This window comes from Zingiber officinale, chromosome 10A (genome assembly GCF_018446385.1).
Source record: "Zingiber officinale cultivar Zhangliang chromosome 10A, Zo_v1.1, whole genome shotgun sequence".
Classification (NCBI taxonomy): domain Eukaryota; kingdom Viridiplantae; phylum Streptophyta; class Magnoliopsida; order Zingiberales; family Zingiberaceae; genus Zingiber; species Zingiber officinale.
In genome coordinates this window covers 76,165,890-76,237,978 of record NC_056004.1, presented here as the reverse complement: position 1 = coordinate 76,237,978, position 72,089 = coordinate 76,165,890, and the positions used below count along the sequence as shown (strand labels likewise).

Genomic DNA, 72,089 nt, shown 5'->3' with positions numbered 1-72,089 from the left:
TAATATCTGTTGTTAGTACTTGCTGATGGTAGATAACGAAATTTGGGGACCAAATTTTTATTAGTGGGGGAGAATGTAAAATACCGGAAAATAGGCGAATATTAATAAGGGAATTTTCCGGAATTTTTGGAAATTTTTCGGGAATTTTTCAGAGCTCGTATGGACGAGTTAACGGGGATGAAAACGGGGCCCGGGGAAAAGCCTGTTTAGGCGACCCATTTATGGGAGGAAATGTTTATTTTATATTTCCTTTTTCTTTTTCCTTTATTTTCCCTTTTCCTCTCTGTTTCTTTTCCTCTCCCCGCGCGTGCCGTGCCCTAAGCCCTTCGACGCCGTCTCCTCCTCCTAACCGACGCCGACGGCTTGCCCTAACCGCCACCACTCGGCGGTTCTCTCCTCTTCTTCCTCATCCCTTGCCCTCACGAGGACAGCATTCTCAGCCCTAGCAACGCCGCCCAATCGCCTGCCCTAGCTACCCGACGCCGACCAAAGAAGCCGGCGCCGACCCCAATCGCCGGTGCCCTAGCCTCTGCCCCGACTCCAGTGACGCTGATTCTTATCTCCTCTGTCCAGCCGAAGCCTCGTCTGCCGTAGCCCTTGCTGTGGAGTTTCCAGCGCCGCCGCTGCAACTCACAGAGCCTCCCTTCCTCTTCTCGCGGACACCTGGAGCCACCGAAAAACAGAGCATCCGAACCCTAGGTTGGGTCCCTGAGCGCTGGCCGGAATTTCTCTTCTGGTGTCTCTGTTTGACAGTGCCGAAGACAAGGAGTTGTGCCTTAGTTTTTGCTTTTCACAGTGGTTCTGTCTTCATTGTGATCTGCCCTAGCAGAATTGGGAAGGTAAGGGCCATACTTAGCTGTGGAATTAGGTTTATGGCTAGATCTCAGTTCATGTTTTTCTTTGCTTCTAATCTAGGTCACGGATTGGTGAGGTTTAGTGTATTGTGGGGTGTTTTTGATTTTTGGCAGCAACCCCATCCCGCAGCGGTAAGGTAAGTATTTGGTTTATGGATTTAGTTGACACATTTTTTGATACATGTTCTAGGTACGACTTGATACATAATTAATTTGGTTATAGGGTGATTTAGGTTTATAAGTTGTATAACTGTGTGATTGGGGTTCATGAAACTAACCCTAACTAGTCAGTGGATTAGAAATTAGTTTAGCTATTTGTTTATAATTAAATTAGCTAAACTGTGCGATTTAACACAGGACTTTGACGTGAGACGTGGACGGATCGGACCTTTCTATTTTCGGAGGCGGGTACTTTGACTTATGTCTTTTGATATGCATAATAAAGTGTTTAACATATAGCAAGAATTGTGTTTTTCATTTGATTCGGTTGGTCGCTACATGATATATTACATGTTGTTTGTTTATTTATTATGCACTGCATGTTATTATTTATCTGACCATACATGCTTTCGGTAGTGACCCAACCATGTGATACATCATGTTCAGGACCTAGGGTTTATATGATACCCTATCTGTTTGTGTACCTTCCATCTGATACATTGACTTGTGGTACACCTTTTATTTATGTATGGATCTTGCTATGCTATTCATGAGATTGCCATGCTTAGTATCATGCATCATGTTTGCATGTTGTGCGATTGTCGGCTCCACTATGGTTGAGCCCATCGCCAGTTACATGTACTGCACACACCACCACCCCCCATGGATTAGTGGTATATCAGGCAGGTGTGTGGCGGTTCTGCTGTTTGGCTCCGTTGGTCTGAGGCCTCGGCTGTAGCCGGCGCCGCTCTGCTTGGCTGTTGGCATTTAGTGTAGCAGCGTGGTAGCCGTGAGACGGTGGACTCGCTTTAGCTCGTTGGTCCGGAGACTCAGGTAGCCGGTTAGAGATTTTCCTCCCGTCATTGTGTCGGGAGATGAGCATTGAGCTCCCCCATTTATGATTTGGGGCCAGAGGACAGGAGTACTCCGACAGCATTCCGTCCACTCAGTCACTGTCAGGAGCAGTGATGTCCGAGTGCACGGTCACCATATGCATTTATTGCATTTTATTGTTTGTGATTGCTGCACTTATATGCTGCATTTGTATGGATGCATTTGATTGACATGCATACAGGATTATGATTTCTTCGGTCTGACGACCTGTTACCTTTGTACCTTGATCCCGGTTAGTACAGTTATCTCCTGATTTCGTTCCAGTTGCATTTATTCCTTCTCGTATTCAGGAGACTGTACGCATGATTAGTGTTGTCTGTTATTTGTTTTATTATGCATATCAGTTGTACCTGCTGAGTGTTGGACTCACCCCGCCTCCATTGTTGATATTTTCAGGTTGAGGCTGTCCGGAGCAGTTCCAGTCGCTGGCCCCCCCATCTGCACGTAGAGCCAGTTCTCTACTAGTTCGTTATTTGTTTTATTTTGGCCTTTTTCTATATCAGACTTTGTTTTAGTATTGTCTTTGGATTTTTCCTATGGATATTGTATGGAGTGATACCTTTTGATGGATTTTTGATATGATATTGGATTTCATTCTACTACGTGCCTGCCTGGACGGCAGAAGAGGTGAGTTCGTTGGATTTGAGCTTTACGAGTGTAGTGGAGTAGGGTGGATTTCGAGTCAGAGTCCTATTGTTATTGATTACTATTATTAACTGCGTGGTTGTGACAGCCAGAGGCTGAATATCTTTATAAACTGCGTGGTGTTTGTTTTTATTTTTGTTATCATTCCAGCCGCCTGTGGCTGATGTATATGTGATATGTAGAAAGTTTCATATTGTCCGCCGTACAGGGGAGATGCTGCCGAAATTTCTTCGGACAGAGACTCCTCTGGGGCGTGACAAGTACTGTTGTATTACCTACCGCTAAGAGGCAATCCAAAATAAGAAAAGAGAAAGGAAACAAATGTTCATTATTATAAAGTTATTTTCAATTTCTTTGTAATCTTGTTTACTTTTTCTTATTGTGTTCTTGTAAGAACAACTTGTGTGAGGCTTCTCCATCTCCGAAAAATTTTTGAGAAGAAAGTTTTCATAATAAAGCTGTAGGAAAGGACTGAATCATTGAATTAGTCACCTTAAAGAGATAGATACTAAGTAAATCTAAATGTTAGTATTATAGAATCTTCATTTTAAATTTCTACTATGACATTAAATTAAAAAAAATGAAGTGAGTTATTCAAACCCTTTTAATCGGTTCCGGTCCCAACACATCATCATTTTGGCTCATCTTTCCCATTTGGTCAATTTATAACCATTATTTAATTTGTTTGATACATTTGATTTATTTAAGATGTCAAATCTATTTGGTTTTCACTTTTCACACAATATGTCCAACTCACCAAACTCATTTAATCCATTTGGCCTATAAGATTTGTCAAGCTCACTCAATCTTTCCCATTTGTGTGACCCACCTAGTTTGTTTGACTTGGTTAGTTCAACCCACCTTTCAACCTCACTCACTTAATCCATCGAGTCTACCGAACCCAATTCACGTAATGCACCTTACTAATCTCACCCGAAGGATCAATCTATCTCTCTAGCATGTCATGCCGAATAAAAATGGCGTGACATGTGAAATCCTTTTGTTTTACTTAGATTCATCGTGTCTTCCTTAATTATATATTCTAACTTATCGTCCAATATATTTTGCCTTTCTATCCATTTACTTGACCACTTCATAGGTTAAGATTTGATGATGCATGAATCAACTGAGAAAGGTGGATATATATATCAAGTAGAAAAGGACCGCAATAACTTGTGGAAGGTTCGATCCTTGATGGAGGTGACAATTCCAACTTGCTTGGATCATGGCCGTCACATTCACCACTTATGAAAATTGTGATCAATTGTGGTTTACATGTTTCTATAGATGCTTCACTTGTCTCAATTTTCATCGAGCAGATAGCGTGTGGCTGGAATCTAAGCTTTTGCATACCATATTAAATCGTAGATACGATGCCTTTTGAATCATATGCGGGTGGCTTACGGGATCGTAAAGATTTAGTGATATCCTTTTTAATGAATCTATTCTAGTAGCTCCAACTTAATTAGCCAAGGAATCCATAACCATGGCCCTCGTTGCAAATAGGATAGAACCAAATGCTAAGCCAAGGAATCCACCACACGGTATATAATCAAGTTATATCAGAGTGCATCGTCATGGTTATCGCTGTCGTTGTCATCATTGTTGCTGCTGTCATTGTCGATCATGTAGCAAATTGTATTGGCCAAGATGGAGCAAGTGATTCCATGGCTGCCTCAGGGCAAAGCTGGTGGATAAGGAGTTGTGCATACAAAGAAAGAGAGTGGTGAGGAATTATTGGGCGCACTCCACTTCACCTTATGCTTCCTCCACTCATGCCAAGGCTGCTAGTGGAAGAAGTAGGCTAGCGTTGTTAACATCTATTACTCATGCACATGACGCAGGATCAAATACGAGGATCTAATTTTTTTAGACATAATTTTTAATTAAGACTTAGAATCAAATAGTTACATGTGTAAAATTTAAAAATTTACATTTGATATGGGAAACCCATAATTGTCAATATTTAAACTCAAATTCCCCATTTAGATTATTTTTTAAACTTTTTTATTAGTTTTAGTAGTTTTTATTTTTTATGATATTTAGAGTATGTTTTGGTATTTCTGGTATTTAAGGGTTAAGGATTGTCTATATTCATGTCTTATTTTATTAATTTTTGCCTATTATGAAATTAATAAGGTTTTTTTTTTTAATTTCTTTACAAGATTAGGGTTGAGATCCAAAATTTAAGATTTTTTTTTTCTTTTTAAGTCTTAGGGTCAGGATCTATATATACCTATATAGTATGAGGAATTAGGCTCTAGTATTAACAAAATTTTTGTTTTTTTTTGGGCACATAGTGGACTTTCTCTTTGTTTTTTTTTTTGTTCTCTTCTTGTCTTCTCCTCCCATCTACATAGTTCATAAGATAATTGTTACCATATACGGCATCGGCACACCTTGCCATGGCATCCAAGACCTCATCTCGAAGGAGAGAATATATTATCTTTTCTTCTCCCTTAATAAACACCTCTGTCGTATTGCAAGACTTTCTCGAGCCTCTTTTTTCTTTTGCCCCTCTTCATCTCTTTCTCCCTTCTATCTTCCTCTATCCTTAGAAACTCCACTATTAATGTTTTCTTCTTTGCCCCTGGGGAAATGTGTCATGGTTAGACCCTCCAGTGATAGATCAGGATTTAGAGTTCAAAACTCAATTGCGACGTATTATCAGAAAATTTTCTCCGTAATAGGTAGCGGACCTAAGAATGTTGGCTATTAGGATGAGCCTCTATGTGCACTTTACCAATTTACCCTAGCAACATGTAAAATTTTTTCGTAAAATCGGACCGGTTACCCTAGATTGGACGTTATCTAGCCTAAGTTAGTCATGACGAGCATAAACATGCTATCAAATGCATATGGTCAATTAAGGCAAGGAAAATCCCTTGTAGATGAAGACAAATATAATCGATCACAAATGCACTAGAGATTCTACTATATCTAAAGCCATTGCAAAAATGTTTGCCTTGTCATCACAAAAGGTTATTAGTGATAGATATAAACTATTATAATGTTAATCATAGACGCTTTCATTAATGCAATGGAATTTTATGATGAAAAATAATTGAAAAAAAATCTTATCGCAAATATAATTAACTTTTGCCATGACCTTCTGATACAATTTAACAATGAGCTGCTAAACGGCTAAATAAATAGACTATAACTAAAAATCTAAGTTATATATTAATGACATCAAATTGACATTAAAACATATAATAGAATAAATACAGTAGATTACACATTAATAAACATTAAAAATCTAAGTTAGTTCGAGTAGAACAATTATATAACTAATTAAATAAAAATAATAAAAGAAAAAGTAAGTGGGAAGTTGAGGAGGATAAGCAAGATGTTATTGCGAAGGCAAGGTATATTACACAAGAGTAATAATAGGAGCAATAGCGAAAGTAGGAGGTTATGGTGGAGGCAACCACATCAAATTTGTTAGCCCGAATCAAAGTCCTCGCTTATTTATCTTGTTGACATGCATCGCATATTCTTTCCTTGTTGAAGCTCATTTCACGTAGACATTTAACCAAGTTCTTTTTAGCTATTTTGGTGACTAATTTCATGTTGGTATGTGTCAAGCTCCGATGTCATAACCTTGATTCTTCTTTGTTAAACATGAGACACTTATTAGAAGGGTTAGTAATATAAGCAGATCAATTACATAAACATTAATTTCATTCCTTTGCTCTACTTAGTATGGTTGTATCAAGCTTAATATACTTAATTAAACATTTTGTTGGATAAAACTCTAGTTATTACATAGTTGACTAATGTAGTTAAATTTCATTCTTTTGTTGAAAATCAGAAATTTTATTAACTGAAGATTCAACAATCATAGGAGATTTTATGGATGAATAATTGTTAGTTATCTACAAAATTTATAGCCCATGGTCCTTTGTTATATATTTCAAAAATAAACAGTTTTACTGATAGAAATTTTTATCATAATTTCATTGTTATAGGTGTTCATAGATAAATAAAATCATCACAAACGATAAATTCACAATCCACACAATCACATTTCACATTCATCCATACATCCATATGATTATATTTTACAATTCACATATACAAACACATTTTCAAAATACAAACACATTTCAAATCCATAATATAAACAATCACAATCATCTAATAGAATATACAAACAAAATCTCAGATAAAAACTAAACATAATCCATACAAACAGTAATAGACTATCCATACAAACAAGCTAATAGAAAAAAACTACACTATCCATCCATATCTATAATCTAAATGTTGGGTTCGTCGGGCCGCGAAAACTGCTTTTTCGCATCGCGGAAACCTCGAGTCACCCAAAGCCATGGATCTCGTGCAAAGATTCGTAAACAAAACTTTTCGAAAAACCTTTTTCCTTGTACGAGTTTGTAAAACTTTAGATCTACACTAGATGAGAGTTATACCTTCGAAGCGAAGCCCTTCGCGTTCCCGCTCGTCCAAGATGTTGCCGGATCTCTAGACCGTCAAGTGTCGGTCCCCTAGAAGTATCCACACGAACAATTCTTGATGGAGAAAACCTTACACAAAGGTGTGCTAGCACCTTGGTAAGATTCGGCCAAGGCAAGGAGGAGAGGGAGAGGGAGAGCTTCAAGAGGAGGAAGAAGAAGATACACCACTTGAATGAAAATGAATTCACACAATCAAACCCAAAGTGGCCGACCACTATACATTGTGTAACTCCCCATTAAATGCAATTAATATGAAGTTATTATGAAAATGGCTTTGTAACTTCCATGAGGTGGCACCCATGATGATGTGGAACATCATTATTGGTCCACCTAATGCCAACTCACCAATGAGGTGGCAAAAGGTCAAGTCAAAATTGACCTTTGGTCTTCCTTCTCAAGTCAAGTCAAACTTGAACCAATCTCTACCATGGTTGATCTAATCTAACCATTTGATTCGAGCCAACTTAATATAATGAATCTAATTCAATAAATTAAATTGATTCAATGAGTCAAAATCTAAATTAAACTCATTGAACACATGAATCAACTTGAGTCGAACTCAAGTTAGTCCAATTAGGATTACTCTTAATCCAATTTGATTCATCAAATGAATCTAATCCTCTTGGTTCATCATATGAACCTAATCTCCATCTAATTGTCCTAAGTGTGTGACCCTATAGGTTCTTGTAACGTTGGCAATGCCCTAAACCCATTTAGGAGCATAAGTAATGAGCGGTATCTAGCAACACATCATTACTACCCAAGTTACAAGAATGTCGAGATCCGACATTACCTTGTGACTACCAATTGTGACTCCTCACAACGTAATGAGACATTGTCCTTCTATCCTAGACATCTAGATTGATCAATATGAGGCATAGACCGTGTCATCCTCTAATCAATCTAAATCTTGAACCCCAAGTAGACTCACTCAATCAAATGAGCTCAACATCTCATGTTGACTCATTTGGGCATGGTCATGCACTTAGTGGTCTCACTCTATCAAGAATATTGATGTCGCTCCCGTCATATGGGAGGGATAGATCCCATCTACATCACTCACATCCCTCTGCATAATTTGTTACATACCCGGTAATCGCCTTTATAGTCCACCCAGTTACGGGTGACGTTGACGAAACCAAAGTACATAACACCTTATGTAGGGATCCATGGTGACTTCAAGTCTAAGGACTAATAGTCATACTAATAGCCACATGAGAAAGTATATGACACTCATATAACGATCCATGATACTTTCTCATGGCGGGTCATTCAGTATACATTCTCTAATGCATACCCATGTGTCAGCTTGATATCTCTTTATCCATGACTTGTGAGATCAAGTCATCGAGCTGACCTACATGCTAGTCTTATTGTATTAACATTGTCCCTGAATGTTAATACTCGACTATGAATGATTTAGAGTAGTGTTCCCTATATCATCTCACTATCGATTCAACTAATCGATTGATATAGGTATGAACCTTCTACTCAAGGACGCTATTATACTTAGTCTATTTAGCACTAATACAAACAAGTATAATAACCAAACAAATGCCTTTATTAAAATACAAGAATATGATACAATGAGTCCATACAATCATCAAATGATTGGCTCTAGGGCTCTAACTAACAATCTCCCACTAGCACTAGTGCCAATCAGTATAGGCTCTAAGGCCTAATGACCTAGTGTGACCATCATGCTTCCTCTGTGCCAAAGCCTTGGTCAAGGGATCTGCGATGTTAGCCTCTGTAGGTACTCTGCAAATCTTCACATCTCCTCTATCGATAATCTCTCGAATGAGATGGAAGCGCCGTAGTATGTGCTTGGTCCATTGGTGTGAGCGAGGTTCCTTTGTGCTATAGCTCCATTGTTGTCACAATAGAGCTCAATGGGGTCGAATGCTAGGAACCACCCCAAGTTCAATGATGAACTATGGGATCCAAACGCCTCCTTCGCCTCCGATGCGGCAATGTACTCCTTGTTGTAGAATCACCATCGTATCCGCTTGAACTCTTCCAAATTGACACCACCATTTATGCAAAATACGAACCCCGACTGCGATCTATAGTCATCCTGGTCGGTCGGGAAGCTAGCATCACTGTAACCCTTTACAGCTAGCTCATCATTGCCTCCATATATCAAGAAATATTCTTTAGTCCTTCTTAAGTACTTAAGAATATTCTTGACCGCAATCCAGTGACTTTCACCTGGATCTGACTGGTATCTACTCGTCATGCTCAAAGTATACGAGACATCAGGTCGAGTACATAGCATGGCATATATGATCGATCCTATGGCTGAGGCATAAGGGATCTGATCCATGCGATCTCTCTCCTCTCTAGAAGAGGGACCTTGAGTCTTCGAAAGACTCACGCCATGTGACATCAGCAGAAATCCCTCCTTGGAATTCTGCATGGCAAACCGAAGGAGTACCTTGTCAATGTATGTACTCTGACTTAGGCCAAGCAATCTCTTAGATCTATCTCTATAGATTTGTATCTCTAGAATGTGGGATGCCTCACCTAAGTCCTTCATTGAGAAGCAACTCCCTAGCCAAGTCTTGACAGACTGAAGCATAGGGATGTCCTTCCCAATGAGTAGTATGTCATCCACATACAATATGAGGAAGACAACTATGTCCCCTACAACCTTCTTGTAGACACAAGGCTCATCTTCGTTCTTGATGAAACCAAACTGTTTGATCGCATCATCGAATCGAAGATTCCAGCTCCGAGAAGCTTGCTTTAGTCCATAAATGGACCTATGCAGCTTGCATACTCTACTAGTATGCTGTGGATCTACAAAACCCTCAGGTTGTGTCATGTACACATCCTCGAGTAGGTTTCCATTCAGAAACGTGGTTTTGACATCCATCTGCCATATCTCATAGTCATGGTAGGCTGCAATAGCAAGCATGATCCGAATGGACTTAAACATCGCCACTGGTGAAAAGGTTTCATCATAGTCAATACCATGAATCTGCTTGAAACCTTTAGCTACTAAGCGACCCTTATAAATAAGTCCATCCATGTCAGTCTTTCTCTTAAAGACCCACTTACACCCAATGGGTTTTACCCCTTCAGGTGGATCAACCAAAGTCCATACTTGGTTGGTGTACATGGATTCCATTTCAGATCTCATGGCTTCTAGCCATTTCTCGGAATCTGGTCTCATCACAGCTTCTTGATAGGTGGTAGGCTCATCCTCTATGGGCACAATGTCATCATGGTCAGACAAGAGAAATGAGTATCTCTCAGGCTGACGACGTACCCTATCAGACCTGCAAAGAGGTATGTCTACTTGAACTGGCTGTTGGTCCTCAACTCCTTATGGAACAACATCATTCACAACACTTTGTGGTTCCAGTTCAATTTCCATCGAGGCATCAATGCTATTGTTCGCATCTTGAACTTCTTCAAGATCGAACGCGCTCCCACTAGTCTTTCTAAAAACAAAGTCCCTTTCTAAAAAGACCTCAGTCTTTGCCACAACTACCTTGTGCTGACTGAGAATGTAGAAGTAATATCCCTTAGTTTCCTTGGGATATCCGATGAAATAGCACTTGTCGGATTTGGGTCCTAGTTTGTCTGAGATTTGACGTCGTACGTAAGCCTCACAGCCCCAAATCCTCATGAAAGACACCTGGGCATCTCTCCCAGTCTATATCCTATATGGTGTCTTTATCACGGCCTTTGATGGAACTCGGTTGAGTATGAAAGCTGCCGTGCCTAGAGCATATCCCCATAGATATGTCGGAAGATCTGTGTGACTCATCATAGATCGTACCATATCTAATAGGGTACGATTCCTCCTTTCGGATACACCATTCCACTGTGGTGTTCCAGGAGGAGTGAGTTGGGATAGAATCCCACACTCAGCTAGGTAGTCACGAAACTCATGGCTAAGGTATTCTCCACCTCGATCTGATCGAAGTATCTTAATACTCTTGCCAAGCTGGTTCTGTACTTCATTCTTGAATTCTTTGAACTTTTCAAAGGATTCAGACTTATGTGTCATCAAGTACACATAACCATATCTACTGAAATCATCAGTAAATGTGATGAACTACCTATAACCGCCTCTAGCAGCAACATTGAAAGGGCCACATACATCACTATGTATGAGTCCTAACAAATCAGTTGCTCTTTCGCTATGCCCACTAAAGGGGGTCTTGGTCATCTTGCCTCGTAGGCATGACTCGCATATCTCATATGATTCCAAATCAAATGAATCCAGCAAACCATCCTTATGGAGCTGGGATAAGCGCTTGTCATTTATATGACCTAAGCGACAGTGCCAGAGGTAGGTTTGGTTCATGTCATTTGACTTGAACCTCTTGGTACTAATGTTATAGATAGGGCTCTCAAGGTCTAGAATATAGAGTCCGTTTATTAGTGGTGCACTACAATAGAACATATTTTTTAAATAAACAGAACAACATTTGTCTTTTATTATAAAAGAGTATCATTTCTTGTCTAAACAAGAAACTGAAACTATGTTCTTAGTAAGAGCAGGCACATAACAACAATCATCTAAATCTAGTACAAGCCCAGAGGGCAGAGATAGCTGATAAGTTCCTACAGCAACAGCAGCAACCCGTGCTCCATTGCCTACTCGTAGGTCCACCTCGCCCTTTGCCAATGCTCTGCTATTTCTCAGCGCCTGCACATCAGTACAAATGTGAGATGTAGAAATAGATATATTGACTTCTATAACATATATACCTGAAATGGAAGTCTCACTTCGCTTCTTCTTAAGATCCTCCAAGTATACCATGCAGTTCCTCTTCCAGTGCCCGGTCTGACCGCAGTGGAAGCAGGTAGCATCCTTGGCGACCCCTCCTTTAGGCTTCAGTGCCTTGCCTTTGCCCTTGGTTTGGGACTTTCCCTTACCTTTGGGCTTGCCCTTGCCCTTGTGCTTCTGGACCATCAGAATGGGCTTAACCTTCTTAAGGTTAATCTCAGCAGTTCGTAACATACTAAGTAGCTCGGGCAGTGGCTTGTCAATCTCGTTCATGTTATAGTTGAGAACGAATTGACTATAGCTATCCGGCAAGGACTGCAAGATCAAGTCGTGGCCAGCTCTTGGCCAAGTGGGAACCCCATCTTTGTAGGTTCTCTATGTACCCAATCATCTTGAGTACATAAGGACCTACAGGAGCCGCACTGAAACAATGCCTTAGAGATCTCAAATCTCTCATGCCTCGCTTGTCCCGATATAGTTGGCGAAGATGCTCAACCATATCGTAGCGCCCATCAACTCATGTTGCTTAAGCTCGAGTTCATGGTCGCGAGCATTAGACAAGACACATCTAATGCGTCGTCTTGATGCTTCTTGTAAGCATCTTTGTCCGCTCGCGGGGCATTGGCAGGAGGAGCCTCCGGAATGGGCTGCTGTTCTTGGGTGAGAACTATTCTCAAGTTCCTGTACCAGTCCAGGAAATTCGCTCCGTTGAGCTTGTCCTTCTCAAGGACAGATCGCAGGGAGAAGGAATTCGTGTTTGACGTCATGGTTATCTACAACAGAAAATTTGCAGAAATAAATATCATATTATTTAAAAATCATTTAATTAGGCCTTTAATTAAATGATGCTCCCACTGAATACTATAATTCTTGTGGGACAAGATCCACATTATACTAATCCTTGAGTTAGCTTTGGCTAATACGCCCAAGGCTTAGTATGATCGGTAGGTAACGATTACCAATTACATCTCTATGCAACTCTTGTTTATAGAATCAATATCCGCATTTATATTAAAACTCGAGTTAGCTTTGGCTAATACACCCGAGAGTTAATATAAACGTGATTTTGTCCTACCTTTCCAACTATTGGAAGAATGCCTATAGTTGACTCGATCCAACCGAGTAACTAGGAATACTCAATCTAATTGAGTTTGTATTCACCCATGCGTTGATAGGCGGGACCAAGATTGTCCCTCCGTACCCTACCAAGATAATATGTATTGCTCTGCTTTGGCAGATTCAACAATACATGTGATCGAGGTAGTGATAGGTATCACGGCACGGTTAGGCATTAGAGTTGAGTCGATTGAGATCTAATCTAATAGAAAAGGATGCATCTTGTGCATGACTTAGATCTAATCTAATCGCAAGGGTGCATCATGTGCACGACTTAGATCTAATCTAATCGTAAGGCACTAATTAATTAACTACTTATTAAATATGCATCACATACACAAGCAATTAATTAATCTATTTGTGATTTAGTCATGGCCCTACTACGATCTTCTCAAGCCAATGAGAAGATCGATTGGTCAACCTAGGGTCAACAACTTCTCCAAGCTCCTCCCTTTGACCACCTTGTGTTGCTCGTGCCCGCCTCGGAACTCCGTCTCGTGTGGACCCTCCACCGCTCCAATTTGTACATTACAATTTGAAACTCGAGTTACATTCGAGTCTAAATCTAATTTACAACAAGAATATAAGAGAAGATACGACGCGCAGGTCGCGAATATAATACAACACTTAACGGCACGTAGGCAGTATTATGAATTACAACACAACCAATCATATTGGGTTTTGGGCCATGACTATCACAAAATAATATATAATTCAAAATTATATATTTTCATAATTTTCTATAATTTTAAAAATAATTTTACAATTTTATGAATAAAATTTCCGGCGGTCCCGTTTAGCGGTTCGGATCCCCTTGCGGGGCCCAGGGGCAGCGCCCCTACCCGCGATCTAACCATCGCGAGGGTTCCTTTGCGATCCAACAGCGCCTAAACCCGCTGTCCCAAAACGATTTGGGTCGAGACATTGCCGTTTCGGAAAAATCTTCCCGGCGGGTTTGTTTTTAGCGATTTCGGGTGCAATCGCGAAGCAAATTCCCTTGCGGGGTTAGGGGCTATGCCCCTACCCACGATCTAACCATCGTGAGTTGCTCCTTTGCAATCTAATGGCACCCGACCCCGCTGTCCCAAACGGATTTGGGGCAAAACGAAGCCGTTTAAAAGAAAACTTTCCGGTAGCCGAAGCCTACAAGTGCCGAGACACTTGTGCTTCGCTTCTACGGAAAAATTACTCATAAAAACTCAAAAAACTCAATTTTTACAGAAAATTATAGAAGATTTATTTTTCATAAAAATACAAACGAACTTGTACAAGTCTTTGCACGTGGCTCTGATACCACTGTTGGGTTCGTCGGGCCTCGAAAACCGCTTTTTCGCGTCGCGGAAACCCCGAGTCACCCAAAGCCATGGATCTCGTGCAAAGATTCATAAACAAAACTTTTCGAAAAACCTTTTTCCTTGTACGAGTTTGTAAAACTTTAGATCTACACTAGATGAGAGTTATACCTTCGAAGCGAAGCCCTTCGCGTTCCCGCTCGTCCAAGATGTTGCCGGATCTCTAGACCATCAAGTGTCAGTCCTCTAGAAGTATCCACACGAACAATTCTTGATGGAGAAAACCTTACACAAAGGTGTGCTAGCACCTTGGTAAGATTCGGCCAAGGCAAGGAGGAGAGGGAGAGGGAGAGCTTCAAGAGGAGGAAGAAAAAGATACACCACTTGAATGAAAATGAATTCACACAATCAAACCCAAAGTGGCCGGCCACTATACATTGTGTAACTCCCCATTAAATGCAATTAATGTGAAGTTATTATGAAAATGGCTTTGTAACTTCCATGAGGTGGCACCCATGATGATGTGGAACATCATTATTGGTCCACCTAATGCCAACTCACCAATGAGGTGGCAAAAGGTCAAGTCAAAATTGACCTTTGGTCTTTCTTCTCAAGTCAAGTCAAACTTGAACCAATCTCTACCATGGTTGATCTAATCTAACCATTTGATTCGAGCCAACTTAATATAATGAATCTAATTCATTAAATTAAATTGATTCAATGAGTCAAAATCTAAATTAGACTCATTGAACACATGAATCAACTTGAGTCGAACTCAAGTTAGCCCAATTAGGATTACTCTTAATCCAATTTGATTCATCAAATGAATCTAATCCTCTTGGTTCATCATATGAACCTAATCTCCATCTAATTGTCCTAAGTGTGTGACCCTATAGGTTCTTGTAACGTTGGCAATGCCCTAAACCCATTTAGGAGCATAAGTAATGAGCGGTATCTAACAACACATCATTACTACCCAAATTACAAGAATGTCGAGATCCGACATCACCTTGTGACTACCAATTGTGACTCCTCACAACGTAATGAGACATTGTCCTTCTATCCTAGACATCTAGATTGATCAATATGAGGCATAGACCGTGTCATCCTCTAATCAATCTAAATCTTGAACCCCAAGTAGACTCACTCAATCAAATGAGCTCAACATCTCATGTTGACTCATTTGGGCATGGCCATGCACTTAGTGGTCTCACTCTATCAAGAATATTGATGTCGCTCCCGTCATATGGGAGGGATAGATCCCATCTACATCACTCACATCCCTCTGCATAATTTGTTACATACCCAGTAATCACCTTTATAGTCCACCCAGTTACGGGTGACGTTTGACGAAACCAAAGTACATAACACCTTATGTAGGGATCCATGGTGACTTCAAGTCTAAGGACTAATAGTCATACTAATAGCCACATGAGAAAGTATATGACACTCATATAACGATCCATGATACTTTCTTATGGCGGGTCATTCAGTATACATTCTCTAATGCATACCCATGTGTCAGCTTGATATCTCTATATCCATGACTTGTGAGATCAAGTCATCGAGCTGACCTACATGCTAGTCTTATTGTATTAACATTGTCCCTGAATGTTAATACTCGATTAGGAATGATTTAGAGTAGTGTTCCCTATATCATCTCACTATCGATTCAACTAATCGATTGATATAGGTATGAACCTTCTACTCAAGGACGCTATTATACTTAGTCTATTTGGCACTAATACAAACAAGTATAATAACCAAACAAATGACTTTATTAAAATATAAGAATATGATACAATGAGTCCATACAATCATCAAATGATTGGCTCTAGGGCTCTAACTAACACTAAATAGTATATTGATATATAAAATAGTAATATAAAATTCTACAGAAAGTCAAATACGATATATTTATATCATATTTATATATAAATAATAAAAATATTACATATATGTATAACCAAATGTAATACATGGATAAAAGAAATGAGCAAATGATGATAATCAATGTAAATAAGCTCGGACTTCTGAAATATATAGTAATACAATATTTAAAAATTAGCTCATTTCTGTATGATAACTATATTTTACATAATTTATGTATGATAAAAAAATTTGAGTTTTAGTTGAACAAACCTTAGAAAAAAAAACTAATCAATGGGATCTGATGGATCCTAAACCTCCTATGAATCAAAATTAAATGGAACAGGTGGCAGGGACAAATTAGCTATGAAATGTAGCATATGAGCCAAAAGAGCATCATGATCCTCAAGTCACCTCTGCTCCTCAACGACTCGCCTATGATCCTCGTCAATTCGCCTCTGCGTCTCAATAGTCATCCATTGTTCCATATTCTTATCTATTGAGGCAATTTGAGTGTGCAATTCTTGATTTTCCAGTCTTAATTAAAGACAACACCTCAGAAGAAGAGGAACCATCATGATCCTTAAGAATCCTCAAACGATCAATTCCGACTTTGGCCTCGGAGCCAAGACCATAGAGAGTGGAGTTTTTTGTCCATCTACTGACAACATCATAATAAATCTCATTTACTGTCTTAGTTGATAGAGGTTGTGACTCTCCCCTCTGCTGGTGGCTGAGATGCTTGAGCAACTTTATCTATCATTTGATCTTGTTTAAAAAAATATAGTATGAATATTATTCAATTTGATCACAATTACTAAAGTTAATCAAGATATAAATAATTAAATATAATAAAGTAAATAATCTTACGTATATGACCTTTGATCTAGTATCGATAAATGTGTCATCCTTTTTCTTATAGATCTTAAGAAAAACCTTCATACAAGTAGGTTGGCGGGCTAGTTCACATTCCTACATACACAAATAATTTGGGATAAAATTATATAAATTTAATAATAAATATAAAATTTGTTTATTTAAATTTAAATTAAACTCACAAGATCTATGGCATGCTCAACAATAGATCTGGAACTTGACGTATGTCAAGCTATTTCGATGCTCGAGCCACCTGGCTCTATATTTCTATTTGCTCTAGTCTTTTTAACATTTGCTTAATACCTTTTTGCAGTCTATGTGGCTGTCTATGCACTCCATATCTCGGTTGGCACATACGCCAGCCTAGTGCCCTTCTTTCTCATATAATAAAGGTCTTTGTAATGTTTGGAACAATAACTATTCCAAGTATCTTTAAATTATTACTCTTGACCTTCCTTCCATGTATATCTTTTCTGTAATTATAAGTTGAATTAAACCTTTAGTGTATTAAAGGATAAATATATTATAGAATACAAAGTATATTAAATATATTTACTACAAATTCATTATAATAAAACAACTTTATCTCCTGGTCTCCATGCCTCCATGTAGTATCAGAAGGGCAGACTCGTTCATTGAATCTTCCCATGATATATGTGGCAACACTGTGACTATCAGGGGTAAACCTATAAGAAAAAATATTAAGATATGAGAAATATTATAAAGGAAGTGATATATGAACTTGAATTACTAATAACAAAAAAAATACTTAGGAGTCCTCAATAACTCGTAGAACCTTGTAGCCATGGAGCACTACTGCCTGCTTCTTAGACATAATAATGTCTGTAAAATTACATTACAATACATCATAATAAAGTTTACTGACATAATAATATAAATACAAAATAATATGAAAGCATAACTTACTTGATAAACAATAATGCTAATATTTAATCATCATTAACATGTGACTAATCAACATTAACATTTTCTAAGTCCTCATTGCTAGACTCTATTAGTTCAACAAAATCCTCACTGTTGGACATCTCTCCATCATGTATCTCCTCGTAAATGACATTAACATCTACAATTAATTGAGAAGTGGATTGAAGTTGTGAATTGATGTGCGTAAATACTATGATAGTTTATGCATGTTTTTAACGCACATTCACTTGCTTTATACATACATATTCTTTGTATGATCGCCTCTTTTATCATGTACTCATCATATATACTCTTTTATTCGGATATCTGCTCTTTGTTTGGTTTTGTGTTGACAGGGATAACTTTCGGAGCAAAAACAGTGATTGTCGACACATCGGAACAAACCAGAGAACACGGCCGTGCAACCTCACATGACCGTATGGCCAAACAGGAGAAGGAAAGTGCACGGTCGTGCAACCAACCCAGAGGCAGATCAGTACATGGTCGTGCATACTTGCACGACCGTGCCCCTCATGACCGAAGCCAAGCAGTACACGACCGTGCAATCCTGCACGACCGTGTCCCCAGAGCCGAGCCCCAGGTTCACACGGTCGTGCCAATTGGCATGGCCGTGCAGCGCAGCCAAAGACAAGAAAGGGCACGACCGTGCCATCCTTACACGCCCGTGTCGTCCTTACACGGCCGTGCCGCCGCAGCCGCGCCCTAGCCTATAAAAGGGTTTTAACCCTTTTCCTCAAGGGGGAGAGACGGGAAGCGAGCCGTCAGGGAGAGAATCGACTTGGTGCCATTCTACGTCGTCCAAGACATCCGTCCAACAATCATTCATCACCACATCAACTCCAGAAGCAAAGGATTGGATCCGAAGATCACACATTGTCGTTGGATAAGCATCTTTTCTCTTTCTCTCTTCTTGTTTGAGAATTGTATGCTTAACATTATGTCTTCGGGTTTTTCTCCGGCGTCTATGGAGTAGAATCTTTGTTCTAGGATGAGGGAGTAGTTGTGGATTGGTTTGATGTAAGACTCATACTTTTGCCTCTATTTCATTGGATGATTTCACGTGCTTTGTTTCGACTACTCGATCTATATATTGTATTAATTGATTGTGTAGGAATTGCCTATCTCATAGAGAGAATATCCTATATTATACACCCGAGGAGCCCTAATGACAGGGGTAACCCGTTCATAGACATCTAGGGTACTTCCTTGAAAGGAGAGACAAGTCCTCCATAAGGAAGTAAGAGACCAAACTAAGCTCCTTATCTCTATCCTTAGTGACACCAATTAGAGTAGTGTCCTTGTGATCTACCGAGGCGCCCTAGTGACAGGAGTTAACTGTGACAGGATTTCAAAGGGATCTTCTTTATTTGGTATCTAATAATAGATACTTCAGCTTCCGACGAATGCATGTTGATGGACAATGAGTAAAGGAAAGGATGTGATACATCAATACCACCACAATGAAACCGAACTCCTATAACTCGTTATAACCAAGTAAATTACTCTCTCTTCACTAGTTCTCATTTCCGCTTCTCATTCCCTTTTCTTTAGATAACTCACAACCATCGATAGTTTAGCTAATCTTAGGTTAACCATTGCTAGTGCTTATAATCAGTCCTCGTGGGATCGATAATCTTATTAATGATGATGAATCTGTGCACTTGCGGTTCGTAACAAGTTACACGACCTTGATACAATTCTACACAGCCAGTGTAGAAGGAAGGCACGGCCGTGTCAATTCTTATGACCATGCAGTGTAACCAGTGCAGAAGGAAGGCACGGTGGTGTCATCTCGCACGACCATGCGATGTAACTAGAGCAGAAAAGAGACACAGTCGTGCCACATCACACGACCGTGTGGAGTGGCCAGAGGTAAAGGAAGGCATGACCGTGCAGTGCGGCCAGAGTAGAAGGAAGACACAGCCGTGCGATCTCGCACGATCGTGCCACTCAACCCGAAGGGAGGAAAGTGTTGGCCGTGTGGATCTCGCATGACCGTGACACAGGTCGTGCGACACCCGTGCCCTAGCCTATAAAAGGGTCAAGAACCCTATTCTTGGGAGGATCTTTGGTTCGGGACTTCGTCCCTCTCTTCGGGAATGGGTTCTCCCCTTCGGGGGAAACCCTAGAGCTTCATCCACTGTCGTCCCTTGACGTTCCGTCCATCTCCAGAGCATGGAGGCATCCCCAAGACATCGAAAACCTTGGCAAGCATCTCTTCTTCCCCTTCTTCTCACATCAAGGGTTGTAAGTATGCTTTACTTTATATTTTAGGGTTGTTCTTCCCTCACAATGGAGTAGATCTCCTTTTCTATGGATGTAGGTAGTAGTTTTGGATAGGTTTTGATGTAAGACTCATGTTTATGCCTTTACTTATTGGATGATTTTTGCTTGCGTTGTTTCTATTTGATATGCATGAGACTTGCTAAGATTATCTCGTCATATTGATCGATTGTGTAGGAATTGCTAATTTCGTAAAGAGAGGATCTTAGATCGTACACCTGAGGGGCCCTAGTGACAGGGGTAATCCGTTCACGAATATCTAGGATATTCCCTTGAAAGGAGAGGCAACTTCTCCACAAGGAAGTAAGAGACTAAACCAAACCCCTATCTCTATCCTTAATGATACCGATTAGATTTGTATTCTTGTGATCTACCGAGGCGCCCTAGTGACAGGGGTTAACCGTAACAAGATTTCACAGGGATCTTCTCTATTTAGTACTTAAGGATAGTAACTTTAACTTCCGACGAAGGTATGTTGATTGACAATTAGGAAAAGATAGAACGTGATACATCGGGTTCCACCACAATGAAACCGAAATCATAGAATCCATCTCCTTAAGCTCAATTCCCTCCAAGATCGATTCTCTCATCCTTCTCTTTCTCTCTTCAATCACTCTCGTTAGTTTGCAAGCGCCAAAGCCAACTTTTGACCGTCTAGATAACTTACTTTGCGACATTTCTAGTGCTTAATCAACAGTCCCTATGGTTCGACAATCTTTTATATTGCTGACGATGAATCTATGCACTTGCGGAATCGTAACAAGTTTTTGGCGGTTCGTAACATGAATCAACTGAATGCCTCTCTACTTCGTCATTCTAAAATGCATTATGGTTTTGAGCAGTGATTATTTTCAACATCTCTATGGCTGAGCGAGGCTTGATTCAACAAACAAACAACCACTCACTAAATCTTCTTCTCTTCGTAGGGTATTCAAGATAGAAAACTTGACCCGTTTGTATCCCGACAATGAAAGGTTCAAACTTGTTGAATCTTTTGTTTGCATTAACCTCAACTAAATTATAATTTGGATGTATTTTGGTCCCTATTATTGTGGTTGAATAATACCATGAACATTTAAACAACACACCTCTTTATAGGTAATGCAAGATATTTAATCTCTATGATTTCGTCAAGTCTACCAAAGTAATCAAACTCAATGTTATTGTTGTCTATAGATCTTTTGATGTAAACGTTTGAATTATAGGTTAATCTCTATAAATCTCATTCCGCTATGTGAAATTTGAGACCATTAACATAATAACCATAGTACACCTTTATTTTACGGAGGGGTCTTGATGTAATATTTATTATCCTATTATCTTGCACATTTAATATTCTACAGTCTTTCACTATAAAAATAGTTATGACATAAATTAGAACACTTCTTAATATACATTAACTAAAAAATTTCACAAATTTTCTAACTTACATATATTTGAAATCATAATGCAAATTCGGTCTCTAACTTTGCAACTACTTCACTTGCACCAATTGATAGATTTTGTAAATATAATTATTGTTCGTATATGCTTGGAAAGATGGTAATTATATAAAAAGTGGGATATCAAGTAAAATAATTAAATAGAGGATAAATATTTGATTAAAGAAGTTAACTTAGTTATGTATGGTTTGACCTCTTCACAGTTTAAGAGTATGTATGCTCTTGCATCATGGTATTCTTCTTGAGTTAACCATCTAGAAAGCGATGCACCCATTGACTTACCAAGAAACTTTAAAATAGAAAGCATTGATGGGTCTATCAGCTGAGAAGCATCATCAGAATTTCTAGGACACCTGCGATATCTTTTTTGCAGACTATCAGCAAAATAATAGGAACAAAAAAAAGATGGTTCTTCAACCAGATAAGTATTACATATTGACCCCTAAACTCTTACTTTATTATGAACATATTTCTTTAATTTTCTCAAAAATTATTTGGATAGATATATCCATCTGTACTACACAGGACCTACTATTTATGTCTTATATGGTAAATGTACTGGTAGATGTTCCATTGAATCAAAGAAACTGGGTAGAAATATGTGCTCCAGCTTACATAATATGAGAGAAATGTTTGTTTCTAGATAAAGCTTATCATCCATCATAATACACCTAGTTGTCAAATCTATAAAAAAATAGACTCAATTATGTGAGTGTTTACCAAACATTTTGAGTAAGTCATGGAAAGCTATTGGAATAAATTTTTGTATGAATACATGATAGTTATGATTTTTCATTCCAAATATCTTTAACCTGTTCATATCCACGCATCAAGCCATATTTAAGGCATACCCATCTGGAAATTCGATTTCTTTCAACAATTACATAAAACTTGCTTACCATCTTTGTCCAATATATAACAAGCTTTTAGAAATCTATTAGTTATTTCATCCTGATACAACTCTAGTCTGTTGACTAGTTTTTTTAATTCCTCACGTGATTTTATAGCATCATTAGTTCTCCCAAGCACGTTCATCACAATGTTGAGGATATTATCGAAGAAATTTTCTCAATATGCATGATATCTAAATTATGTTGAATAAGTAGATACATCCAATATGACAACTCCAAAAAAATTTCTTTTTCTTCCAACCACACTTGCACATCCTAAAAATATATTTATTTATCTCATCGGAACTAGATTGAGATACTGGTAAAAATCCATAATTGTCTATTTGCTTGATGATTTGTTCACCTGAAGCATGGACTAGAGGAGGTTTTTTTTACTACAATATTTATTTTAGAATTTTTTTTATTTCACCTAAAAGGGTTATCAATTGGTAAAACTTTACGGTGATTATCAAACCAAAATACCTTTCCACTGTAAGGTAATAAAAATGCATCAAACTTTGTCAGGCAGTGTGGACATGCTAATTTACCAGCCGTGCTCTATCCCGATAATATAGAGTATGCTGGAAAATCACTGATCATCCATAATAATACAGTATAAAATCTAAAATTAGTTTTCCTTGCAACATAGTAAGTCACCGACCCTATATTCCATAATTTATTCAAATTGGCAATCAAAGGTTATAAAAAAACATCTATCTTCTCTTTGGAATTGGTTGGACCAGGAATAAGCAAGTAAGGAACACAAATTCATCTTTCAAGCACATCCATGGCGATAAATTGTATAGTATTAATATAATTGGCCAAGATAAATATTATTACCCCGACTGACCAAATGGTTGAAATTCATCTATGAAAAGTCTCAATCTCACATTACGTGGTTCCATTGTAAAAGAAAAAATACAGTATCAAGATATTTCTATGTAGGGGAATCACAAGGCTGACACATTATTACTCATTTGTGCTTATGATTATGATACCACATTATGTGGCAAGCTGTAGTGCATGCATACAAGCGTTGAAGTTAAGCAGTTAATGGAAAATAATACATCATTTTCCAAGTATTTTTTTCTTCTTCTACCCTGGTATGCGAGTACCATGCTTATAATGAGGGTGTGTATAGATTTTGAATTCACTCAGATTACTGTCTCCATTCTAAAATATCATGTAGTTGTTTATTGATGTGTGCAAATATTATGATCATTTACGCATGTTTTAGCACACATTTACTTACTTTATGCATACATATTCGTTGCATGATCACCTCTTTCATCTTGTACTCATTATATATACTATTTTGTTCGGATATCTACTCCTTTTTTGATTTTGTGTTGATAGGGATAACTTTTGGAGCAAAAACGATGATTATCGATGCACCAGAACAAGCCAAAAAACATGGTCGTGCGATCTCGCATGACCGTGTGACCAAACCGATGAGGAGAAGTGCATGGCCGTGCAACCCTGCACGGGTAGTGCGGCCAAGACCGAGGTATATCAGCACACGGTCGTGCAACCCTACACGGTCGTGCCACCCCTTGACCGAGACCAAGAAGTGCCCGGCCGTGCGTCCTTGCACGACCGTGCCCCAGGAGCCGAGCCCAGACACCACACGGCCATGCTAATTGGCATGGTCGTGCAGCACGATCAGAGAAGGGAAAGGGCACGACCGTGCCAAATTGGCACGGTCGTGCCGCCGCAGTTGTGCCCTAACCTATATAAGGGTTTTAACCCTTTGTCTCCGGGGGGGGGGGCGAGGGGAAACGAGCCGTCAGTTGGAGAAACATCTTGGTGCCATCCCACGCCATCTTGGACCTCCGTCCAGCGGTCTTCCATCACCACATCGACTCCAGGAGTAAAGAACCGGATCTGAAGGCCACTCGTCGTCATTGGATAAACACATCTTTTCTTTCTTTCTTCATGTTTGAAGATTGTATGTCTATCTACATTATGCCTTCGGGAATTTTTCTGGCACTCATGGAGTAGATTCCTTGTTCTAGGACTAGGGAGTAGTTGTGGCTTGGTTTGATGTAAAACTCGTATTTATGTTTATACTCATTGGATGATCTCTTATGCTTTGTCTTAATTGCATGTCTTTTGATTGTATGGAAATTTGTTAGCCTCGTAAAGTGATTGTCTCTAGATCGTACTCCCGAGGGGCCCTAGTGACAGGGGTAACCCGTTCACGGACATCTAGGATACTTCCTTGAAAGGAGAGGCAAATTCCCCTCAAGGAAGTGAGAGGACAAGCTTAGCTCTGATTCTCTATTCTTAACATTACCAATTAAAGTTGTGTCCTCAAGATTTGCCGAGGCGCCCTAGTGACAGAGGTAAACCGTAACAGGACTTCTTAGGACTCCTCTTTATTCTGGTACATAAGAATAGTCGCTTTAGCTTTCGGCAAATGCGTGTTGAAGGACAGTGAGTGTAGGATAGAATGTGACACATCAACACTGCCGCAATGAAACCGACCACCTAGGACTCCTCATAACCAAGTTTAACACTTCGACTTACCAGTTCTCGATTCTTCTTCCTGACCTTTCTTCTAAGATTGTTCCCATCTATTGGTAGCCTAGCTAAACCTAAGTGAATAATTGCTATTGCTTATAACTAGTCCCTGTGGGATCGATATTTTTATTACTGACGATGAATCCGTGCACTTGCGGTTCGTAACAAGTTTTTGGCGTCGTTGCCGGGGACTGCGTCTATAACATTAGCAAAATCATATTTGATTAGAGTAGGCTTTGCTTCTTTTCTTCATTTTTTTGCATTTTTTTCTTTTTTTTATACTTTCTATTCTGCTGCTATATTCCATATCTTATTATTGCATGCGAAGAGCTAACCTTTAGGACAACTACTACCATTCAATCCAAAGATCGACAGGACCTTTTTGAGGAGAAGAAATCTACAGAAGGCATTCCAAGCAGCACAGGAGTTCTCAGAAATGGCCGGTAAACTATTGAAAGATTACGCGACACCATATGCACGAGGGGTTCGGTCCAGTATCACCCGACCGCCCATTGAAGCCAACAACTTCGAAATTAAGCCTGCAATAATCCACATGGTCCAACAAAATCAATTCGGAGGAGGACCGCATGAGGACCCAAACCACCACCTAGAGCTGTTCTACGAGATCTGTGGCACTATGAAGGTAAATGGAGTCCCCCCAGATTCAATTAGACTACTTCTCTTCGGATTTTCCCTGAAAGACAGAGCCAAGCAGTGGTTGAACTCCCTTCCGACGAACAACATATCATCCTGGGAGTAGTGTGAACAAAAATTTCTAGATAAGTTCTACCCACCTAGCAAAACTGCTCACATGAGGAACCTGATTGCTAGCTTCAAACAGATAGACTCAGAATCATTATTTGAAGCTTGTGACAGATTCAAGAGCATGCTGAGACAGTGCCCCCATCATGACCTTGAAAAATAGTTGGTTTTACACACCTTCTACAATGGAATCAATTATCACACGAAGGTGTCTCTTGATTCTGCAGCAGGAGGACCACTGATGAACAAAAACCTTGATGAAACTGAAGAGATCATAGAGAATGTGACACAGAACCACCATCAGTGGACGTATGAAAGATCTAGTGGCTCTTTCACAGGGAATCCAATTAAAGCGTCAGGGAAATTCGACGTGGATGTAGTCACGCTCATGTCTGCAAAGCTGGACGCTCTGATCGAGAAATTTGACCCCATGGGAGGCAACACTGCTAATGCAATAGAATGTGTCTGCGACACTTGTGGAAGTACGGATCACGCTCAAGACACTTGCCCCTTTGGACTGATTCAGGCACAGATGAACCAACTTGAGCAATGCGACGCAATAGCCAGCTACAATCAGAGGCAAAATAATCCGTACTCCAACACATACAACCCTGGATGGAAGAACCACCCCAATTTCTCATACCGGAATAATCAAGACCAAGGACTAGCACATCAAAGTCATCAGCCTGGGCAACAGGGCTACCGATCTGGACAACAGACTTATCAACAACAGCAACCTTCACAACTGTCCAAAATAGAAAAGATGCTTGAGGAAGCTCTCTCAGAACAAAAGGAGATGAAGAATGAGATCAAGCAACTGACCTAGAGGCTGGAAAATTATGAAAAACATCAAAAGATACAAGACAGCCAGATAGCCCAGATAGCTCAATCTTTCTCAAGAGCATAAGGAACGTTCCCAAGAAAGCCTGATATAAATCCAGTAGAACATTGCAACCGCATCGAGCTAAGGAGAGGACAGACTTTGGGAGATCCCCAGATTATCTCCCAGAAAGAACTTGACTCAGAGGGAGAGCCCAACCAGATCTAGAATAAGGGTGGAGAGGAAATCACCGAGAAGACTCTTCAAATACCTCCACAGAGTAAGACAGTTCCCTTCCCTCAGAAGCTGATAGCATCTCAAAAAGACGAAGAGTTCGACCGTTTCTTGAAGAAAATCAAAGAGATCTACATAGAAGTCCACTGATAGATGCGTTGCACCAGATGCTGAAGTTCGTAAAATTTTTAAAGGGAATTTTATCTAACAGGAGGCAAAAAGGCGACTTCGAGACCGTGGCATTGACAGAGAATTGTAGCGCTATACTTATGGTGAACACTCCACCAAAGCTTCAGGATCCAAGGAGCTTTTCCATACCTTGCAAAATTAGCTCTGAATTCATACAGAAATCTTTCTGCGACCTGGGAGCTAGCGTTAGCTTACTCCCGTAATCTTTATGCAAGAAGTTGGGACTCCAGAACATTAAACTGACTACCATGGCACTGCAATTAGCTTACCACTCATGTAGATATCCAATGGGAATAGTAGAAGACGTGCCAGTAGAGGTGGGCGGATGTATCATTCCTACCGATTTCATTATTCTGGATATAGAGGAGGATCCCAAGATACCGATCATCCTTGGAAGACCATTCCTTGCCACAACTGGAGCCCTAATTGATGTGAAGAGTCATAAGTTATCCTTGGAGATCGGTAAGGAGAGGATTGAGTTTGATTTATCCAACTCTTCCAACTCTGCCTCTTTTTCTTAGGAAAACTCTAGCAGGATGGACATGCACAGAGCTGAGGCATGTAGCTCCTATCAGAGTTCACCTCCAGTGAATAGTAATAAGTATATATGTCTTGCATGAGTAAAACTAAAGGTGTAGACTGGAGCGCTAACCCTAGGAGGAGGGTCGTGCTTCCATGGGTTTAGTCCACACTGACTGAATGGGGTCGAGCTAAAGACTTAAAACAAGCACTTCTTGGGAGGCAACCCAAGGATTTTTCATTTCAATTTATTGTCCCGTTATTCGTTTCATTCCTTTAGTTAGTTTAGTCAAGTATTTTACTTTGGGTATTTCATTTTCAGGGTGTGCACAGCCTCCATGAGCTGGCCGTGAGCATCTCATGGGCGTGGAGGCATCAGAGGAACCAAAATAATGAAGGGCGAATCACTTTGAGCTTAAAGGAGCTGGCCGTGTGACTCCACACGGCCATGCGGAGCCAATGGAGAAACAAAAGCCACAGGTCGTGCAACCCTGCACGACTATGTGGCTTGTGCAGAGAACAAAGGGGGGCGGGCCGTGCCAGTTGGCACAGCCGTGCTACACTGCCAGAGAGGAAGAAGATTCAGGTCATGCCTATTGGCACAGGCGTGTGACCCATGCAGAAGAGAAGAAGACAGGGGACGTGCCATTTAGCACGGCCGTGCCACTTCGGCCGAGGGGAGAAAGGAGGAGGTTGTGCCAATCGGCACAATAGTGCGACATCTCGCTTGACTTGGCCGTGTCTATAAGACACGACCGTATCTCAACCCGTCCGCACCGCCTCCTCTTCCAAGAAATCCTATTTCCATCTTCCTCTCTCCCAAAAGCCTTCTCCTCTCTACTACACCTCATCAATCCCTGATTTCCCACCTCTAGAGCTCACTTTTGTTTAGATCTACATCCAGATCTAAAAATTCTTCAAGCCACAAAATCGAAAAGAGAGAAGAAACTTCCCTATTTTCCCTTCCTTCTCCTCTCTATTTCCATCCTCAAGACCCATTTCCACAAGAATCTCCTCAAAACCTTGGACCATGTCGCAGATCTTGAAGAGACTTCGTCGAGGAAGCAGTGGATCTGGCGAAGGAGACGCACCGGGAGGCGACAAAGGCAAAGGAAAAAGGGTGGCACACGACGAAGGTAATGAAAACGAGTTCAATACCCTTTTTAGAAATCATGAACAGAAAGCTAGATATGATATACTTGTCGCTAGTAAAATTACATGCACTAAATATATGGATACTATTACTATGGACATGTTAGGAATTAGGGATGATGTAGATTGGATGATAAACTCCTTAGATTGGAATGATATTATGTACGCTCATGCATCGACCTACCCCCGCTTAGTCCTTGAATTTTTGAGCTCACTTGATGTTAAATTCTCTTCTGAAGATGACTATGTAGGGGTCATAACTTTTATGATGATGAATAAAGAAGCTCGGTGGAATTTTAGTGATTTCAATAACTATTTTAGTTTACCCATTGGTGGTGCTCGAGAATTTGATAATGAAATTAGGTGGAATGAATTTTGGACGTCGATAACCGGATCAAAAGACCCTTATGAGCCCTCTAGAGACAAAGCATCCCGCATGCAAAACCCGACCTTTAGATACCTTCACCGAGTGATGAGCAAAATAATCTTTGGTGAAGGAGAGAGTGATGGGGTGGTTAGAAAGATAGAACTGTATTCTCTTTGGGCGATGTTAAATAAAGTTGATTTTGATTCGGGGTTTCATTTTTTGCAAACTTTGTGGAAGGCAGCTAAGGCATCTTCGAGGATGATAGTGTTTGGAGGATTAATCACCCAAGTAGCATTCAATCTGGGTTGTGCACTTGATGGATTAGAGGTGATTCATGGTAATGACAAGATCGACATCGATTCTTGTCTTTCTATGAAGATGATTTGTCAGGATGAGAATGAGTTTGCTTTCCCTAGATCCAATGGTTTTCCATTATCCCTTCCTTTCCCCAAGTGCACTTCAATTCGCGACCTCGTGAATTGGGTGATTACTGATTTACACCCCGAGACTGTACCTTCCATTGTAGAAGAACCCGAGTACCACCAAGAGCCCTCGTCATCAGGATTCCTGTAGCCTTCCGGATATCCGAAACCTCCTAGACACTCTTTTGCTTATGGTACGAGATCCTCTAAGTTTGATTTTTCTGATTTTCGTACCTCTTTAGACTCCCTTCATGAGAAGCAAAATACCCAACAACGATTGTTGGAGGGCCGCTTCAAGTTATTTGACGACCAATTTAGGGAGGTACAAGACCATTTTCAGTTCACTAGGGACTTCTATAGTCAGGTGACAGGGTTCGTTCAGGATTATGATGTTGACCAGGAAAGGATGAGAAATTTTATGGATGATATGGATATTACTAGACAACAAGTAGATGCCCTATATCAATATCATCAACACCTTGGCCATCTTCCTGGTATGCCTAGATTTCCCCCTGACACACATCGAGGACCCCTTATCCCTGGCACACATCGGGGACCCCTTATCCCCCACCCCCGCCACCATATTGATTTCATCGAGACGATGAAAATTCTAAGTCTAGGGGGGGTGTTGTGTCTGTCTGCACAACCTGAGTCAGTTCTTCATGTTTTCTTTTCCTTTTCTTTTGTATCTTCTTTCTGCTTTGTGTATTTCATGTTTTTTTTGCATTTTTCTTGTTTCATGTTTTTATTTTTCATCTCATTTGCATTTTCCTTCCATTTTATGGCATATTTGAGAACATCAACCGTTTACTTTTTCTGCTACTTGTCCGATAGCAAAATGGCTAGCATTTTCTTAGTTCATGAATTGTCCAAATAGTGTTAGTATGTTTGGTGGATCTCTTTTCTCTATCTTTAGTAGCATGAAATAAGCTATGTATTATACGGAGTTTGGTATAAGTTTTGGCCTAACCTTAAGGGTCTTCGTTTCACCACACTTAAGTACTCAAGCTTGAATAGTAGATATACTTTTGAAATAGTTATGATTCATCCAAATTGTTTAGTACTTTTATTCCCATGGTGATTCCTTATTTGCATTTTGGTTACTGGATGGCCTCGGATCATGGAAGCTCATTGGGAAAAATCTAAATCCCAACATATGCAGCTCGCATGTGTGTTTGTTACAAAAAATGATAACGAATAAGGGATAAGAAAAAGTTATCGTGAGTGGAAACTAACAATTCACCCCATTGAGACCGAGTTAGGTTACTGGGGAAATGAATGTTATGTTTCTCTTGATTCTGAGTAGTATCCTTTGAGACCTTGTGTGATTTAAGGAAAATAAACCTAGTGTGTGGCAGGTAAGTGACTATCACCGAGAACATTAGGAACTCAATTGTATGATGACTTAACTAGGACAAAGAATTGAAACTTGAAGAATTTGAGCTACTTACTACATCGAGCACAAAGGACTTATGCTTAGGCCATACATAGATTATTCCACAGTCATGCTTATCAATGAAACTAGTTGATAGAGTTAGGTGAATGCACGAGGGATTATGAAGCACTATAGGAACTTATGAACATAGTTTGTAGCATTTTTCTTGAGGACAAACAAAGGTTTAAGTCTGGGGGTGTGATGTACGTAAATATTATGATTATTTACGCATGTTTTAGCGCACATTTACTTACTTTATGTATACATATTCGTTGCATGATTGCTTCTTTCATCTTGTACTCATTATATATACTCTTTTGTTGGGATATCTACTCTTTGTTTGATTTTATGTTGAAAGGGACAACTTTCGGAGTGAAAACAGAGATTATCGACACATTGGAACAAGCCAAAGAACATGGTTGTGCGATCTCGCACAGCCATGTGACCAGCAAAACTGAGCTATGCTGAATTCTGGGTAGATTGTAAACTGATCGTAAAATGGCCATAACTTTGCCCTTTGTTGGAGTGTTTGGATGATCTTTATACCAAAACGTTGCAGACTTCAAGATCTACAACTTTACTTCAGGTCCAAAAGAGAGAAAGACTTGTCTGCCCATGCTAAATGTCATGGTCGTGCCTCCCAACCGTGGGTTCAACTGGACCTTTGCCCATAATGCAGACCAAACTTTGAACTGCCATAACCTTCAGCTCGGTTAGAGTCAGGGCTTAATCCAAGTCTCAGATTGAAGATGATTTCAAGAGATACAACTTTGGTTCAGGGTGAATCGCGAGAAAACCTGGTTTAGTGGGTGAAAAACTCGGTTTACCGGACCCCTATTTTCCTGGTTTTCCTGGCCAGTTTGGAGGAGGTATATAAGAGTCAAGATCTCCATTCTTTGACTCATCTTGGGAGATCTTGGATCTTGGATCTGGGACTTCATCCCTCTCCTTGGGGAAAGGGTTCTCCCCTTAGGGGGAAACCCTAGAGCTCCATTCTCCTCCATCCCTTGGCGATCCATCCATCTCCGGAGCGAGGAAGCATCCCCAAGACATTGGAATCATCGGCAAGCATCTCTTCTTCCCCTTCTTCTCAAATCTATGGTTGTAAGTATATTTTTCTTTATATTTTGGGGTTCTTCTTCCTTAGCAATGGAGTATATCTCTAGATCTAGGATATTGGAAGTATTTGTGATGTGATGGTGATGTAAAACTATGTAGATTTGCCATGTTTTCTATTCAATGACTTGTTGATGCCTTGTTCATGTTTGATGTAATGTGTGTGTGAATCTTGTTTAAATCTTTTGCATGTTTTATCAAATGGTTGTGTAGAATTGTTAATCCCATAGAGGAGATACCCTAGATCGATTATCCAAGGGACGTTCGTGATAGGAACATACCCGTGTAAGGACGATTTAGGGTATTACCTTGAAAGGAGAAGCAAATCTCCACAAGGAATTAGGGGATCGGGCATAATCACTATTTCTATGTTATTATGTGTTAGTGTGTTTCTATGTTGATTATCAGAGGGATGCACGTGACAGACAAACTCGTATAAGGACAACATAGGAATCATTCCCATTTAATAGCATAGGACATGGAGTAGGGGATCATGCCGGCTTGACCACTGCAGGGGAGAGTCGGTAATGAATCTAACTTCCTACAAGAGCATGAACATAGATATTGGAACTAAGCAATTTATGTAACATTACCTAGCATTACAAGGAAACCAAAATCTTAGAATCTATCATCCACCATCCTCTTGTTCAACCCCTCTCAAGATCTATTCTCTCTCTTTCCTCTTTCTTTCTCTTAATTTCTTTCTAATCAATCTTGTGTTTGTCTAGATAATTCGCCATGTAAAGTTAATTAGTGCTTAATCAACAGTCCCTGTGGATACAATATCTTTCTTTATTACTGCCGATGCAACCGTACACTTGCGGTTCGTAACAAGTTTTTGGCACCGTTGCCGGGGACTGTTTCCGAATTACATTAGTTGATTAGCATATGAGTTACTCTAGACATTTTTCTTTTTGTTTTTGCATTTTCTTTCTTGTTTTCATTATGCATTTTATTTCTTGTCTTTAATTATGCATTTCTAGTTTTTCTTGTATTTTTTTTTAGATATCTTGAGCACTAACATGTCAAGCAGGACTTCAAGAGAATTTTTCACACCCATGAATGCAAGAGCAAGATCTTCCATCTATAAAAATTATGACTCAGAAGATGATGAATTTGAGTTCCTTTGTGTAGTGTGTGGTAACACATCTCATCCAGCTGTTATTTGCCATTTTTTCCAAAAGACTACTATTACTCCAGAACTTCAGTGTTTGGTTCAACCTCAACATCAAGATACATATGAGCAAGTTCCTGATACTTATGGCTATGACTGGGAAGATCATCAAATTTAGTACCTTCAACCCCAGCTAATTTCAGAGAAGAGTGAGCTGTCATTATTCTAGCAGCAGATGTCTGACCCTCCTCAACATTATAATCACTTTTGGATGAATCAACAAAATTTGGACTACAACTACATACAAATGTTGAGTATACTTCCCAAGTAAATCAGAGTTCGTCAGAATTTCAGGATGATTCTTCATTAGATGGACCACATCATTCACAAATAGATGAGCTGATTGTTTGGGAGGACTCCCAAAACTCTTGTTCCCAATCAGATGAAGACCACAACACAAGATTCTGAAGAGCTAATGGTACAATGGGGAATCTTATCTTTACGATTACTACTACAAAATTCCAATAAAGCTATTGATTCCTCTATTGATGATATTGATGTTAGTGGACTCTTCACTACTTATGATGATGATGTGGTGGATAAAAGTGTAGGGACATGTACTATGGAGGAAATGTCCCAAGGATCACCTCCTTTGGTCACACAACCAATTGATACTATGGAATGTGTAAGAATGGAATTGGTTGATGATAATTGTTTAGGGACTTGTGCAATGAAAGCAAAGCCCCAAAAATCACCATTTTCAGAAGCACCACCATTTGAGTCAGAGCTAGAGCCACTACATAATTCTGAAGAAGTCACATCCCATTATTTAGAACTTTTAGGTACATTTCAATAATGCAAGGTTAGTATTCTTAGTGATCTTTTAGAAAATTTCATAGATGTACCTATAATTGATTTTGTTGGATGTGATTCCATTTCTTATAATTGTTTAACTAAACTTGATATGATTCTAGTTCTTACTTATTTAATATGTTTGTGGGAGGTATGCTTCTCTTTTGGGTGTGTAGGTTTTCATGAAGCCGATAATTGGAAGCTCAAACTGAACCGTCTTCGGCCACCTGAAAGAACTTTAAAGAAGATGAAGATGGAGAGAGCGATACCTCATTTTTCAATTCCTATTTTGAAAGCTCCCTCCATAATAAGAGCCCTTGGTAGGAGGGTTCTAAAATATCTTACCCCTCCAAGAGCAAGATTTAGATGAATCTAATGAGGTGGTCGAGCTAATGACCTTAAACAAGCGCTTCTTGGGAGGCAACCCAAGTTCATTTTCCTTGTTTTCTTTTATGTCTTTAGTTCTTTCTTTATAATAAACATGTATCCTCTACTTAATTTTTCCTGTCTATCTTATTTTTATAGAATTCAAAGTTGTGGAGGAATGTGAGTATTGGATGGAGGAGTATCTTTAAAAAAATGAATGTCAACCATTTGGAGCTCATCACTTAGTAACTTTCTTAAAATCTCCTCCACATTATTTTTAGTTTTCATTGGGACAATGAAAAGTTTAAGTTTGGGGGATGCATTAGATGCATTTGGTTTAGTTTAGTTTTTGTCTAATAATTTTTTATTTTTGCTAGTTGTATCATTCGTCACATAATGATTGTTTGTCCTTATTGCAAAATACTAGCACGTCTATTCTAGGTATTATGTGGTTTATGGGTTACTTATAGTGCTATTATGTTTAGTGATCTATCTTTTTCTATCAATGATAGCATGAAGTGAGCAATGTTTTTACTATAAGTGTTTAAGTATTGGCCTTGTTTTAGGATCTCTATACACTATGCCTATTTTTGATGGTTGATAACTCTAAAATAGTAATGATTCATAGAATTGGACTAGTACTTGTGCTTCTATGGTGACCTCTCAACTACATTTTGGTTACTGGATAAACTCAGATCATGTAAGCTCATTTGGAAAAATCAATCCCAAGAAAAAAAATGAAAGTTTGTTCAAGTTTGATACTTTGAAAACATTTAAAGGGAAAAAAATAAGGGATAAAAAATAATTATCGTGAGTGGAAACTAGTAATTCACCCCTTTGTGACCGAGTTAGGTTACTGGGGAAATGAATGCTATGTTTCTCTTGATACTGAGTATTCCTTTGAGACCTTGCGTAGACGATGCATAGCATTTTTGAGGGGAACGAACCTTGCGTGTGGCAGGTAAGTGCCTCTCGCCGGAAGTATAAGGAACATAATTTTATGACGACTTGACTAGACTTAGGGATTGAAACTTGATAAACAAAGGCTACTTTCACACTGAGCACGGAGGACTACTACTTAGGTCATACTCAAACTACTTTTGTATCTTGCTCACCAATGAAATCATTTGATAGGATTAGATTGATTTGCTAGAGATTATGATGCACTATTTAACCACATGAATCTAGATTGCGGGTTTTGCTTGAGAACAAGCAAATATTTAAGTCTGGGGGTGTGATGTGCGTAGATTATATACACTTTTATGCATGCTTTAACGCACATCTACTTGTATTTCATTGGTATAATCTATGTTTATTACACCCTATTTCATTGTAATGTCATACTTCCATTATATTTTGTTCGGAGATATGCTCTTTGCTTGTTTTGATTGATAGGATGCTATTTGTAGCAAAAATGGAGCTAAAACGCACACGGGAGCAACTCTGGAAGAATCCATGCTTGGGTTGTGTATGCCACACGACCGTGTGGCCATATCATGCCTTGGCCGTGCCAAATGGCACGGCCGTGCTCTAGCACCAGATGTATAGAAGGCCACGACCGTGTGTCCCACACGGCCGTGCTAAGCTTCCCGTTGCCAAGCAACACACGTGCCAAATGGCACGGCCGTGCCAAGTTTCCAGAGGAGAGAAAGGCCACGACTGTGTGAATCCACACGACCGTGTGGCCTCGGCAGACAAGAAAAGGGCCACGACCGTGTGAGCCACACGTCCGTGTGACTCAACCAGAGAAGAAGCTGTGCGAGGCCGGTTGGATTCCACACGGCCATATGACGAAAAACACGGGCCGTGCCACGCCAAAACAGAGCTGTGCTGATTCTGGACACATTGTAGATTGATCGTAAAATGGTCATAACTTTGAACTCGGTTGGAGTTTTTGGATGATCTTTATACCAAAACGTAGATGACTTCAAGATCTACAACTTGTATTTTGGTTAAATAGATAGAAAGACTTGTTTGCCCATGCTAAATTGCATGGCCGTGCCTCCCAACTGTGGGTTCAACTGGACCTCCGCCCAGACTGTAGACTAAACTTTGAACAGCCATAACATTCGGCTCGTTTGGAATCAGGGATTGATCCAAGTCTCAGATTGAAGATGATTTCAAGAGATACAACTTTGGTTCAGGATAAATCACGAGAAAATCTGGTTTAGTGGGTGAAAAACCTAGTTTACCTGACCCCTATTTTCCTAGTTTTCCTAGGCAGTTTGGAGGAGGTATATAAGAGTCAAGTTCTCCATTCTTTGACTCATCTTGGGAGATCTTGGATCTTGGATCTGGGACTTCGTCCCTCTCCTTGGGGGAAGGGTTCTCCCCTTAAGAGGAAATCCTAGAGCTCCATTCTCCTCCATCCCTTGGCGATCCATCCATCTCCAGAGCGAGGAAGCATCCTCAAGACATCGAAATCATCGGCAAGCATCTCTTCTTCCCCTTCTTCTCAAATCTAGGGTTGTAAGTATGTTTTTCTTTATGTTTTGGGGTTGTTATTCCTTAGCAATGGAGTAGATCTCTAGATCTAGGATATAGAAAGTATTTTTGATGTGATGGTGATGTAAAACTATGTAGATTTGCCATATTTTCTATTCAATGACTTGTTAATGCCTTGTTCATGTTTGATGTAATGTGTGTGTGAATCTTGTTTACATCTTTTGCATGTTTTATCAAATTATTGTGTATAATTATTAATCCCATAGAGGAGATACCCTAGATTGATTATCCGAGGGACGTTCGTGATAGGAACATGCCCGTGTAAGGATGATTTAGGGTATTACCTTGAAAGGAAAAGCAAATCTCCACAAGGAAGTAGGGGATTGGGCATAATCACTATTTATATTTCTATGTTATTATGTGTTAGTGTGTTTCTATGTTGATTATCCGAGGGATGCACGTGACAGGCAAGCCCGTGTAAGGACAACATAGGAATCATTCCCATTTAATAGCATAGGACATGGAGTAGGGGATCATGCCGGCTTGACCACTGCAGGGGAGAGTCGGTAATGAATCTAACTTCCTACAAGAGCATGAACATAGAGAATAGAAACTAAGCAATTTATGTAACAACATCTAGCATTACAAGGAAACCTAAATTCTAGAATCTATCATCCACCATCCTCTTGCTCAACCCCTCTCAATATCTATTCTCTCTCTTTCCTCTTTCTTTCTCTTAATTTCTTTCTAATCAATCTTGTGTTTGTCTAGATAATTCGCTGTGTAAAGTTAACTAGTGCTTAATCAACAGTCCCTTTGGATACGATATCTTTCTTTATTACTGACGACGTAACCGTACACTTGCAGTTCGTAACAAGTTTTTGGCGCCGTTGCCATGGGCTATTTCTGATTAACATTAGTTCATTAGCATATGAGTTACTATAGATATTTTTCTTTTTGTTTTTGCATTTTCTTTTTTGTTTTCATTATGTATTTTATTTCTTGTCTTTAATTCTGCATTTCTAGTTTTTCTTGTAATTTTTTTTAGATATCTTGAGCACTAACATGTCATGCAGGGCTTCAAGACAATTTTTCACTCCCATGAATGCAAGAGCAAGATCTTCCATCTTTAAAAATTATGACTCAGAAGATGATGAATTTGAGTTCCTTTGTGTAGTGTGTGGTAGCACATCTCATCCAGCTGCTATTTCCCATTTTTTACAAAAGACTGCTATAACTCCGGAACTTCAGTGTTTGGTTCAACCTCAACATCAAGATACATATGAGCAAGTTCCTGATACTTATGGCTATGACTGGGAAGATCATTAAATTCAGTACCTTCAACCTTAGCTAATTTTAGAGCAGAGTGAGCAGTCATTATTCCAGCAGTAGATCTCAGACCCTCCTCAACATTATAATCAGTTTTGGATGAATCAACAAAATTTGGACTACAACTACATACAAAATGTTGAGTATACTTCCCAAGTAAATCAGAGTTCGTCAGAATTTCAGGATGATTCTTCATTAGATGGACCACATCATTCACAATTAGATGAGACGATTGTTTGGGAGGACTACCAAAACACAAATACTCTTGTTCCCAATCAGATGAAGACCACAACACAAGACTCTGAAGAGCTAATGGTACAACGGGGAATCTTAGCTTTACGACTACTACAACAAAATTCCAATAAAGTTGTTGATTCCTCTATTGATGATATTGATGTTAGTAGACTCTGTTGGATTTTTCAGGCCGCAAAAACCGCTTTTTGTGTTGCGGAAACCCCGAAATCCCCATGCCACGGATCCGTGCAAAGAAATAAAATTTCATATACATGTTTTCTAAGCCTAGATCTACTTTAGATCTACAAGATAAAGAGGTTACCCTTGATGCGAAGCCCTTCGTGTAATCCCGCTTGTCCAAGGTTCAGCGGATCTCGAGAGTATCAAAGTAGATACTCCTCTATGTGTATCCACACGAACAACTCGATGGAGAGAACCTCTAAGGATGTGCTAGCAACCTTAGAAGATCAGTAATGGTGGAGGAGAGGAAGAGAAGATGAGAGCTTGAGGAATAAGATGGAGTTACAAAACAAAATTGAAACTCCACAAGCACTAAAAGTGGCCGGCCACTTTTTCATGAGGGGTTATATACTCCAAGGAATTTCAAGAGTCAAAAACTCTTGATCTCCATCATGAGGTGGCACACCATGAAGTGGTCTTGATGATGTGGCACATCATCATAAGCCCACTTAATGCCAACTCACCAATGAGGTGACAAATGGTCAAGTCAAACTTGACCCTTCATCTTCCTCTCAAGTCAAGTCAAACTTGACCACTACTCTCCCTTGGTTGATCTAATCTAACCATTGGTTCAAGTCAATTTTAATTTAATGAATCTCTATTCATTGAATTAAATTAATTAAATGAGTCTAAGTCCAAATTAGACTCACTTAACACATGAACCAACTTGAGTCCAACTCAATTAGCTCAATTCGGATTACTCTTAATCCAATTTGGTTCATCATATGAACCTAATCCTTTAGGTTCATCAAATGAACTTAATCTCCATCTAATTGCCCTTTGTGTGTGACCCTATAGGTTCTTATAATGTTGGAAATGCTCCTAAACCCATTTAGAAGCATAAGTAATGAGCGGTATCTAGCAACACATCATTACTACCCAAGTTACAAGAATGTTGAGATCCAACATCACCTTGTGACTACTCACAATATATGACAAGTGCCCCTCTATACTTGACATCTAGATTGATCAATGTGAGGCATAGAGCGTGTCATCCTCTAATCAATCTAAATCTTGAACTCCAAGTTAGACTCACTTAATCAAATGAGCTCAATATCTCATATTGACTCATTTGGGCATGACCATGCACTTCGTGGTCTCACTCTATCAAGAATATCGATGTCACTCCCGTCATATAGGAGGGATAGATCCCATCTACATCACTCACATCCCTCTACATAATTCGTTACATACCCAGTAATATACTCGTTACATCCAAACTGCCTCCTTTGCTGCTTCGGATGTAGCAATATACTCGGTCTCTGTTGTAGAATCAGCGACTGTGTCCTGCTTCGAACTCTTCCAGTTCACAACACCACCATTTATGCAAAACACGAACCCTGACTGCGATCGATAATCATCCTGGTCGGTCTGGAAGCTGGCATCACTGTAACCCTTTACAGCTAGCTCATCATCGCCTCCATATATCAAGAAATATTCTTTAGTCATTCTCAAGTACTTAAGAATATTCTTGGCTGCTATCCAGTGACTTTCACCTGGATCTGACTGGTATCTGTTCATCGTGCTCAAAGCATACGAGACATCAGGACGAGTACATAGCATGGCGTACATGATAGATCCTATGGCTGAGGCATAAGGGATCTGATCCATGCGGTCTCTCTCCTCTCTAGAAGAGGGACCTTAAGTCTTCGAAAGACTCATGCCGTGTGACATCGGCAGAAATCCCTTCTTGGAGTTCTGCATGGCAAACCGTAGGAGTACCTTGTCAATATATGTACTCTGACTTAGGCCAAGCAACCTCTTAGATCTATCTCTATAGATCTGTATGCCTAAAATGCGGGATGCTTCTCCTAAGTCCTTCATTGAGAAACAAGTCCCTAGCCAAGTCTTGACAGACTGTAGCAAAGGGATGTCTTTCCCAATGAGTAGTATGTCATCCACATACAATATATGGAAGACAACTATGCTCTCAACAACCTTCTTGTAGACACAAGGTTCATCTTCATTCTTGATGAAATCAAACTGTTTGATTACATCATCGAATCGAAGATTCCAGCTCCGAGAAGCTTGCTATAGTCCATAAATGGACCTATGCAGCTTGCATACTCTGCCAGTATGCTATGGATTTTCAAAACCCTCAGGTTGTGTCATGTACACATCCTCGAGCAGGTTTTCATTCAGAAACGCGATTTTGACATCCATCTGCCATATCTCATAGTCATGGTATGCTGCAATAGCAAGCAAAATCCGAATGGATTTAAACATCGCTACTGGAGAAAAGGTTTCATCATAGTCAATACCATGAATTTGCTTGAAACCTTTAGCTACCAAGCGACCCTTATAGATAAGTCCATTCATGTCAGTCTTTCTCTTAAAGACCCACTTACACCCTATGGGTTTTACGCCCTCAGGTGGATCAACCAAAGTCCATACTTGGTTGGTGTACATGGATTACATCTTGGATCTCATGGCTTCTAGCCATTTCTCAGAATCTGGGCTCATCACAGCTTCCTGATAGGATGTGGGCTCATCCTCTATGAGCACAACGTCATCATGGTAAGACAAGAGAAATGAGTATCTCTCAGGCTGACGACGTACCCTATCAGACCTGCGAAGAGGTATGTCTACTTGAACTGGTTGTGGTTCCTCAACTCCTTGTGGAACAACATCATCCACAACACTTTGTGGTTCCAGTTCAACTTCCATCGAGGCTTCAGTGCTATGGTCCATATCTTGAACAACTTCAAGATCGAACGTACTCCCACTAGTCTTTCTAGAAATAAAATCCCTTTCTAGAAATACCCCAGTCTTAGCCACAACTACCTTGTGTTGACTGGGAATGTAGAAGTAATATCCCTTCGTTTCCTTGGGATATCCAATAAAATAGCACTTATTGGATTTGAGTCCCAATTTGTCTGAGACTTGACATCGAACGTAAGCCTCACAACCCCAAATCCTCATAAAAGACACTTGGCCATCTCTCCCAGTCCATATCCTATATGATGTCTTTATCACAGTCTTAGATGGAACTCAGTTGAGAATGAAGGCTGCTATGTCTAGAGCATAGCCCCAAAGATACATAGGAAGATCTGTGTGACTCATCATAGATCGTACCATATATAATAAGGTACGATTCCTCCTTTCAGATACACCATTCCACTGTGGTGTTCCAGGAGGAGCGAGTTGAGATAGAATCCCACACTCAGTTAAGTAGTCACGAAACTCATGGCTAAGGTATTCTCCACCTCGATCTGATTGAAGTATCTTAATACTCTTGCCAAGCTGGTTTTGTACTTCATTCTTGAATTCTTTGAACTTTTCAAAGGATTCTAACTTATGTGTCATCAGGTACACATAACTATATCTACTGAAGTCATCAGTAAATGTAATGAAGTACCTATAACCACCTCTAGCAGTGATATTGAAATGGCCACATACATCACTATGTATAAGACCTAACAAGTCAGTCGCTCTCTCACTGTGTCCATTAAAGGGAGTCTTGGTCATCTTACCTAGAAGACATGACTCGCATGTCTCATATGATTCAAAATCAAATGAGTCCAGCAAACCATCTTTATAGAGCTGGGATAAGCGTTTATCATTTATATGACCTAAACGACAGTGCCAGAGATAAGTTTGGTTCATGTCATTTGACTTGAACCTCTTGGTACTAATGTTATAGATAGGGTTCTCAAGGTCTAGAATATAGTGTCCGTTTATCAGAGGTGTACTACAATAGAACATTTCATTTAAATAAACTGAACAATATTTGTTCTTTATAATAAATGAAAAGCCTTTCTTGTATAAACAAGAAACTGAAATTATGTTCTTAGTTAAAAGCAGACACATAACAACATTCATCTAATTCTAATACAAGCCCAGAAGGTAAAGATAGATGATAAGTTCCTACAGCAACAGCAGCAACCCGTGCTCCATTGCCTACGCGTAGGTCCACCTCACCCTTTGTCAATGCCCTGCTATTTCTCAGCGCCTACACATTAGTACAAATGTGAGAAGCACATCCGGTATCTAATACCCATGATGAAGAAATAGATAGATTGACTTCTATAGCATAGATACCTGAAGTGGAAGTCTCACTTCTCTTCTTCTTAAGATCTTCCAGGTACACTTTGCAGTTCCTCTTCTAGTGCCCGGTCTGACCGCAGTGGAAGCAGGTAGCATCCTTAGCGCACCCTCCTTTGGGTTTCAGTGCCTTGCCTTTGCCCTTGGCTTGGGACTTTCCCTTACCTTTAGGCTTTCCCTTGCCTTTTCCCTTTTGCACCATCAAAATGGAGTTGGGCTTAACCTTCTTAAGGTTGAGCTCAGCAGTTCTGAACATGCTAAGCAGCTCAGGCAGTGACTTATCAATTTCGTTCATGTTATAATTTAGAACGAATTGACTATAGCTATCTGGCAAGGATTGCAAGATTAGATCAGTGGCCAGCTCTTGGCCAAGTGGGAATCCTAACCTTTGTAGCTTTTCTATGTACCCAATCATTTTGAGTACATATGGGTCTACAGGAGTCCCATCTTGCATCTTGTACTGAAACAATGCCTTAGAGATCTCGAATCTCTCGTGCCTCGCTTATCCTTGATATAGTTGACGAAGATGTTCAACCATATCATAAGCGCCCATCAACTCGTGTTGCTTCTGAAGCTCAGAGTTCATGGTCGCGAGCATAAGACATGACACATCTAATGCGTCATCTTGATGCTTCTTGTAAGTATCACGGTCAGCTCGCGTGGCAGTGGCAGGAGGTACCTCCGGAATGGGCTGCTCCAGAACGTACAGTTTACGTTCTTGTGTGAGAACGATTCTCAGGTTCTTGTACCAGTCCAGGAAATTTGCTCCGTTGAGCTTGTCCTTCTCATGGACGGAACGCAGGGAGAAAGAGTTCGTATTTGATGTCATGGTTATGTACAACAGAAAAATGCAGAAAAATAAATAAATATCATATTCTATTAATCATTTAATTAGGCATTTTAATTAAATGATGCTCCCACTGAATTCTATAATTCATGTGGGACAAGATCCACATCATACTACGCCTTGAGTTAGCTTTGGCTAAATCGCCCAAGACTTAGTATGATCGGTAGGTAACTAATTACCAATTACATCTCTATGCAACTCTTTTTTATAGGATCAAGATCCACATTTATATTAAAACTCCAGTTAGCTTTGGCTAATACGCCAAGAGTTAATATAAACGTGATTTTGACCTATCTACCAACCATTGAAAAATGCCTATAGTTAAACTCGATCCAATTGAGTTAACTAGTTAGTCAATCTAATTGAGTTGTACTCACCCATGCGTTGATAGGTGGGACCAAGATTGTCCCTCCACACCCTACCAAGATAGCATGCGTTGCTCTGCTTTGGCAGATTCAACAACAACATGCGATCGAGGTAGTGATGGGTATCACGGCATGGTAGGCATTTCGAGTTGACGCGATTGAGATCTAATCTAATCGATGAGGTGTATCATATACACGATTTAAATCTAATCTAATCGTTAGGGCGCATCATGTACGCGATTTAGATCTAATCTAATCGTCAAGGCGCTAATTAATTACTATTCTAGCATGCATCACATATACACACACAAGCAATTAATTAAATATTTTGTGATTAGTCATGGCCCTACTACGATCTTCTCAATCCAATGAGAAGATCGGATGGTCAACCTAAGGTCAACAGCTTCTCAAGCTCCTTCCTTGACCACCTTGTGTTGCTTGCGCCCTCCTCGTAACTCCGTCTCGAGTGGATTTTCCACCGCTCCAATTTGTACATTACAAAGGTGAAACTCGAGTTACATTCAAGTCTAAACTATTTAGAATAGGAATATAAAAATAGGAAAGGCATGACGAGCAGGTCGCATATCATATACAACACGCACATCACAGAAATTGGCACGCAGGCCATAATATGAATTACAACACCAATTTCCAATCTAATTGGGTCTTTTGGGCCATGACCATCACAAAATAATACATAATTCTAAATTATGTAATTTTAATAAACTTCTGTAATTTTTCTTACAATTTTTACAATTTTACAATTTTTATGAGTAAAAATTCCTGGCGGCCCCGTTTAGAGATTTTCGGGCGCAATCGCGGAACGAATACCCTTGCGGGGTCAGGGGAAGCACCCCTACCCACGATATAACCATAGAGAGTGTTTCTTAGCGGTCCTACAGCGCCTTAGTCCACTGTCCCAAAATGATTTGGGGTGAAACCTTGCCGTTTTGGAAATATTTTCTCGGTAGTCAAAGCCTACAAGTGTCTAAACACTTGTGCTTCACTTCTACGAGAAAAATACCCATAAAACTATAAAAATCATAAATTCACAGAAAGTTACAGATTTGTAATTTCCATAAAAATACAAATTAAAACATGTATATGCTTCGCACGTGGCTCTGATACCTCTGTTGGGTTTTTCGGGCCGCAAAAATCGCATTTTGCGTTACGGAAACTCCGAAATCCCCATGCCACAGATCCGTGCAAAGAAATAAAATTTCATATACATGTTTTCTAAGCCTAGATATACTTTAGATCTACAAGATAAAGAGGTTGCCCTTGATGCGAATCCCTTCACGTAATCCCGCTCGTCCAAGGTTCGCCGGATCTCGAGAGTATCAAAGTAGATACTCCTCTATGTGTATGCACACGAACAACTCGATGGAGAGAACCTCTAAGGATGTGCTAGCAACCTTAGAAGATCAGTAATGGTGGAGGAGAGGGAGAGAAGATGAGAGCTTGAGGAAGAAGATGGAGTTACAAAACAAAATTGAAACTCCACAAGCACTAAAAGTGGCCGGCCACTTTTTCATGAGGGGTTATATACTCCATGGAATTTCAAGAGTAAAAAACTCTTGATCTCCATCATGAGGTGGCACACCATGAAGTGGTCTTGATGATGTGGCACATCATCATAAGCCCACTTAATGCCAACTCACTAATGAGGTGGCAAATGGTCAAGTCAAACTTGACCCTTCATCTTCCTCTCAAGTCAAGTAAAACTTAACCACTACTCTCCCTTGGTTGATCTAATCTAACCATTGGTTCAAGTCAATTTTAATTTAATGAATCTCTATTCATTGAATTAAATTAATTAAATGAGTCTAAGTCCAAATTTGACTCACTTAACACATGAACCAACTTGAGTCCAACTCAATTAGCTCAATTTGGATTACTCTTAATCCAATTTGGTTCATCACATGAACCTAATCCTTTATGTTCATCAAATGAACCTAATCTCCATCTATTTGCCCTTTGTGTGTGACCCTATAGGTTCTTATAACGTTGGCAATGCTCCTAAACCCATTTAGAAGCATAAGTAATGAGTGGTATCTAGCAACACATCATTACTACCCAAGTTATAAGAATGTTAAGATCCAACATCACCTTGTGACTACTAATTGTGACTCCTCACAATATATGACAAGTGTCCTTCTATCCTTGACATCTAGATTAATCAATGTGAGGCATAGAGCGTGTCATCCTCTAATCAATCTAAATCTTGAACTCCAAGTAGACTCAATCAAATGAGCTCAATATATCATATTAACTCATTTGGGCATGGCCATGCACTTCGTGGTCTCACTCTATCAAGAATATCGATGTCACTCCCGTCATATAGGAGGGATGTATCTCATCTACATCACTCACATGCCTCTGCATAATTAGTTACATACCCAGTAATCGCCTTTATAGTCCAACCAGTTACGGGTGACGTTTGACGAAGCCAAAGTACGTAACTCCTTATGTAGGGAACCATGGTGATTTCAGGTCCAAGGACTAGTACTCATACTAATAGCCACATGAGAAAGTATATGACACTCATATAACGATCCATAATACTTTCTCATGGCGGGTCATTCAGTATACATTCTCCAATGCATACCCATGTGTCAACTTGATATCTCCATATCCATGACTTGTGAGATCAAGTCATCGAGTTGACCTACATGATAGTCTCGTCGCATTAACATTGTCCCTGAATGTTAATACTTGACTAGGAATGATTAAGAGTAGTGTTCCCTATATCATCTCACTATCAATTCAACCAATCGATTGATATAGGTAAGAACCTTCTACTCAAGGACGCTATTATACTTAGTTATTTGGCAGCAATACAAGTAAGTATAATAACTAAAACAAATACCTTTATTTATATACAAGAATATGATACAACGAGTCTATACAACAATCATCAAATGATTGGCTCTAGGGCTCTAACTAACAGACTCTTCACTAATGATGATGATGTGGTGGATAAAAGTATAGGGACATGTACTATGGAGGAAATGTCCCAAGGATCACCTCCTTTGGTCACACAACCAATTGATACTATGGAATGTGTAAGAATGGAATTGGTTGATGATAATTGTGTAGGGACTTGTTCAATGAAAGCAAAGCCCCAAGAATCACCATTTTCAGAAGCACCACCATTTGAGTCAGAGCTAGAGCCACTACATAATTTTGAATAAGTCACATCCCATTGTTTAGAACTTTCAGGTACATCTCAACAATGCAAGGTTAGTATTCTTAGTGATCTTTTAGAAAATTTCATAGATGTACCTAAAATTGATTTTGTTGGATGTGATTCCATTTCTTATAATTGCTTAACTAAACTTGATATGGTTCTAGTTCTTACTTATTTAACATGTTTGTGGGAGGTATGCTTCTCTTTTGGGTGTGTAGGTTTTCATGAAGCCGATAATTGGAAACTCACACTGAACCATCTTCGGCCACCTGAAAGATCTTTAAAGAAGACGAAGATGGAGAGAGCGATACCTCATTTTTCAATTCCTATTTTGAAAGCTCCCTCCATAATAAGAGCCCTTGGTTGGAGGGTTCTAAAATATCTTACCCCTCCTAGAGCAAGATTTAGATGAATCTAATGAGGTGGTCGAGCTAATGACCTTAAACAAGCGCTTCTTGGGAGGCGACCCAAGTTCATTTTCCTTGTTTTCTTTTATGTCTTTAGTTCTTTCTTTATAATAAACATGTATCCTCTACTTAATTTTTCTTATCTCTCTTATTTTTGTAGAATTCAAAGTTATGGAGGAATGTGAGTATTGGATGGAGGAGTATCTTTAAAAAAATGAATGTCAACCATTTGGAGCTCATCACTTGGTAACTTTCTTAAAATCTCCTCCACATTATTTTTAGTTTTCATTGGGACAATGAAAAGTTTAAGTCTTGGGGGATGTATTAGATGCATTTGGTTTAGTTTAGTTTTTGTATAATAATTTTTTGTTTTTGCTAGTTGCATCATTCATCACATCATGATTGTTTGTCCTTATTGTAAAATGCTAGCACGTCTATTCTAGGTTTTATGTGGTTTATGGGTTACTTATGGTGCTATTATATTTAGTGATCTATATTTTTTTATCTATGATAGCATGAAGTGAGCAATGTTTTTACTATAAGAGTTTAAGTATTGGCCTTGTTTTAGGATCTCTATACACTATGCCTATTTTTGATGGTTGATAACTCTAAAATAGTCATGATTCATAGAATTGGACTTGTACTTATGCTTCTATGGTGACCTCTCAACGACATTTTGGTTACTAGATAAACTCAGACAATCTAAGCTCATTTGGAAAAATCAATCCCAAGAAAAAAAAAATGAAAGTTTGTTCAAGTTTGATACTTTGAAAACATTCAAAGGAAATAAAAATAAGGGATAAAAAATAGTTATCGTGAGTGGAAACTAATAATTCACCCCTTTGAGACCGAGTTAGGTTACTGGGGAAATGAATACTATGTTTCTCTTGATACTGAGTATTCCTTTGAGACCTTGTTTAGATGATGCATATCATTTTTGAGGGAAACGAACCTTGTGTGTGGCAGGTAAGTGCCTATCGCCGGAAGTATAAGGAACATAATTTTATAACGACTTGACTAGACTTAGGAATTGAAACTTGATAAACATAGGCAACTTTTGTACTGAGTATGGAGGACTACTACTTAGGTCATACTCAAACTACTTTTGTATCTTGCTCACCAATGAAATCATTTGATAGGATTAGATTGATTTGCTGGAGATTATGATATACTATTTAACCACATGAATCTAGATTGCGAGTTTTGCTTGAGGACAAGCAAAGGTTTAAGTCTGGGGGTGTGATGTGCGTAGATTATATACACTTTTATGCATGCTTTAACGCACTTCTACTTGTATTTCATTGACATAATCTATGTTTATTACACCCTATTTCATTGTAATGTCATATTTCCATTATATTTTGTTTGAAGATCTGCTCTTTACTTGTTTTGATTGTTAGGACGCTATTTGGAGTAAAAATGGAGCTAAAACGCACACGGGAGCAACTCCGGAAGAATTCATGCTTGGGTCGTGTATTCCACACGACTGTGTGGCCATATCATGCCTTGGTCGTGGAAAATGGCACGGTCGTGCTCCAGCACCAGATGTAAAGAAGGCCACGGGCGTGTGCCCCACATGGTCGTGCTAAGCTTCACGTGGCCAAGCAACACATGGCCGTGCCAAGTTTCCAGAGGAGAGAAAGGCCACGCCCGTATGAATCCACACGGCCGTGTGGCCTTGGCAGAGAAGAAAAGGGCCACGGCCGTGTGAGCCACACGGCCGTGTGACTCAACCAGAGAAGAAGCCATGTGAGGCCATGCGGATTCCACACGGCCGTGTGACGAAGAACACAGGCCGTGCCACGCCAAAACAAAGCTGTGCTGAATTCTGGGCAGAATGCAGACTGATCGTAAAATAGTCATAACTTTGTGCTCGTTTGGATTTTTAGGATGATCTTTATACCAAAACGTAGCTGACTTCAAGATATACAACTTTGCTTCAGGTCAAACAGATAGAAAGACTTGTCTGCCCATGCTAAATGGCATGGCCGTGCTTCCCAACCGTGGGTTCAATTGGACCTCCGCCTAGACTGCAGACGAAACTTTGAACCTTCATAACTTTCGGCTCGTTTGGAGTCAGGGCTCGATCCAAGTCTCAGATTGAAGATGATTTCAAGAGAAACAAGTTTGGTACAGGGTGAATCATGAGAAAATCTGGTTTAATGGGTGAAAAACTCGGTTTACCGGACCCTTATTTTCCTGGTTTTCCTGGGAAGTTTGGAGGAGGTATATAAGAGTCAAGATCTCCATTCTTTGACTCATCTTGGGAGATCTTGGATCTTGGATCTTGGATCTGGGACTTCGTCCCTCTCCTTGGGGGAAGGGTTCTCCCCCTTAGGGGGAAACCCTAGAGCTCCATTCTCCTCCATCCCTTGGTGATCCATCCATCTCCGGAGCGAGGAAGCATCCCCAAGACGTCGGAATCATCGGCAAGCATCTCTTCTTCCCCTTCTTCTCAAGTCTAGGGTTGTAAGTATATTTTTTCTTTATGTTTTGGGGTTGTTCTTCCTTATCAATGGAGTAGATCTCTAGATCTAGGATATAGGAAGTATTTGTGATGTGATGGTGATGTAAAACTATGTAGATTTGCTATGTTTTCTATTCAATGACTTGTTGATGCCTTGTTCATGTTTGATGTAACGTGTGTGTGAATCTTGTTTATATCTTTTGCATGTTTTATCAAATGGTTGTGTAGAATTGTTAATCCCATAGAGGGGATACCCTAGATCGATTATCCGAGGGACGTTCGTGACAGGAACATGCCCGTGTAAGGACGATTTAGGGTATTACCTTGAAAGGAGAAGCAAATCTCCACAAGGAAGTAGGGGATCAGACATAATCACTATTTCTATTTCTATTTTATTATGTGTTAGAGTGTTTCTATGTTGATTATCCGAGGGATGCACGTGACAGGTAAGCCCGTGTAAGGACAACATAGGAATCATTCCCATTTAATAGCATAGGACATGGAGTAGGGGATCATGCCGGCTTGACCACTGCAGGGAAGAGTTGGTAATGAATCTAACTTCCTACTAGAGCATGAACATAGAGAATAGGAACTAAGTAATTTATGTAACATCACCTAGCATTACAAGGAAACCGAAATCCTAGAATCTATCATCCACCATCCTCTTACTCAACCCCTCTCAAGATCTTTCCTCTTTCTTTCTCTTAGTTACTTTCTAATCAATCTTGTGTTTGTTTAGATAATTTGTCGTGTAAAGTTAACTAGTGCTTAATCAACAGTCCCTGTGGATACGATATCTTTCTTTATTACTGACGATGTAACTGTACACTTGCGATTCGTAACATCTGGTCATAGGCAAAAATCAATTGTTTCATTCTTAGTCAATTGGAATGTCATACCAATTGTCTTAGACTATTGGATAGATATATTATGTTCATATGCAAACTAGGTTGAGTCGACTGTCTAGTCAACTCTGCCATCATTGGTTGATTAGAATGCTATGTTAATCAACTAGATTCTTGAACAAAACCTTTTTGTTCCTTGATTGAACCATTTGAGTCGACCAACCATTAGTCAACTAAAAGACTCCTTTAGTCAATTGGTACATTAACTTTGACAAATCTAATGATTGAGTCCACCTAAGTTAGATCTACTCTTACTCCATGCCTACATATCCCTTAACTCTCAACTCCCACAATATCTTACCATGTCCTAAGGCCTTCTTCAGTAAAGCTACTTGTCGCTTATATGCATTAAGCCCTTAACTCGCTCCATGTGTCATCAGTCACATCTTTATTTACATGGTTTGCCTCCTCAACTTAGTAATACTCCAATGCTCTTCATCTGGTGGTCCTTTTGATTGTAATGCCATCCTTCCCTAAATTCCATGAACCTTAAGCCATCAAGCACCTTGGCCATACTAAGTCACCCTGTGTACAAACCAAGTCCAACATAACTTCATATACATATCAAATATAATAATAAACTTAACTAAAACTCTTGCCTAAACCATTGAAAGCATGACCAATCTCAATGTCAAAAGAGTCGATTGTACCAACACTCCAACTATCATTAATAATACACCACAATTCTTCTTATCTCACAGTCCCTCAGATATCTCAAATCATCCTTCTCTTGCACCACTAAATAACCAACTTGGTCTCACCAAATCATGCTCCACAAGCTGCTCCTACACCATCCCATTTCTTCTAGCTTTGCATCCCTTAGTTTCCTCATGCAACCTTCTCCAATCGCTAATAAATCTCCAAGCTAGTGAGTGTTTACCTTAGTTGCACCAAGTCATCATCCATATTCAATCTCATCAAGTCACAAACTTTTTAATTGTAGCAAAAGATTATTCTACTCACTCAGACACCCCTCATTGTCATCCCCAGATTATGTAAAGGGAGATAAATCACGGGGTCAGCTTATAGCCGATCACCAAATGGCTAGATGGTTGTAGGGATTATTTTCCCCTGAGGGCATGTGCTCATCAGAAATTGACTCCCTTACCCCATTCTAGCAAAGTTGTCACCCTCTAGCGAGTCATGAACTCTCCAAGCTCCATATGTGTCATGTTAAATTTCTACACTAATTAAATATGTTGGGAGATTGTTGGTGTAATCGTCCTCGAGTCAAGGTTGATCAATTTGACTAAGCTCAAGTTGGTTGTAGCTTGAGTTTCGATATTTAGACAATATGTTTGGAAAATATTTGAAAGAGCTCAAATAGGTCAAGATTGATCGAATACTTGACGATATGTGTGAAAGGAAAGTCAAATAGGTCATGGAGGACTAGAAACTTGAATGGCAAAGTCCTAACACGAGGGTTATACAAGGATAAAGTCCTAACTAGAGGTTAGGCAAGGCAAAGTCTTAACTTGAGGGTTAGGAAAGTGTAAAGTCCTAACTGGAGGTTAGGAAAGATAAAGTCCTAACTAGAGGTTAAACAAGGTAAATGTTGGAATGTATGCTTGTAACGACCCAGCCCCTCGGCCCCTTGGGTAGCCCAACTAGCGGCCCATTTGGCGGCCCCTTGGCGGTCCCTTGGCCGGCCCAACTGGCGGCCCATTTGGCGACCCCTTATGTCATCGACCGACGACCCTCGACCATGCCGTTACTCACTAGGTCTTCCCACCTCTGGTCAGTGAATTTTTGTCTTTCCCAGGATTCGAACTCTTGACCTCCAGGCTAAGTACTAGAGTTTATGAATCCTGGTAGCTAAGTGACTTGGCTACCAGGATTCATAAGCTCTAGTACTTAGCCTGGAGGTCTAGAGTTCGAATCCTGGGGAAGGCAAAAATTCACTGACCAGAGGTGGGAAGACCTTGTGAGTAACGGCACACACCCGAGGGTCGTTGGTCGACGACATAAGGGGTTGCCAGTTGGGCCGCCAGTTGGGACGCCAAATGGGCCGCCAGTTGGGCTGCCCAAGGGGCCGAGGGGCCGGGTCATTACGATGATAAAAGACTAGCTTTTGTATAAACATTTACTTAGAAATAAGAATCATATTGGTTAAATATCTACATTTATAAGCTAAGTGTAGTTATTCAATTAATTTATATTGTAGATAGCATAGTGTGTGGTGTCACACACAGAAGATAATGTTATCAATTCCTTATATATTATAAACAGTAGCTCACGACTTAGATGGAAAAGAACAAACCATTGGAATAGTCGTAGTGTAATTAGATATTAGTTTATCTTGATTGATAAATTACACTCGTACACTCTGAGTGTATTGAGCAGGACCATTTAAGGTAAGTCTTTTTTATACTGACTTAATAAAAGAACAAGACCTTAGTTATTATGGAAGTGTATGTTCTTAATCCTAATATAATAACAAGCACATATATTTAGTATTTATTTCTTTGACTTATCAAAGGGTGAGATTTAGCTCGATAAATCAATAGACGCGATAAGTTGAGAAATAATATTACTTATAGTGTGTGTTGTTGATTATAGAAGGAAACTGTGTCCTAGTAATCTAGGTTGATAATGTTCATAAGGATTATCATGTTAAACCCTGCAGGTGGACTTAGTCCGACACGACAATAAGGTTGAGTGGTACTACTCCTGGACTAAGATATTAATTAAAATGAGTTGTCAGTAACTCAATTAATTAGTAGACATCCGACATCTTAAACACAGGGAGATTAACACCCTCATGATAAGGAGCCCAAAATGTAATTGGGATTGGTGCAGTAGTTCAGTAATAATTCTTTAGTGGAATGAATTATTATTGATGAAATTAAGTTGAGTGTTCGAGGCAAACACGGGAAGCTTAATTTCATCGGGAGACCAAAACCAATTTCTCCTCACGGTCCCAATCGTAGACTCTTATTTATAAAGTGTGATACCCACCTATACCCACTTTCCTACCCAACCTTAGGTGGTAGGCCAAGCAAGCTTGGAGTCCAAGCTTGGGCTAGCCAAGCCAAAGGTTGAGCCAAGTCAAGGTGGCCGGCCCTAGCTTGGAGTCCAAGCTTGTTGTGGCCGGCCATGTAAAGAATAAAAGGGATTTTATTTAAAATCTTTCCATATGTGGAAACCATGATTTTAAATGAGAGTTTAAAATTTAAATATTTCCTTTTATAGCTTTTTACCAAAGATTAAGTGAAAGGTTTGATATCTTTCCTTATTTGTAGTTAAAAGGAATATTATAATTTTTGATAAAACTTTCCTTTTATGAAACCATCCTCATGATTTTAAAAGAGAGTTTTAAAATTAAATCTTTCCTTTTATAGTTTCTACAAAAGATTAAGAAAAGATTTGATATCTTTCCTTATTTGTAGATTGAAAGGAAGATTTTAATTTTTGATAAAACTTTCCTTTTATGAAACCATGTTCATGATTTTAAAAGAGAGTTTTAAAATTAAATTTTTCCTATTATAGTTTCTACAAAAGATTAAGAAAAGATTTGATATCTTTCCTTATTTGTAGATTGAGAGGAAGATTTTAATTTTAAAGATAACTTTCCTTTTTGGAAATCATCCACAGGTTTTAATAGAGAGATTTTAATTTATAAAATTTCCTTTTATAACCAACCATGAAGGGAAATTTTAATAGAGAAATTTTTATTAAAATTTCTGGAAGCAAATTATGAAGTTTTAATTCTTGTGTTATTAAAACTTTCCTTGCTTGGAGCTATGAGGTGGCTGGCCACTTTAATTTAAGAAAAGGAAATTATTTTTAATCAATTAAATTTCCCTTTCCATGACAAAGAAAATAAGGAAGTTTTTATTAAAACTTTCCTTATTTGCAAAGACCAAGGATTATAAAAGAGAGGGAGGGGGTGTCTTCATGAGATACAACTCTCTTCTATTTTTCCTCTCTCTTTTCCTCCTTGGTGGTGGCCGGCCCTAGCATCTTCCCCTCCTTTTCTTCCTCCTTTGTGGCCAAACCTCATCAATCTCTAGGAGCTTATTTTGGTGGCCGGATCTAGCTTGGAGAAGAAGAAGAGAAAGGAAGATTTTGTTTCCTAGTTTTCCTTAGAGCTTCGTTGGTGGCCGAGACTTGTTTTTCTTGGAGAAAGTTGCTTGGCCGAAACTTGGAAGAAGGAAGAAGAAGGGCTTGGGTGGTTCTCATCTCGGTAGATCATTGCCCACACAACGTTCGAGATAAGAAGAGGAATATTATAGAAGATCAAGAGTTTGTTTCTTACAAAGAAAGGTATAACTAGTAATTCTTTTCCGCATCATACTAGTTTTTCTTTGTATGGATTTTGAAATACCAAACACAAGAGGCTAGAGATTCTAGATTTTCGGATTTCTAATTTGAACTGGTGTTTCTTTAGTTTTATTTGTCGATCTTGTGATTCGATTGTTCTTTTTGGTTAAACCTAAAGTTATATAAGGAAATTAAATATTAAATTTCGTTAAGAGGCTTTGTTGAGGCAGTGGTGGATGTTCCTATACCCAAGAAGGCCAAGTGCCTCGCCATGTTTGACCTGGGAGCTGATTTTTGAAATAAATATTTAATTAAATTTGTAACCTAGGTGGATTTGGATCTATAATGTTAAGTATCGTTTGTGATCCAAGTCTAAACCACTAAGAATAGATAAGTTAAATTTGGAATCAATAATGTTAAGTTCCGTTTGTGATTCCGAATCTAATTTCTAAAGAACACAATAGGTTGTTAGGAAAGGTTCGACACTTGTACAAAAATTTTTGTACAGTGGAACCGGTACGATCTTCCTAGGACCAACCAACAATTGGTATCAGAGCTAGGGGTTGCCTCTGTCTGTTTAGTTTTCAGTTTAATTATGCACATGTCATACATAATTTAGGCAGGATAATAGTAGGATATGCTAACTCTATGGTTGCAGGCTCCAACTATTATGGCTTATGGTTATTATGTGTGATTGGACCCTTGGACATGTCAAGGGCATTTTATTGTGTGTGCATGATTGTATTTAACTAATACAGCAGGAGCTATATTAGCCCTAGGATTTTACATTTATGTTCGATCTAGACTTGATGTACATTCCCTTGTGGAATATAGGATCGATGTATGTAAAATTTTATTCTTTTTGTCGTGGATCGTATACTTGCGAGGCGTGGTGCTATTGGAGGACCAAAGGCGCAGCAGAAAAGGAAGCTCGATGGACCGGACGACATGAACCCTAGGGCTGGCAGCACGCGAAGGACAATGATGGAAAAATTCATAATAGTTAGAAAATTAATTTCCATATTTATTGCTTTTATTTACTGTGATGTGTGTGATGTATTCTTGATAGGTTAAAATTCCTCACCTTAAATAACTAAGTGGGAGAGGGATTTTTAAAAAAATTTCACGGTCTCTATTACTGGTTTGTAAGTGATGCAACAAGCTTGCATGTTGGCTCTGAGTGTCTCCCTCCATAACGGATGGATTTGTTGTGGATCACTAGATCAAACTTCCTTTATGGATGGCTATAGGAAATTATTTTGGAGCGTGTGATCTTCTCCAACTGAAGGGGCACAATCCTATTTAATGGACTAAGTATCAAGTAATGGTATACATTTAGATGCATTCAATAGTATCCTCCCCAATGGAATCACTGCTATTATTTTACGTGACCAAAGGAATACCAACTATTAATTTGTCATGAAGCTAGGTGAAACCCCCTCTTACAAATGTCTGAATTTGTATACGTCGACACTAATGTGGCATACATAATTCACGGTGTTTGAGGTAATTTTATTTTTCATAAAGTTAGGTTGACAAGATAATGGGTAAAACCTCCTCTTACAAATATTTGAATTTGTATACGTCTACACTAACGTGGTATACAAAATTCATGGTGTTTGAGGTAATTTAAGGTTGACAAGATAATTAATGGTTAAGACCCTCCTTTTACAAATGTTTGATTTTGTATACGTCCACACTAACGTGACATACAAAATTCACGGTGTTAGAGGTGTTGGTGAATTTAAATAATATTGTTTTGAAGAATCAATATTATTTTAAATTCAAAGTTTTGACCAAATATTTGATCAAAGACAGACCAACTATTAATTTTATTTGTCATAAAGTTAGGTTGACAAGATAATAAAATTAATGGATAAATCACAAGGATTTTGAGGTGTTGGTCTTGACCAAATATTTTTGTGATTCTTAGGATTTCAAATATTTGTCAATCCCCTAATTGTTATACTATAGAATAGACTTAGTAATCCCAATTATAATGATTGGAAACAGAACTTGGACTCTAAGGTAGACTGTCCTCTCAGAACTAAGAACAATAAAGGTGTATTTTATTCATTAGTTGTTGAAACATGTTTAGTGGAAATATCTACCGGTACTTGGCATATAGATACATGAGCCACTGATCATGTCTGTAATTCTTTGCAAGGTTTCGGGAAACCCGACAACTATATAAAAGGGAAAACACCGTCTACATGGGTACTACTGCAAAAGTAGCAGCTGTTGCCGTGGGAGATGTTTATCCTCTTATAGGAATAAAATATGGATTTTGAGAAATTGTTTTTACGTACCAAGTTTAGAAAGAACTTGATTTTGGTTTCTAAAGTATTAAAGAACTTGATATTCTGTCTTTTTGATAACAAAGTTGTTATCAAGAATAATAGGAAAGTTATCTATCTGGTACGTTGGTTGACAATTTATAATTCAATAACTCCCATGATGCAACAAATGGAAATTAATAACACATCTTCTTACTCTAATAAGAGAAAGCAACCTTCGAAAATGAACCAATCATATCTTTGGCATCTAAGGTTAGGTCATATTGACTTGAGTAGGATTTAAAGGATAATAGCCAATGAACTTTTGGGTTCATTGGTGGTGGAAAACTTTCCAACCTGCAAGTCTTACTTGGAAGGAAAAATGACCAAGAGGATTTTTAAGTCTAAGGCGTATAGAACCAAAGAAGTGTTGGAATTGGTTCATTCTGATTTGTGTGGACCTATGACTATCTAGGAAAGAGGTGGTTTCGAATATTTCATCTCTTTTATAGATGACTATTCGAGATACGGGGTACATTTACTTGATGCGCCACAAGTCTAAGTGCTTTGATAAGTTCAAAGAGCACAAAGTTGATGTGGAGAAACGTCAAGGTAAAAGTACCAAGACACTACGGTAAGATTGTAGTGGCAAGTACCTCTTAAGAAAGTTCAGGAGTCACTTATCAGAAGTCGGGATTCAATCTCAACTGACTGCACCTGATACACCCCAACAGAATGATGTAGTAGAATGAAGGAATATGACTCTTCTGGAAATAGTTAGATCAATGTTATTCAAAATTACCAAATTCATTTTAAGGATATACTCTCGAAACGGAAGAGAACATAGTATATTCTAAATCAGAACCCTCTACTCCCATAGAATTGTAGAATGAGCGTAAGCCTAGTCTAAAACATATTCAGATTTGGGGTAGTCCAGCACATGTGCTAAAGGGAGACAGTGATAAGTTGGACAGGAGTTCACTTATTTGTGGGTTATCTTAGAGAAACGAAAGGATGTTTATAGTCCTAAAAATCAGAAGGTCATTGTAAGCACCAATGCCCAATTTTTAGAAGAGGACTATGTAATGAACCACAAGTCCATAAGTAACTTTGTTCTTAAGGAAATAATAAAGGACGCGTCTAATCTAGTACCAACTGTACAAGATGAAATATCACAAGAAACTACAACACGTATCACAAATGATACACAATTGCAGAAAGTGTCTCGTCATAGTGGGAGGGTTGTTAAGGCAACCTGAAAGATTTATGTTTTGGGAGAGTCTTTGGACTAGAGCCCTTGTGAACATGAACCTGATCCCCGGACATATGATGAAGCACTCCAAGATAAAGATGCAGCATCTTGGCAAAGAGGAATGAATACTGAAATAGAATCTATGTATTCTAATAGAGTCTGGGAGCTTATAGAATCACCAAATGGTGTAAAAGCCATTGGGTGAAAATAAGTCTACAATAGAAAAAGAGGGACAGACGGGAAGGTGGAAACTTTCAAAGCAAGACTTGTTAAAAAAGGAAAACCTTTTACCGGTAGCCATGCTTAGGCCTATCCGAATTTTTTTATCTATTGCTGCTCATATGGATTATGAGATTTGGCAAGTGGATATTAAGACAACTTTCCTTAATGGAAGTCTTGAAGAAAGCATCCATATAAAGCAACCAGAGGTGTTCATTGAAAAGGGTAAAGAGTATCTTGAATGAAAGCTCAATTGGTCTATTTATGGACTGAACAAAGCTTCAAGGTCTTGGAACATCCGGATTAATGAAGTAATCCATACTTATGGATTTATTCAGTGTCCGGATGAGTCTTGTGTATACAAGAAGTGTGATGGAAACGTGGTGGTATTTCTTGTACTATACGTAGATGACATTTTTGGTAGTTGGAAAAAATATCAAAGTGTTGTCGGAAGTAAGAGTATGGTTGTCCAAGCAATTCGATATGAAGGACTTAGGAAAATGCACATATATTCTTGGGATCAAAGTAATAAAGGATCACAAGAAAAGAATGTTGTGCTTATCCCGAGCTTCATATATCGATACTATCCTAACTTGTTTTAGCATGCAAGACTCCAAGAAAGATATTTCTACCTTTTTGGTATGGAGTATCTTTATCTAAAGAGATGTGTTCGAAGACATCAAAAGAGATAGAAGAGATGAAGGCAGTTCCTTATGCTTCTACTATAAGAAGTCTAATATATGCTATACACGAGATAGGATATCTGTTTTGCCGTGGGCATGGTTAGCAGATATCAAAGTAATCCAAGACCGGGGCACTGGACTATCGTAAAGCATATATTAAGTACCTTAGAGGGACTAGAGATTATATGCTAGTTTACAAGGTAAATGATTTGCTCCCTGTGGGTTACACGGATTTAGACATCCAATCAGATAGGGACAATAGTAAGTCAACCTCAGGGTTTTGTGTTTACTTTAGGAGGTGAAGCCATAACAATGGAGGAGTATTAAGCATATGTGCTTTTCCGGACTCCACCATAGAAGCTGAGTATGTGGCAGCTTCTGAGGCGACCATAGAAGTTACATGGCTCAGAAACTTCATAATGGACTTAGACATGTTTTCTGTTTTGCCCAAAAATTATTACAATTTATTGTAATAATATTGGTGCAGTAGCAAACTCGAAGAAACCATAAGTCCATTAGGAAAGTAAACACAATAGAGCGCAAGTACCACCCAATAATGTTAGTTAAAGCCCTAGAGCCAATCATTTGATGATTGTTGTATGGACTCGTTGTGTCATATTCTTGTATATAAATAAAGGCATTTGTTTTTGATTATTATACTTACTTGTATTGGTGCCAAATAATTAAATATAATAGCGTCCTTGAGTAGAAAGTTCTTATCAATATCAATCGATTGGTTGAATCGATAGTGAGATGATATAGGGAACACTACTCTTAATCATTCCTAGTCGAGTATTAACATTCAGGGACAATGTTAATGCGACGAGACTAGCATGTAGGTCAACTCGATGACTAGATCTCACAAGTCATGGATATAGAGATATCAAGTTAACACATGGGTATGCATTGGAGAATGTATACTGAATGACCCATCATGAGAAAGTATCATGGATTGTTATATGAGTGTCATATAGTTTCTCATGTGTCTATTAGTATGACTATTAGTCCTTGGACCTGAAGTCACCATGGTTCCCTACATAAGGAGTTACATACTTTGGCTTCGTCAAACATCACCCGTAATTGGGTGGACTATAAAGGCGATTACTGGGTATGTAACAAATTATGCGGAGGGATGTAGATGGGATCTATCTGTTGGTTGCTACTCGGAAAACCTAGAGGTTCCACTGTACAAAAATTTTGAACAAAGGTCTGAACCTTTTCCTAGCTACCATGTGTTCTTTTAAATTAAATTTTGGATCGCCTGCGGAACTTAACACGTTTGATCCAAAACTTAATCTATTTGTTCTTTTAGGTTTTGACTTGGATCTCCTGCGGAAGTTAACACGTTCGACCCAAGTCACCTTAAGTTATTAATTCCATTAAATATTAATTTCCATAATTGGTTCCCAGTACTGACGTGGCGAGGCACATGGCCTTCTTGGATATGGGAGCAACCACCACCGACTAGACAAAACCTTTTATGGAAAGCTAATATTTAATTTCCTAAAATAACTTTAGGTTAACCGAAAAGAACAATCAAATCACAAGGAAAATAAAAACAAAAGAATACTATATCGAAAACAAATTCGAAACTCTAGAATTGTATGCCTCTTGTATTTAGTATTATTTCCAAAAATAACTAGTATGATGCGGAAAGAAAAATACTAGTTATACCTTTTAGAAAAACCTCTTGATCTTTTACTGTATTCCTCTTCTAACCTCGGACGTTGTGTGGGCAACGATCTTCCGAGATGAGAACCACCTTTCCACCTTCCTTTCTTCTAGATTTCGGCCACAATAAACTCCTCCAAGGATGAAGAATTTCGGCCACCACCAATGCTCCAAGGGATGCTAGAGACGAGGCTTGCTTTCTCTCCTTCTTCTCCTTCCTTGATCCGGCCACAAACAAAAGCTCCACCAAGAGATGAGTTTCGGCCAACAAGAGGAGAGGAGAGAAATAGGGCCGGCCACCAAAACCAAAGAGGAGAGGAAAGAAAAAGAATAGAAGTTCACCTCTTGAAGGCTCCTCTACCTCCTCTTTTATAATCCTTGGTTTTGGCAAATAAGGAAATTTTAATAAAAACTTCCTTAATTCTTTTGTCATGAAAAGGAAAAATTTATTTAATTAAAAATAATTTTTCTTCTCACAATTATAATGGGCGGCCACACCTATTCTCCAAGCAAATAAAAATTTTAAACACAAATTAAAACTTCCTTATTTGCTTCCGGAAATTTTATAAAAAATTCTCCAATAATTTTAATCCCTTCATGATTGGTAAAAAGGAAATTTTATAAATTAAATCTTTCTTTAAACATGTGGATAATTTCTGGAGAGTTATCTCTAAAAATTAAAATCTCTTTTCAATCTACAAATAAGGAAAGATATCAAATCTTTTCTTAATCTTTTGTAGAAACTAATAAAAGAGAATTATTAATTTTTAAACTTTCTTTTAAATCATGAACATGGTTAAAAAGGAAATTTTTTACCAAAATTAAAATCAACTTTTTAATCTACAAATAAGGAAAGAGATTTAGCTCTTCTCTTAATCTTTTGTAGAATCTTATAAAAGGAAATATTTAAATTTTTAAACTCTCTTTTAAATCATGTTATCCACATAAGAAAAATTTAAAAAATAAAAACCTTTTATTTTAATTTGGGCCGGCCACACCAAGCTTGAACCCAAGCTAGGGCCGGCCACCTTGAAGCACCCATGAACAAACTTTGGCCGGCCCTAGCTTGGTCTCCAAGCTAGCTTGGCCGGCCCCTATGGGATGGGTAAGAAGGTGGGTATAGGTGGGTATAGTACTCTATAATTAAGAGGCTACGATAGGGACCGAGAGGAGGAATTGGTTTTGGTCTCCCGATGAAATTAAGTATCCCGTGTTCGCCGCGAACACACAACTTAATTTATCAATAATAATTCATTCCACTAAAGAACTATTATTGAACTACCGCACCAATCCCAAATTACATTTTGGGCTCCTTCTTATTATGAGTGTGTCAGTCTCCCTGTGTTTAAGATAACAAATGTCCACTAATTAAGTAAGTTACTGACAACTCACTTAATTAATATCTAGCTCCAAGAGTAGTACCACTCAACTTCATCGTCATGTCGGACTAAGTCCACCTGCAGGGTTTAACATGACAATCCTTATGAGCTCCTCTTGGGGACATTCTCAACCTAGATTACTAGGACACAGTTTCCTTCTATAATCAACAACACACACTATAAGTGATATCATTTCCCAACTTATCGGGCTTATTGATTTATCGAACTAAATCTCACCCATTGATAAATTAAAGAAATAAATATCAAATATATGTGCTTGTTATTATATTAGGATTAAGAGCACACACTTCCATAACAACTGAGGTCTTTGTTCCTTTATAAAGTCAGTATAAAAGAAACGACCTCTAATGGTCCTACTCAATACACTCTTAGTGTACTAGTGTAATTATATAGTTAAGATAAACTAACACCTAATTACACTACGACCTTCCAATGGTTTGTTCCTTTCCATCATGGTCGTGAGCTACTATTTATAATTTATAAGGTACTGATAACATGATCCTCTGTGTGTGACACCACACACCATATTATCTACAATATAAATTAATTGAACAACTACATTTATCATAAATGTAGTCATTTGACCAATGTGATTCTTATTTCTAGATAAATATTTATACCAAAAGCTAGGCTTTTAGTATACATCCTAATAATCTCCCACTTATACTAAAAGACCAAGTTGCTATATCTGCTGTCATACATCTGATTCTCAACCCTTCAACATGCCCATCAAAAGCTCTTGCCTTAAGGATCTTAGGTTATCATCTGATGCAATCTAGGCGGCAACAACTTCTCCTCGTTATACAGTTTCTCGTATTGGGTAGTACTTGCGCTCTATTGTGTTTACTTGCCTTATAGACTCATGGTTTCTTCGAGTTTGTTACTGCACCATTATTATTACAATAAATTGTAATAATCTTTGGACAAACTAGAAATCATATCTAAGTCTATCTTGAGGTAATTAAGTCATTCAGCTTTTACGGCTACCTCAGAGGCTTGTCATATACTCAGCTTCTATGGTGGAGTCCAGAAAAACACCTATGTTTATCACTCTTCCATAGTTATGACTTTTCCTCCTAAAGTAAACACAAAACCCCGAGGTCGACTTATTATTGTTCCTATCCGATTGGAAGTCAAAATCCGTGTAACCCACAGGGACCAAATTAACTGCCTTGTAAGCTAGCATATAATCTCTAGCGCCTCTAAGGTACTTTAATATATGCTTTACTGCAGTCCAATGTCCTTGTCTAGGGTTACTTTGATATCTGCTAACTATGCCCTTGGCAAAATAGATTTCTGATCTTGTGCATAGCATACATTAGGTTGTCTAACTGCCGAAGCTTAAAGAACTGCCTACATGTCCTCAATCTCCTTTGATGTCATCGGAGACATCTCTTTAGATAAAGACACTCCATGCTTAAAAAGGTAAGAAACCTTTCGAGGAGTTTTGCATGCTTAAAACGAGCAAGGATTTTCCGATGTATCAAGCTTGGGATAAGTAAAATATTTTTTTTCTTTCGATCCCTTATTACTTTGATCTCAAAAATATATACATTCTCCCAAGTCCTTTATATTGAATTATTTGGACAACCATACCCTTACTTCTGACAACATTTTGATATTGTTTCCAACTACCAAAAATGTTATCTACGTATAGTACAAGAAATACCACCACGTTTCCATCATACTTTTTGTATACACAAGACTTATCCGTTTACTCAATAATTCCATAGGTCTGGATTACTTTGATAAACCGGATGTTCCAAGACCTTGAAGCTTTGCCTCAGTCCATAGACTGATTGAGCTTGCACACAAGATGCTCTTAGCCCTTTGCAATGAACCCTTCTGGTTGCTTTATATGGATGCTTTCATCAAGACTTCCATTAAGGAATGCTGTCTTGACATCCACTTGCCAAATAGATAAAAGAATCCGGATAGACTTAAGCATGGCTACCAGTGAAAAAGTTTCCTTTTTCATCAAGCCTTGCTTTGAAAGTTACTACCTTCCTTTCTATCCCTCTTTTCCTATTATAGACCTTTTTACACCCAAAGGCTTTTACACCATTTGGTGGTTCTACAAGCTTCCAGATTTTATTAGAATACATATATTCTAATTCTGTTATTCATTACTCTTTGCCAAGATATTGCATCTTTATCTTGGAGTGTTTCGTCATATATCTGAAGATCAGGTTCATGTCCTCCAGGGATCGAGTCCAAAAACTCTCCCAAAACATGAATCTTTTTAGGTTGCCTAACAACCCTCCCACTACGACAAGACACTTTCTGCAATTGTGTATCATTTGTGATACGTGTTGCAGTTTCCTTGTGGTATCTCATCTTGTACAGTTGGTACTAGATTAGACATGCCTTTTATTATTTCCTTAAGAACAAATTTTCTTATGGGCACATGGTTTATTACATAGTCCTTTTCTAAAAATCGGTCATTGATGCTAACAATGACCTTCTGATTTTTTAAGACTATAAACCTACTTTCATTTTACTAGGATAACCCACAAACAAGTGAATTCCTATCCAACTTATCATTGTCTCTCTTCTGCATATGTGCTGGACTACCCGAATCCGAATATGCTTCGAAATAGGCTTACGCCTATTCAGTAATTCTATATGAGTAGAGAGTTCTGACTTTAGAAGGTACTATATTCACTCCTGTTTCCAGAGTATATCCTTAAAATGATTTTGATAATATTCTTAATAACTCATCAATCTACTTATTTCCATAAGAGTCCTATACCTTCCTTTTCCTACACCATTCTGTTGGAGTGTACCAGGTGCAGTTAGTTTGGATTGAATCCCTACTTCTGATAAATGACTCCTAAATTCTCCCAAGAGGTACTTGCCACTACGATCTTACCGTAGTGTCTTGATACTTTTACTTTGTCGTTTCTCCACATCAGCCTCATACTCTTTGAACTAATCAAAGCACTTAGACTTGCGGCACATCAAGTAAATATATCCGTATCTCAAATAGTTGTCTATAAAATAGATGAAATATTTGAAAAAACCTCTTGCCTGGATGCTCATAGGATCACACAAATCAGAATGAACCAATTCCAATATATCTTTGACTCCATACCCCTTAGACTTAAAAGCTTCTTGGTTATTTTTCCTTCCAAGTAAGACTCGTAGGTTGGAAAGATTTCCACTACTAATGAACCCAAAAGTTCATCAGCTACCAATGAATCCTACTAAAGTTAATATAACCTAGCCTTAGAAGCCAAAGATATAATTGGTTCATTTTTGAAGGTTACTTTCTCTTAAAGTTAGAAGATGTGTTACTAATTTCCATTTGTTGCATCGTGAGAGTTATTGGATTTATAAATTGCCAACCAACGTACCAGAACAGATAACTTCCCTCTTTTTCTTAATAACAATTTTGTTATTAAAAGAGGCAGAATATCAAGTTCTTTGAATAGTTTAGAAACTGAAAACTAGTTCTTTCTAAACTTGGTACGTAAAGTCAATTACTTAAAAATCCATGTTTTATTCTTATCAAAAGATAAACATCTCCCACTGCAACAGCTACCATTTTTACAGTAGTGCCCACGTAGACAGTGTTTTAATTTTCATTTAGTTGCCGGGTTTCCTGGAACCCTGCAATGAATTACGGACATGATTAATGGCATCTGTATCTACACTCCAGGTTCTGGTAGATAACACCACTAAACATGTTTCAACTAATTAATTAAATACACCTATATTGTTCTTAGTTCTAAGAAGACAGTTTACCTTAATGTCCAAGTCCTATTTCCAATCATTACTACTGGGATTACTAAGTCTTTCTTATAGTATGACTACTAGGGGATTGACAAACATTTTAAATCCTAAGAATCACAAAAATACTTGGTCAAGATCAACTCCTTAAAAATCCCCATGAATTTTGTATGCCACGATAGTGTGGATGTATACAAAATCGAAGAGGAGATTTTATTCATTAATTTTATTATCTCGTCAACTTTACTTTATGACGAATAAAATTAATAATTGATCTGTCTTTGATCAAATATTTGGTCAAAAACTTTTGAATTTAAAAAATATTGATTCCTCAAACAATATTATTTAAATTCACCAACACCTCAAACACCGTGAATTTTGCATGCCACGTTAGTGTGGACGTATACAAATTCAACATTTGTAAAAAGAGGGTTTTAACCCATTAATTTTATTATCTTGTCAACCTAACTTTTTGACAAATAAAATTAATAGTTGGTATCATTTAGTCACACAAATAATAGCAGTGACTCCGATGGGGAGGATACTGTTAGATGTGTCTAAGTGTATACCATTACTTGACACTAAGTCCATTAATAAGATTATGCCCCTTCCGTTGGGGAAGATCACACGCTCTTAATTAACTTCCTATAGTCATCCAAAAATGGAAGTCTGTTCTAGTGATCCACAAACAAGCTCATCCGTTATGGAGGAAGGCACTCAGAGCCAACGCGCAAGCTTGTTTGCATCACTTACAAACCAGTAATGGAGACCATGGGATTTACTTAAAAATTCCTCTCCCACTTAGTTATTTATAAATGAGGAATTTTAACTATGCTAGCCTACTAAATATGTAAACTAACATGCACACACAACACAATATAAAAGCAATAAATAGAAAATCTAATTTTCAACTATTATGGCTTTTATCTCTTGTTGTCCTCCGTGTGTTGTCATCCCAAGCTGCTGCCATATTTGGCCACTGCCACCGGGTCTAGCTGTCGCATCCATCTTGCTCCTAGTTCCGCTGCGCCTCTGGTCCTTAGAAGGTTCCACGCTTTGCAAGATTCGATCCGCGACATAAATAGAATTTTACATTTTGATCCTATATTCCTCGAAGGAATGTACATGTAAACTAGATTGAACATAAAATAAAATTTACATCCATCGATCCTATATTCCATAAAAGGAATGTACATGTAACTAGATCAAAAATAAAATCCTAATAAAACTAAATATAGCTCCTGCTGTATTTTATAATACAATCATGCACACACAATAAAATGCCCTTGACATGTCCAAGGGTCCAATCACACACATAATAACTATAAGCCATAATAGTTGGATCCTGCATCCACAAAGTTAGCACATCCTACTATTAACCTGCCTAAATTATGTATGACATGTGCATAATTAAACTAATACTAAATACACAGAGGCAAAACCCTATCTCTGATACCAATTGTTGGTTGCTACTCGGAAAACCTAGAGGTTCCACTGTACAAAAATTTTGTACAAAGGTCTGAACCTTTTCCTAGCTACCATGTGTTCTTTTAAATTAAATTTTGGATTTCCTGCGGAACTTAACACGTTTGATCCAAAACTTAATCTATTTGTTCTTTTAGGTTTTGACTTGGATCTCCTGCGGAAGTTAACACGTTCGACCCAAGTCACCTTAAGTTATTAATTCCATTAAATATTAATTTCCATAATTGGTTCCCAGTACTGACGTGGCGAGGCACATGGCCTTCTTGGATATGGGAGCAACCACCACCGACTAGACAAAACCTATTATGGAAAGCTAATATTTAATTTTCTAAAATAACTTTAGGTTAACCGAAAAGAACAATCAAATCACAAGGAAAATAAAAACAAAAGAACACTATATCGAAAACAAATTCGAAACTCTAGAATCGTATGCCTCTTGTATTTAGTATTATTTCCAAAAATAACTAGTATGATGCGGAAAGAAAAAATACTAGTTATACCTTTTAGAAAAACCTCTTGATCTTCTACCGTATTCCTCTTCTAACCTCGGACGTTGTGTGGGCAACGATCTTCCGAGATGAGAACCACCTTTCCACCTTCCTTCATTCATCTAGATTTCGGCCACAATAAACTCCTCCAAGGATGAAGAATTTCGACCACCACCAATGCTCCAAGGGATGCTAGAGACGAGGCTTGCTTTCTCTCCTTCTCCTTCCTTGATCCGGCCACAAACAAAAGCTCCACCAAGAGATGAGTTTCGGCCAACAAGAGGAGAGGAGAGAAATAGGGCCGGCCACCAAAACCAAAGAGGAGAGGAAAGAAAAAGAATAGAAGTTCACCTCTTGAAGGCTCCTCTACCTCCTCTTTTATAATCCTTGGTTTTGTCAAATAAGGAAATTTTAATAAAAACTTCCTTAATTCTTTTGCCATGAAAAGGAAAAATTTATTTAATTAAAAATAATTTTTCTTCTCACAATTATAATGGCCGGCCACACCTATTCTCCAAGCAAATAAAAATTTTAAACACAAATTAAAACTTCCTTATTTGCTTCCGGAAATTTTATAAAAAATTCTCCAATAATTTTAATCCCTTCATGATTGGTAAAAAGGAAATTTTATAACTTAAATCTTTCTTTAAACATGTGGATAATTTCCAGAAAGTTATCTCTAAAAATTAAAATCTCTTTTCAATCTACAAATAAGGAAAGATATCAAATCTTTTCTTAATCTTTTGTAGAAACTAATAAAAGAGAATTATTAATTTTTAAACTTTCTTTTAAATCATGAACATGGTTAAAAAGGAAAGTTTTTACCAAAATTAAAATCAACCTTTTAATCTACAAATAAGGAAAGAGATTTAGCTCTTCTCTTAATCTTTTGTAGAATCTTATAAAAGGAAATATTTAAATTTTTAAACTCTCTTTTAAATCATGTTATCCACATAAGAAAAATTTAAAAAATAAAAACCTTTTATTTAAATTTGGGCCGGCCACACCAAGCTTGAACCCAAGCTAGGGCCGGCCACCTTGAAGCACCCATGAACAAACTTTGGCCGGCCCTAGCTTGGTCTCCAAGCTAGCTTGGCCAGCCCCTATGGGATGGGTAAGAAGGTGGGTATAGTACTCTATAATTAAGAGGCTACGATAGGGACCGAGAGGAGGAATTGGTTTTGGTCTCCCGATGAAATTAAGTATCCCGTGTTGGCCCCGAACACACAACTTAATTTCATCAATAATAATTCATTCCACTAAAGAACTATTATTGAACTACCGCACCAATCCCAAATTACATTTTGGGCTCCTTCTTATTATGAGTGTGTCAGTCTCCCTGTGTTTAAGATAACAAATGTCCATTAATTAAGTAAGTTACTGACAACTCACTTAATTAATATCTAGCTCCAAGAGTAGTACCACTCAACTTCATCGTTATGTCGGACTAAGTCCACCTGCAGGGTTTAACATGACAATCCTTATGTGCTTCTCTTGGTGACATTCTCAACCTAGATTACTAGGACACAGTTTCCTTCTATAATCAACAACACACACTATAAGTGATATCATTTCCCAACTTATCGGGCTTATTGATTCATCGAACTAAATCTCACCCATTGATAAATTAAAGAAATAAATATCAAATATATGTGCTTGTTATTATATTAGGATTAAGAGCACACACTTCCATAACAACTGAGGTCTTTGTTCCTTTATAAAGTCAGTATAAAAGAAACGACCTCTAATGGTCCTACTCAATACACTCTTAGTGTACTAGTGTAATTATATAGTTAAGATAAACTAACACCTAATTACACTACGATCTTCCAATGGTGTGTTCCTTTCCATCATGGTTGTGAGCTACTGTTTATAATTTATAAGGTACTGATAACATGATCCTCTGTGTGTGACACCACACACTATATTATCTACAATATAAATTAATTGAACAACTACATTTATCATAAATGTAGTCATTTGACCAATGTGATTCTTATTTCTAGATAAATATTTATACCAAAAGCTAGGCTTTTAGTATACATCCTAACACTATCCCTCCTATATGATAGGAGTGACATCAATATTCTTGATAGAGTGAGACCACGAAGTGCATGTTCATGCCCAAATGAGTCAATATGAGATATTGAGCTCATTTTATTGAGTGAGTCTACTTGGAGTTCAAGATTTAGATTGATTAGAGGATGACACGGTCTATGCCTCAAGTTGATCAATCTAGATGTCTAGGATAGAAGGACAATGTCATATATTGTGAGGAGTCACAATTAGTAGTCACAAGGTGATGTTGGATCTTAAAATTCTTGTACCTTGGGTAGTAATGATGTGTTGCTAGATACCGCTCATTACTTATGCTTCTAAATGGGTTTAGGAGCATTGCCAACGTTATAAGAACATATAGGGTCACACAAAAGGGCAATTAGATGGAGATTAGGTTCATTTGATGAACCTAAAGGATTAGGTTCATGTGATGAACCAAATTGGATTAAGAGTAATCCAAAGTAGGCTAATTGAGTTGGACTCAATTTGGTTCATGTATTAGATGAGTCTAATTTGGACTTAGACTAATTAAATTAATTTAATTCAATCAATAGAGATTCATTAAATTAAATTTGACTTGAACCAATGGTTAGATTTGATCAACCAAGGGAGAGAAGTGGTCAAGTTTGACTTGACATGAGAGGAAGATGAAGGGTCAATTTTGACTTGACCATTTGCCACCTCATTGGTGAGTTGGCATGAAGTGGGCCAATGATGATGCTCCACATCATCATTGTTGCTTAAGTGAGATGTCACCTCATGGGAGTTACCAAGAGTTGTGGCTCTTGGCATTCCATGGATGTTACATTCCCTCTTAAAGTGGTCGGCCACTTTTGATGAGAGAGTTAGTGCAATTGTGTGCTTTGAGTTGTAACTTTCATCTTCTTCCTCAAGCTCTCTTCTCTCCCTCTCCTCCTCCACCCTTGGCCGAACCTTACAAAGGTGCTAGCACACCTTTGTGTTAGGTTTCTCCATCTCTTGCTTGTGTGGATACACATAGAGGAGTATCTACTTTGATACTCTCGAGATCCGGCGAACCTTGGACGAGCAGGATTATGCGAAGGGCTTCGCATCAAGGGTAACCTCTTTTCTTTTGTATATCTAATGTAGATCTAGGAGTAGAAAACATGTATATGAAATTTTAAACTTCGCACGGATCCGGTGGCATGTGGATTTCGGGGTTTCCGCAACGCAAAAAGTAGTTTTTGCGGCCCGAAAAACCCAACAGTGGTATCAGAGCCACGTGCGAAGCGTATACATGTTTTATTTTGAATTTTATGAAATTATACATATCTGTAAGTTTCTGTGTTTTTATGGTTTTTATAGATTTTATGGGTAATTTTCTTGTAGAAGCGAAGCACAAGTATTTAGACACTTGTAGGCTTCGACTACTGAGAAAATATTTTCGAAACGGCAAGGTTTCGCCCCAAATCATTTTGGGATAGTGAGCTAAGGCACTGTAGGATCGCTTAGGAACACTCGCGATGGTTATATCGCGGGTAGGGGTACTGCCCCTAACCCCGCAAGGGAATTCATTCCGCGATTGCGCCCGAAAATCGCTAAACGGGACCGCCGAAAATTTTTTACTCATAAAAATTGTTAAAATTGTAAGAAAAATTACCGAAATTTATAGAAATTACATAATTTAGAATTATGTATTATTTTGTGATGGTCATGGCCCAAAAGACCCAATTTGATTGGATATTGTCTGTTGTAATTCATAATACG

At 38.6% G+C, this 72,089-nt stretch overlaps 1 non-coding gene across 1 annotated transcript; it reads right to left on the bottom strand.

The window, feature by feature from the left end:
• Positions 1-25,822: 25,822 nt before the first annotated feature.
• LOC122028370 lies at positions 25,823-25,928 on the bottom strand. The gene has a single exon (XR_006124763.1). It is a non-coding gene; the product is annotated as a small nucleolar RNA R71 (small nucleolar RNA).
• Between the last annotated feature and the right edge of the window lie 46,161 nt (positions 25,929-72,089).